This window comes from Coregonus lavaretus (assembly GCF_964263955.1).
Source record: "Coregonus lavaretus genome assembly, contig: HAP1_SCAFFOLD_1793, whole genome shotgun sequence".
Taxonomy (NCBI): domain Eukaryota; kingdom Metazoa; phylum Chordata; class Actinopteri; order Salmoniformes; family Salmonidae; genus Coregonus; species Coregonus lavaretus.
The window spans coordinates 16,675-88,763 of record NW_028157120.1 but is presented as its reverse complement, the minus strand read 5'-3'; the positions used below and the strand labels follow the sequence as shown (position 1 = coordinate 88,763).

At 43.0% G+C, this 72,089-nt stretch overlaps 2 protein-coding genes across 3 annotated transcripts; one reads left to right on the top strand and one right to left on the bottom strand.

Moving 5' to 3' along the window:
* Positions 1-22,563: 22,563 nt before the first annotated feature.
* On the bottom strand, positions 22,564-43,921 carry LOC311125791 (doublecortin domain-containing protein 2C-like; the record flags this gene model as incomplete). The annotated part of the gene is made up of 10 exons (XM_084199824.1): positions 22,564-22,746; positions 23,450-23,569; positions 23,873-23,973; positions 25,195-25,339; positions 32,663-32,723; positions 32,876-33,025; positions 33,302-33,433; positions 34,000-34,076; positions 43,392-43,440; positions 43,626-43,921. Coding segments are annotated over 10 exons (1,314 nt in total), but the record flags the coding sequence as incomplete, so codon positions are not given.
* Positions 43,922-54,482: 10,561 nt separating this feature from the next.
* Positions 54,483-59,765, top strand: LOC311125792 (protein FAM177A1-like). Of its 2 annotated transcripts, none has more exons than XM_084199826.1 (5): positions 54,483-54,608; positions 55,021-55,218; positions 55,362-55,428; positions 55,557-55,654; positions 57,812-59,765. In XM_084199826.1, exons 1-5 carry the CDS (start codon positions 54,540-54,542, stop codon positions 58,028-58,030), a joined length of 651 nt encoding a protein of 216 aa, XP_084055952.1. In that variant the 5' UTR covers positions 54,483-54,539; the 3' UTR covers positions 58,031-59,765. The 2 variants fall into 2 exon arrangements, with proteins under 2 accessions (XP_084055952.1, XP_084055951.1); XM_084199825.1 differs by having other exon boundaries at positions 55,021-55,224.
* Positions 59,766-72,089: the final 12,324 nt, after the last annotated feature.

Genomic DNA, 72,089 nt, shown 5'->3' with positions numbered 1-72,089 from the left:
CTTTGGATAAAAGCGTCTGCTAAATGGCATATTATTATTATTATTATTATTATTATCTGAAGAGAGCCCCGAAACATTGTGTGCAGACATTTTATGCAATAAATGAAGTAGGTTCAATCTAGTAGTTCTGATCTTCTGATTGGTCCTGATGAGTTGGGCGAGGTCACCTCCAGGCTACTGTCACTGTTGCATTGGCTCTGAGTCGGGTTCTCTGTCTTCAAATGTTCAGCCTAAGAGAGGGGATTTTTGTGTGTGTGTGTGTGTGTGTGTGTGTGTGTGTGTGTGTGTTTAACAGTGATGATGTGTGTGTGTGTGTGTGTTTAACAGTGATGATGTGTGTGTGTGTGTGTTTGTGTGTGTGTGTGTCCTCAGAGCAAGAACTCGTGAGTTGGAAGAACTGAGAGGCCTATGGCGTGGGTGTTGTCCTTGGCCACCTGCTGACAAGATAGGACCCTTTTGTCCATTGTTATTGGATAGGAACAGAACTTATAACCAGCTCCTGACCTAAATAGATCTTAGCACAACATTTTACTCAACATATCATATTCCATATTCACTATAACAAATATATTGACTACGACATTAGCAAGAACCGCCACATCCTCAGCCGGCTAATCCAGTGTGTGAAGTTTTGCGGAGTGTTTGAGTTAGCTTTGCGAGGCAAAGATGAAACTGAGGGCTCCACCAACCCTGGTAAGCCAACACTTTTGAGATCAGTCAATAAATGCTTCTGGTATTGACTTATATGCTGCCCCTGTCTTCATGTTGTTGCTGGACATATCTTTTTTTAAATGTGTGTAGGTCACCTAAATCATCAGAAAAATTGCCCCTCCTGAGAATTCTTTCAGGAGCCGCCACTGGAGAGGAGTGAGGGTAGAGAAAAGAGAGACAGAGAGGATTGAGGGTAGAGACAGAGAGGAGTGAGGGTAGAGAAAGAGGGAGACAGAGAGGAGTGAGGGTAGATAGAGAGAGACAGAGAGGAGTGAGGGTAGAGAAAGAGAGAGACAGAGAGGAGTGAGGGTAGATAGAGAGGGACAGAGAGGAGTGAGGGTAGAGAAAGAGAGAGACAGAGAGGAGTGAGTGTAGAGAAAGAGAGAGACAGAGAGGAGTGAGGGTAGATAGAGAGAGACAGAGAGGAGTGAGGGTAGAGAAAGAGAGAGACAGAGAGGAGTGAGGGTAGAGAAAGAGAGAGACAGGGAGGAGTGAGGGTAGATAGAGAGAGACAGAGAGGAGTGAGGGTAGAGAAAGAGGGAGACAGAGAGGAGCGAGGCTAGAGAAAGAGAGAGACACAGAGAAGAGTGAGGGTAGAGAAAGAGAGAGACAGAGAGGAGTGAGGGTAGAGGGTAAAGAAAGAGGGAGACAGAGAGGAGTGAGGGTAGAGAAAAGAGAGACAGAGAGGATTGAGGGTAGAGAAAAGAGAGACAGAGAGGATTGAGGGTAGAGACAGAGAGGAGCGAGGGTAGAGAAAGAGGGAGACAGAGAGGAGCAAGGGTAGAGAGGAGTGAGACAGAGAGGAGTGAGGGTAGAGAAAGAGAGACAGAGAGGGTTGAGGGTAGAGACAGAGAGGAGTGAGGGTAGAGAAAGAGGGAGAGTGCAAGAGAGAGTGAGAGAGGGGAGAGAGAGAGAGACAGGGAAGAGAGATAGATCCCAGCCCATCCCAGCCCAGCATAGGGGCTGATTTAGCTCTAATTGGAATGTTCCGATGGAACACTGTGCAGGGGTTAAAGAGCAGAGTGTGATGGATAAGATCTCATTACAAATAGGAAAGTAAGCCTTTAATTTCCTTTACGTGTTCCATCTTTATTAATGTCAGCCAACAGCAGGTAGTCAATTGCATTAGGGCTTCGATCACTGGCTGTGCAACGGCCAACCAACCCCAATGACAATCATCAAGCCTAGGCCAGGGAATTATAGTAGTGGAGAAAATGGATGGTGGAGGATTCAACACAGGCGGCAAATTAAGTTAGGCTTTATCTTTTTTTAATGTCTTGTTATTAACATTTACATAATGATTATCGAGGATTTTGTTTTCTGGGGAGGGTTCATTGACTATAAGAAACAAGCTGACTACGCAGGCTACCATTTCGAAGAAGGCCAATAAAAACCCTAAAGTGTCCAATGTTACCACATGATTTCATAGTTAATATAAAATAAATAACAGCTGAAATAGGCCTGTAAAATGAAGTGTTTAAGCAAATTTTTTAATAAACAGAAGGCAAAAAATAACAAGTGTATATAATTTTTTCTCAAGACGGCTAAATGTTACATTAAAACATGCCTTACTGCATTACAGCCTACAGTAGTCTAGGAATTTACTTATTCATTAAGATCAATGACTAGTCTTAAAAACGATGTAAAAAGAGAAAATAGCTTTTGGGTTTGTCCCAAATGTCACCCTATTCCCTATTTAGTGCACTACTTTTGGGTAAAGTAGTAATGCACCACATAGGGAATAAGGTGCTGTTTGGGACACACATTCATGTAGGTCTGGAGGCAGAAGAAGAAATTCCTGTATGAAATATTCCTTCAGAAGTAGCTACCTGTTTTTCATTTAGATGTACAGTATGTTGCCGGTGTGTCTTCCACTGTTAAATCTGGTTTAATGGTAGTTGTCAGCTCAATTGATGGCCTCATATTCATTTTACAGGTGTTGAGGGGGGAGGAATAGGTATTCAAAGCATGAATTTCACACACTTATTTAATAACAGGGTCACAAATCATCAGCACTAACAGGCATCACTGTACTTCGATGTCCGTGTGAAGTCAAGCAAAATTCAATGCAAAGTGGCAACGAACCGCCAAGACTGAACAACTAATGTAATCATATTCAGTGAGAGATCCATTCTAACACTCCATTCCTCTTCCATAGAGAATCAAGAAGGAGTCAAGCTGTTGTCAATGCGTTGTTGAGATACAAAAACACTTGTCATCATTCTGTTCTGAGTGGTTTGTCCTCATACAGACAGTAGTGAACTGTATAGGGAATAGGGTGCCATTTGGGATGCAGCCACAGACGGGTCTCTACCTCTCCTCTGTCTCCACTGATGAAGCACAGTGCGTAAGGCCTTCTTAAAGCCTTTATAAATATGCAATCCCACAGCTGGCAGCTTAAAAAGACCTTCCTCTTTATTCATCTACCAGGAGGATGTAGACATGGAGGTATGGAGGTAACAGGGGAATAACTGGATTTGCCTCCACGATTCTCCAAACACACACTCACAAATAAACAAATACATTTGGGACACAGACATTGACATGCACCATATACAGTCTCATACACAGCATCAGAAAAACATCTCCATTAGGAGCAGTGTTCTCTTAACACATATTACACTGGATAGAGCAACAGTCACTCTAGCTAGGCCAGTGTCACAGTTCCACAACACAGCGTTAATTCACGGACACCAGTCCTAATAAAGTTTTATAAATATACAGACACAGAGTATGTAGCTGGGAAAAACAGGCCTGGCCACACAAGCAGGGAGGGTAATAGCTGTAATTTAGCTGCCCATGAGTAATGCCCAACTACCTGACAGACATATCCGCCTCAAACCTGATGCAGCGCAGGTGCTTGTATTACAGGTCATGGGTCAGGTCCAAGAGCAGCATTGTGAGTTGCTGGCTGGGCTGGCCCAACGGGGGCATGGAGGCCTGAGCTTGCACAGCTGTCTGACTGGGACTGAGGGGGTGTCCCAAACTGCACCCTATTCCATATATAGTGCACTAATTTTGACCAGAGCCCTATGGACCCTGGTCAAAAGTAGCGCTCTAAATAGTGGAATAGGGTTCCATTTGGAACTCACCCTGGGTATGTGTTAGTGGTTGAGACTGAAACATCCAGACTGCTAAGCTTCTAATAATACATGAAAAATGTATTTCTTCATAAGGTCACTGCTGCTGTGTGTGCAAATGCACATTATCAGGGCATTTTGTGTGGCTTTAATTTCAACTGGGCAAAGAAAGGCAGTTGCACTCTGTGTGACAAGTTCAGTTTTTCCAGTTTCTCTGTTACTTGACTGGCTTGAAATGTTAGATAGTTTTCCTATTCTGAGGTAACAATTAGCTCACCAGGACTTTTCCAAACTGCCTCTCTTGTAAGAAACAGGCTAAGTTTAGTTGAGATTTCCTCTGTACTTATATTAATGGATTGGGGTAGAGACCGGGTAGGCTGTAAAGTATGTCTCTCTCTCTCCTTTAGAGATAAATAATGATGAAGTACCACACAGAGATACGTCCTTGCCTTGGGAAGCTGCTCGGAGGGTTTCTTTGACCTCATTGTATCAGTGTTCTCTCAGTCGTCTATCTATCTAGTACTCACTTCGCTGGTCCTGTGACAAAGGTTACTCAGTGCTTTTCTTTTAATTAGTTGTTCAAGGTTGTGGACTCTTTAGGAAGAAGAAAAACTGCAGTGCTCAGAGAGATTATGGGTAAAGAAGTTTACAATTTAACACAGACAGTAGGTTCTATAGGGACTTCACCATGCTCAATAGAGAATAGCCATGGAAAGAAGGAGCCAGTGTACAGATGTCGGATCTTAACTGCTGCGTCAGGAAATTCAAATGATACTCGTGATTCCTTGAAAATGTACAGTTCTCTTTCTCTACATGCAGGGGCAGTCGAGTCATTACAATCAGGCCTGCTATCAAAATAACATTATCTCTCGCTTGCTCAAATGCTAGGCCCAGTTCCTATTACTGCAACATTCAAATGTACAAAAATGTATCTGAAATGCAGCTGTACACATCAACAACCTGTCACGATTCTCTAAAGCAGAACCCAGAAGCAGACCAGGACAAGGTGAGTAGAACGAAGATGAGTATTTATTTACAGACTCAAATGTGGAAGTAGAATAATCCAGGAGACGGAGCGGGCAGTGGAGGTGAGTTGGTGGGAGTGAACAGGCAGATCCAATGGTGTCACAGAAGCCACCGACGACCAGGCAGGGGTGGGGTGAATGTTCCGGGAGAATGACTGTAGACAGAGTAAACGGAGGTGAGTACATGGCAAGCAAAAAGTACAGAACAACAAAACGAACTCTAGTAAACTTGAGGCTGATACGCTGACACAACATACGGTTCATGGCTAACGATCCGCAGGGAATGGATGTCAGGTCAGAGCTTATGAGGTGGAGAGGTGATTATCAGGACCAGGTGTGCAGATAGCTGATGAGATGCAGGTGTGGGTAATAGAGAGATCTCCCGCCTAGCTTCGTCGCCTGGCAACCAGACAGGGTGCGTTCAGGAACCTCAGGAAAACAGGCAACACAGGCAGAAACAGACTCAGGAAGCGGGATTCATGACAGTACCCCCCCTCCGACAAACGCCACCGGGCGGACTACCCGGAGCGCCAGGATGGAGGCGGTAGAAGTCACGAAGGAGGTCAGCATCAAGGATCTGACGCCGAGGAATCCAACTCCTCTCCTCAGGACCATACCCCTCCCAGTCCACGAGATACTGGAAACCCCGACCCCGCCGTCTGGAATCCATGATGCAGCGCACCGTGTAGACAGGACCACCTCCGATCATCCGAGGAGGAGGAGGTGGAGGGGGCAACAGAGGACTGAGGAGAACAGGCTTGAGGCAGGAGACATGAAAGGTGGGATGAACTCTGAGCGTTCTAGGCAACTTGAGTCGAACCACAACAGGATTAATCACTCTCTCCACCACAAACGGACCAATGAACTTCGGTGACAGTTTCTTCGACTCAGTCCGCAGAGGAAGATCCCGTGTAGCCAACCAGACCTTATCTCCGATGGCATAATACGGCGACGATTCGCCTGGAGCTGATACCGGTAAGAAACTCTAAGGAGGGCCTTTCTGGCCCGACGCCAGGTCCGGTGGCAACGACGAATGTGGGCCTGGACAGAGGGAACCGAGAGATCCTTCTCCTGAGAAGGAAACAAGGGAGGTTGGTAGCCGTACAGGCACTGGAAGGGAGACATCCCAGTGGCAGATGTAGGGAGAGTATTGTGGGCATACTCGACCCATGGCAACTGAGAGACCCAAGAGGTGGGGTTGGAGGAGGCAAGGCAGCGCAGCGTGGATTCCATCTTCTGGTTGGCTCTCTCCGCCTGATTGGGTGTGAAATCCAGATGTGAGACTGACTGTAGCTCCAATGGCCAAACAGAAAGATTTCCAGACAGCAGAGGTAAACTGAGGTCCACGGTCAGAAACTATGTCACTGGGCAACCCGTGGACCCTGAAAACCTCCCTAACCAGGATCTCGGCCGTCTCAGAGGCAGAGGGAAGCTTGGAGATGGGCACAAAGTGGGTGAACTTGCTGAATCTGTCCACAATAGTCAGAATGACCGTGTTCCCCTCAGAAGAGGGCAACCCAGTGACAAAGTCCAGAGCCAGATGCGACCATGGTCACCGGGGAATAGGTAGGGGGTGAAGAAGTCCAGAGCTGGGCCGATTGGCACTCTTATTCTGTGCACAAACTGGACAGGCAGCAACAAACCTCCGGGTATCTTCTCCCATGGCAGGCCACCAAAATTGTCTGCGTAGTAACGCCATTGTCCGAGCCACGCCAGGGTGACAAAACATCTTGCTGGCGTGGGACCATTGGAGGACAGCAGAACGGACCGACTCAGGCACAAACAACCGACCGGGTGGACCGTTACCGGGACCGGGCTGCGTCCGAAGGGCCGCCATAACCTCCTCCTCAATCCTCCACGTAACTGCTCCCACGACGAAGTTCCGGGGAAGAATTGTCTCAGTCTTGGCCCCACTCTCCTCCGTCTTGGAGAACATCAGGGACAAGGCATCCGCCTTGCCGTTCTTAGACCCAGGTCGGAACGTCAGGGAAAAATTAAAGCGCCCAAAAAACAAAGCCCACCTGGCCTGACGGGAGTTGAGACATCTAGCCGATTGCACGTAAGCAAGATTCTTGTGGTCAGTCCAGACAATAAACAGTTGCTCCGCCCCCTCCAACCAGTGGCGCCACTCCTCCAAGGCAAGTTTCACCGTGAGAAGCTCCCGGTTACCCACATCGTAGTTCCTCTCCGCAGACGAAAGATGACGAGAGTAGAAGGCGCAGGGATGGAGTTTACCGTCAGTGGAGCTTCGCTGGGACAGGATGGCGCCAACCCCCACATCAGACACGTCCACTTCAACAACAAACTGACGGGCAGTGTCAGGTTGAGAGAGAATCGTGGGCGTTGGTGAATCGACTCTTCAAATCCAGAAATGCTCGGTCTGCCTCAGGATTCCAACTGAAGGTTCTGGTACTAGAAGTCAGGGCAGTTAATGGAGTGGCCACACAGCTGTAATCCCGGATAAATCTACGATAGAAATTCGCAAACCCCAGAAACCTCTGGAGCTGCAATCTCGTACCGGGCTGGGCCCAATCCAGAACCGCCCTAACCTTCTCTTGGTCCATCCTAATCTCTCCCCTGGAGATGATGTACCCGAGGAAGGATGTAGTGTGGGCGTGAAATTCACACTTCTCGGCCTTCACAAACAGGCGGTTCTCCAACAATCGCTGCAGAACCCGCTTGACCTGCTGGACTTGGCTGGAAAGCTCCTTAGAGAAGATGAGAATGTCATCCAGGTACACGAACACAAAAAGACAGATCATATCTCTCAGGACGTCATTCACCATACTCTGGAACACTGCTGGAGCATTGGTCAGTCCAAACGGCATCACCTGATACTCGAAATGACCCATCGGTGTATGGAAACCAGTCAACCACTCGTCCCCCTCTCTGATCCAGACCAGATGATATGCATTGCGTAGATCCAGCTTAGTGAACACAGTAGCACCCTGTAAGGAGTCGAAAGCAGAGCTCATCAAGGGCAGGGGATACTTGATATTGACCGTAATCTCATTCTAACCCCGATAATCAATACAAGGTCGAAGAGAGCCATCCTTCTTACTCACAAAAAAGAATCCTGCCCCCAGGGTTGATGACGAGGGACGAATGAGATCAGCAGCTAGAGACTCCTTTATGTAGGTCTCCAAAGCTTCACGTTCAGGTCGAGAGATACTGTATAACCGTCCCTTGGGATACGCAGCTCCAGGGAACAGGTTAATGGCACAATTATATGGTCGGTGGGGAGGAAGTGACAGAGCCTTCTGCTTACTGAACACTTCCCCCAAATCGTGATATGTTTCAGGAACCAGGGACAAATCTGTGGGGGGTAGAATCAATGACCTGACTGGGAACAGAATGGGAACAGGCAGTCTTAAGGCAGTTAGCATGACATTCAATGTTCCAACTAGTTACCTTGCCAGTCACCCAATCGAATGTGGCATTGTGTTCTCTCAGCCAGGGGTATCCAAGAACCAGAGGAACATGGGGAGACGGCAGAATGAAGAAGGAGATAACCTCTGAATGATTCCCTGACAACAGCATCTTAACCTGTTCAGTCCTAATAGTGATACGTGCCAGACTACTGCCGTTCAGAGTGGTAGCTTCAATGGCTTCCGGTAATCGCTCCTTGGAAAGCCCCAGCTGTTCCACCAAGTCGGCACCAACGGGCGCTGGGGACAAGCGGAGATGTAATGTCCCGAGCTACCACAGTAGAGGCAGCTGTTGGTCTCACGTCTACGTTGGCGCTCCTCCTTGGTTAACCCATGCCACCCCACTTGCATGGTTTCAGGATCTGGCTCGCTAAAAGTCCTCCCAAACTTAGCGAGCTGGGCAGTTTAACGGGCGCTGGGGACAAGCGGAGATGTAATGTCCCGAGCTACCACAGTAGAGGCAGCTGTTGTTCTCACGTCTACGTTGGCGCTCCTCCTTGGTTAACCCGTGCCGCCCCACTTGCATGGTTTCAGGATCTGGAGGCAGGACCTCTCCACTAATCCCGTGTGGTGAACAATGATCGACTCGTTCTGGTCCACTTCCTGACCCGAATGGTAACCGAGTAGCTGATTGATTGGACGGGCCCCATTGCCCCAAATTGTCCAGGTCACTAGGCTCCGGATAGGAGATCAGCTCATCCTTGAGTTGCTCCGACAACCCCTGATAAAAAACCGCTTGTAGTGACTCCTCATTCCACCCACTCTCCACAGCCAAGGTCCTGATCTCGATAACAAAGTCTGCCACACTGCGAGCTCCTTGGCGAAGAGAGAACAAACGCTTAGCTGTGTCCTTACCTCGGACTGGATGGTCAAAAAGCTTCCTCATCTCTGCCGTGAACTCCTGGTATGACGCCATGCAGGTGTCCTGTCGTTCCCATACGGCTGAAGCCCACTCCAGAGCTCTTCCACGCAGCAGTTTAATAACAAAAGCTATCCTAGCCTTGTCTGTGGCGTAAGAGTGGGGCTGCAGATCAAACACTAGTCCACACTGCATAAGAAAAGAACGGCATCTTCCCAAATCCCCTTCGTACTTATCTGGCATCGGAACCTTGGGCTCACGGAAGGAAACAGCTCCAGAAGCGGCAGGTTCAATACCAACCAGAGGGCGAACATATCTTGAAAGACTTTGGTTGCAAGCAGGACTAAGGCAGAGAGGAAGGGGCGAAGCGAGAGAGCTCACTCTTGCCAAAATCTGTCCGAATAAGCCCATGCGTTTCTATGGGCTTAATATGCAGACCTAAGCTTGTCGCCTGCCTTCCTGCCTTGGGGACAAGGACTCCCATTGTTAGGGCGGAGACATGAGCATCTCGTCATTATATACAGATCTCTGACTAAGGTAACAGCAACATAATCTTTTAGGGAGCGGTAATGATATGACCAATAATAGTTGAAATTGAGATCAGCTGCGTGGGTGAATTTAGCACATATTGATGGTTTAATGAGACATCAGCTGGCGATAATCTTAGTTCCATCGGTGGTTGCAATAGGCCCCTTGTTATTTGATTTGATTCCAATAGGCTACATTTTGTAGGCTACCCGTTATCCTATCCATTTACTGATGAAAGGTGTTAAAACCAATAGGCTACTGTTTGTGTTTCCCTGGCTGAGTTGATGAGCTGATTTGACCATCAGTTGATTGACAGATGTAGGCCTACTGTTGAGCGATAAACTTCCCTCCAGTGTGTATGCTCGACAAAGTTTTATAGTTGGCTATGTATAATTTGCAGAGGTGGGTAGAGTACTGAAAATCTGTAAGTAGTAATTTCACAATATAATTTCAAGTGATGGTGAATGCATACTAAAAATATTTACACTAAGTGTGATGTTTAACCTTCCACTCAGAATTAAATATCAAGGAGGATCAGGTAAGTGTTTCAACCCTCAAACAATCAATATCGACATTTCACTATCAATCATGTTACTAGTATGCAAATCCGACACATTTCAGCATGGAATTAAACATGCAAACTGTCAGTACCTGGATAATATGTGTGTGGTGATAGATAAGGTCTCTGATGCTAACAGAGAATTGTATTTTCTTGGTGACCTGAACATTGACTGGTTAGCAACTATCTGTCCTCTCAAGAGGAAGCTTCTAACTGTGACTAATGCCTGTAACATGACCCAGGTTATCACTCAACCAACTAGAGTGAATACCAATAGTGTTTAATCTGTGACAACCACTTGTCTTGATCATATCTTCACCAGGCTACTTGAACTAACACCCAGGGGACCTGCAGTCTAAGTTATTGTATAGCTTACAAACACCACTTCTAGCTGCCTTTCTCAAATCCTCCTGCTGCAGGATTATTTTCCTCCTGCGACGAAAGGGGTCAAATTAAGATCCGACATCTGTAGTGGTCATATCTAGGCTATATTCTAATGAATTGCCAATAACGAATGCTAAACAGGGTCCACTTTGAACATATAAGAGGGGCTTATAGAGAGCCATTGACATGGCAACAATAGCTGGCCCTAGCCTGAATGGCCTCCATAGTAGCCTACCCTCTGTCATGTAAAAGTAGTTGGAGTTTCTGAGGTGGGGGTTTCAATTCCCCTTCTGTGTTTTGACACCTGTTTGCATTTGGAGACCAGCAGCAGTGAGAGAGGGAGTGCTATTGTGACTGACCACCCACACAGCTGGCTCAAGTGTGAGACCGACTCCCTGGCTGAGTGACTGCGTTGCATTAAGAAATGTATATCTATATAGCCCATGTGCAAAAGCACTGCAGTCTGACGGCGCAGCTACGCCAATCTATTCTAAAGAGCGTCACGTCAGCAAAAGAAGTGTGACATTTCTAAAGTAGTGATTCTGTGAGGGGTTAAGAGGAAGCAGGGATTGTGGGAGAGCGCGAGGGACCAAAAACAAATCATAGATCCCAATTCTCCACCATTTTCCGGAAGTGCACATTTGCACACTTCCCGTCATGGATTTAAAAGCATAGGATTGGTGTAAGCATTGGCTGGAAGGAGTTTCCACCATTGTTAAAACAATGTGAGAAAGTGTGCAAGTGTACACTTTGGGAAAAGGGTGGAGAATGGGGATGCAACTGAAGTGAAGTCTGTACATTTCTTTGATAGTACTACTTCAAAAATAGTTGTTGCCCTACATGTTCCACTGACCCCCCCTCCCCCCCCCCCCCCCCCTCTCTCTAAGTGGCTGAGACAAGGGGTCAGAAAAGTCAATCACTCGGTCGTCCCTCGAGATGCCTCCCTCCCTCCTCTCCCTCCTAGCCTCTCACACACATTTATCTCCCTCCCTCTCTCTCACACGCTGTGGAAACCGCAGAGGAGGGTGACATCACTCAGCGCCTACATTCCCGCCCCCCCCCCAGTGTTCAGTCTTATTTTGTGAGCCTTGCCCAGTACAGAAGAACAGCAGCCACAGCAGGAGAGGTGGGGCCCCTCCGTCGGCCCCTGGCAGCACAAAACACTCTCATGTCTTTTCACTCTGTCAATGTATGGGGGCCCCAGGGCAGCCATTTAAGAAATGCATAGTTAAGTCCAAAATGGTACCCTATTTCCTATATAGTGCACTACTTTTGACCAGGGTCCATAGGGGCCCTGGTCAAAAGTAGTGCACTGTTTAGGGAATAGGGTGTCATTTGGGACTCATATACAGACACTTCCTTTGAGCCTTCCATGATGTCAGCAGGTAGCACTACCTCCCAGTCTACCCTCCCACCAATGGTCCCCTCCGATTGTACAGTCTGTTCTTACAGTAAATGGTATTTTAGATAGCCACCCTCAAGTCGCCTGCTCTCCATCTCTGGGCTAACAACTGTGCTTCGATAATGTTTCATTAAGTAGCCCACTGTAGTATAGTATTAGTATTCACTGTAGTGTTTTTGCTGGCTTTACTGTAATATTTAGCGTTTTTGTTTTATTATCTTTGAAATAGAAGTGGAGGCTTTCTCATTGAGAGAACCTACTGGATAAATACTTAAAGAGCACATTTTCTATAACCTGTAGGTAAGACTGGGGTCTGATTGGATCAGCGCTTCTGCTCTTTTCTATAACCTGTAGGGAACAGTGTCATCAAAGTATTCACACCCCTTGACTTTTTCCACATTTTGTTGTGTTACAGCCTGAATTTAGTGTCAGTGGCCTACACACAATACCCCATAATGTCAAAGTGGAATTATATTTTTAATATTTTTTTTAACAAATTAATTAAAAATGAAAAGCTGAAAATATCTTGAGTCAATAAGTATTCAACCCCTTTGTTATGGCAAGCCTAAATAACTTCAAGAGTGAAAATGTGCTTAACAAGTCACATAAGATGCATGGACTCACTATGTGCAATAGAGTTTAACATGATTTTTGAATGACTACCTCATCTCTGTACCCCACACATACAATTATCTGTAAGGTCCCTCAGTCGAGCAGCGAACTTCAAACACAGATTCAACCACAAAGACCAGGGAGGTTTTCCAATGCCTCGCAAAGGTCACCTATTGGTGGATAAAAAAATTAAATAAAAAAAAAGCATGCATACATTGAATATCGCTTTGAGTATAGTGAAGTTATTAATTACACTTTGGATGGTGTATCAATACACTGTCACTACAAATATACAGGCGTCCTTCCTAACTCAGTTGCCGGAGAGGAAGGAAACTGCTCAGGGATTTCACCAGGCCAATGGTGAGTTTAAAACAGTTAGTTTAATGGCTGTGATAGGAGAAAACTGAGGATGGATTAACAACATTGTAGTTCTCCACAATACTAACCTAAATGACAGTGAAAAGTACAGAATAAATATTCTGAAACATGCATCCTGTTTGTAGTAAGGCACTAAAGTAAAACTGCAACAAAAAATAATGGCAAAGTAATGAACTTCATGTCCTGAATATAAGGCGTTATGCTTGGGGCAAATCCAACACAACACATCACTGAGTACCACTCTTCATATTTTCAAGCATGTTGTTGGCTGCATCATGTTATGGGTATGCTTGTCATCGGCAAGGACTAGGGAGTTTTTTAGGATCAAAAGAAACGGAATAGAGCTAAGCACAGGCAAAATCCTAGAGGAAACCTGGTTCAGTTTGCTTTCCGACAGACACTGGGAGACAAATTCACCTTTCAGCAGGACAATAACCTAAAACACAAGGCCAAATATACACTGGAGTTGCTTACCTAGACGACATGGAATGATCAACAACCAACTTGACAGAGCTTGAAGAATTTTGAATAATAATGTGCAAATACTGTACAATCGAGGTGTGCAAAGCTCTTAGAGACTAACCCAGAAAGACACAGCTGTAATTGCTGCCAAAGGTGATTCTAACGTATTGATGCAGGGGTGTGAATACTTACATAAATGAGATATTTCTGTTTCATTTTCGATGAAGTTGCAAAATTGTCTAAACACGTTTTCAATTTGTCATTATGGGGTATTGTGTGTAGATGGGTGAGAAGAAAAATATTTGTATTCCATTTAAATTCAGGCTGTAAAAACAAAATGTGGAATAAATCAAGGGGTATGAATACTTTCTGAAGGCACTATGGTCTATACTAGGCATGTAGGTTTCTCACGTATGGGTGGCACAATTTGCAACATGGGAATGGGCAGGATATATACAAATTAAATACTGTAGGTTTTACTATAGTTTAAAAAGTGTAGTGTTTTTGCAGATTGTAGTGTTTTTGCGGACATTACTGTAGTATTTACTACAGTGTTTTTTTTGCAGATAATACTGTATTTACTATAGTATTCTACAACATTCTATAGTAAGTACTAAACATGATCGAGGGATACTACAGTGTGTAGTATAGTATTCTACAGTATACTATAGTTTACTGTAGAATTCTATAGTAAGTACTGCAGTATTCTATAGTAAACTGTAGTATTTTGTCATGTGGGTTAGGGCTATCAATGAAACCTTGCTCAAACGCAAAGTACAGTTACAGATTAACCGTAAAAACACATTTCTACACAAACCTTTCACCATCACAGACAAATGCAGGTAAGGCACATGTCTAAGGTATGTGTGTCTAAGGTTTCTAAGGTACAAATGTAGCCTAAAGTATGCCAATATCAGCGTTACCTAACACTATACTCTAGTGACTACAGCGTCAGACCGGTAAAAGGCCTTTCACCATGTCTGTTTAGATTTGGCTATACTGTAGATCCACCAGGGACTCAGCTGCTGTCTGCTAGCTTCTTCCTCTTAACAGCCTTCCTCTAATAAATCCCTTGGTCTCAGAGGAGGTGTTCTGAAGGCAGCAGCATACTCTTCAGGATGGTATGCCTGCATTGTCCTCACGTCCAGATCCTATTCTGATTTACTGACAGCTAGCAGGTAGATCCAGCTTGTAAATCTGCTGTATCAGGGGGAAGACAAGACTGAAAATGAGTGATATAAGCAAGTGTTGAGCTCAGATAGTAGGGCAGCAGTCTCTCCATAAAGCTGACAAAATGTCACCTCTAAGATGGGTTCCGTCATGTGGATACCATGCAGTGTGTTAGGGTTAGCATAATCTCGGTTAACCCAGAACTAAAGTCTCACGTAATTGGTCAGCTGCTCAATAGAATTATGGGTCCATACATGTTAAGAGATCAAGAAATGCTAGAAAGAGCAACATGGCAAACGTGAGAAATCGTGATTTATCCAAATAACCAGTGACAAACAGTGGCGACCCTTCATTCAGGCCAAAGCCCCACCTGTTTAAAAAAATAAAATAATTGTCTGTTATGCATGTAATTCTGCCATTAATTCGTGTCACATGTCAGTTTAGAAAACAATGTAAAAAAATATATATATCCTTGAGTTAATAAAGCAGCATACAAACATGGTCAATTTCTTTGAGTAAGGCAGCTCCAGAATGCAGCCATTTCTGTGGTGGGGGAGCAGCCAGTGAAAGCACAGAGCGTAGGCTTCATGTTCAAGTGAGAACAGCACAACAACGGTAAGTCCAAAAATATGTTTTGTATGTTGCTGCAAAAGTGATGTAATATGCCAGGGAGATACTGTATCTGTTGTATTGTAAGCTGTTAGTAGCCTATGTGTCTCACCCTAAGAATTTGGTCCCTCTCGCCCTCAGAACTTAGCCTACCATTCTGACTTCAGAGATTCAGATGTAGAAATTCAGAGATTTACTTGGTGGTGCGCATGTAGCCTATAGCCTGTTTTAGAGCAATGTCATCATTGAATATTGGAAAAGCTTTCATTGTCTACTTCTGTGCCCCCGCTAATTAGCCTACTGTTCTGACTTGGTGTACAGGGAGAACACTGTAAGAACAGCCCATGTTCTGAATTCTGTCGCTGACCATTTCAAAAGTGCAGAACAGAGTCATATTGGCTACGTCCGTCTCATCTCACTCATGTCTTAATCTAAATTACGGTTTGCCTCTTATCCGCTCATCGTTCCCTTACGCCATAGTTAGTTTGTACATCTCCATTGTTATATTGCTTATATAGGTATATCTCATTAATATCTTAATCAGTATTTTAGGCAATGTTAGAATTATGCATTTCATTGTTTTGCTGACTTTGTGTATTATAATTAGCCAATGTGCCTTTTCCACGAGGAGGGGATACTATATAATGCTGTTGGGTCTGTAACCATGTTTACCAGCGACAGTCTCTTCCCATTCAAATATTTTTGTCAGTGATAGATAGACCCATGCAATTTCAGTTCATATTGCGAGGTTTGTTTTGTTTGCGCTGTCTGTGCGTCGGTATATTGTCTATAAAAGTGAATCCTCCTGATTTGTATTTTCCTTCCACATAATAAAATACTTCAAATGGTAAGCTAACACCTTTCTCTCATCTTGCTGAATTTATCTGAACTACCATCTGAATTTCTGTCGCTGTCCATTTCAAAAGTGCTGAAGGAAGGCCTACCTCGTCGCAGCTCGTTTGCTTGCACTTGCTCATACTTAGAGCTAAGTGTTAATGATAAGAAAAAACATGATGACTTTACTGAACATACATTTAAATGTTTGTGTATTGTTCAAAAGTAAAAAAAATCATGTCGGCATTCGTTATTATTGAAGGAGAATGCCGATTGTAACGTCAGTACAGTAGCCAATGCCTCGGAGGGGGGAGGGGCAGGTAGCCTAAACACTCAGTCTCACACACACACAGTGTAGCTTGCAGGCAGACACTGGAATACGTTTCTGAGTGACAGTGAGGGCTTTGCATAGGCGCTTTGTTGCGTTTTTTTGTGGGGCTAGAAAAAATGCCTAGAATGTAAAATGTTATTAACCGGTTCCCATGCTTTTAAAATAATGGTTCTGTTCCTGAACAGTATGGATCACTTTCGTTCCATTTTTGTTCCTTGAAAAATGACGTTATTTTCCGGTTTTCGGTTCTGCTCCTTGAACCAGTTCCAACCCCTTGTTAAAACTAAAAGCGGATTTACCTAGTTCTGTGTGGATCAAATAACTAAAATGAGAACTAACAGAACTCATTCTATTACTATGGTATGGACCTATGTGATGTAGTGCTGTAAGCAGATACAATAGCTTGAATTGTACTCCACTACATACAGTATATGGTTTGAAGTTGTATAATATAAAGTAGCATCCTTTCCTAGACTGGGGCTGGATCCTAAATGGCACCCTATTCCCTACATAGTGCACTACTTTTTACCAGGACCCATAGAACTCAAAACTAGTGCACTATGTAGTGAATAGGGTGCCATTTGGAAACTGGGGGTTTGAGTTAATCTACATGCAGCCCATGCGCTTGAACAATGAACCCTTAGTCAGTTCTATCAGGCAAAGTGTTCAAATTAATACACCTTTGATTATGTGTCATCCTCGTGAAATGGCTGCAGTTTGCCACACAGTAGATCACACGGTCCCTGACACAACAGAGGAATTAAACACAGACCATTACAGTGTTCTATTCTAGACAGATTGGCTTAATAGCCAGGAAAACAACCTGGGGAATACATTCATTATCCTACAGAAACCAGACACACACACACACACACACACTCTGAAGCCCTAGTAAAGACTGGGTCTATACAATGTACCAGAACACAAGCTGTGACTCTGATTAGCTCTGTTAGAAGGTCATTATTTTGGAGAGACTTGCCTTTAAATTTTCATGAGGTCATAAGGCATTATATTATAGCTTTTGGCACTAAACATTTGTCAGACAGACATGCTATCAGAGCCTAAATGTTCTCTACCAGTCATTTCTGTGTCCCCTCTTCAGAAACGCACACAGGCATGCACACACATTTACACACAAACATATTTACAGACACAAACGCACACACAATGTACAAGAGTTTATAGGTATGGATCGGGCCAGTGAAACAATAGCAATATGAATACTTTACACACTTGCTTGTCTGGTGTTAAGATGGAACTACTGTACTACTGACCAAACCTCACATCTTCAGCAGGTGACATTTTCCCACTACGTCCACACGCACACAGGTTTGTATTTCTCATTTGTGTCACTGGCTACATTTACAGCCTGGGGGTAGAAACATCAACACCCTTTATTTTATGCATCATTAGTCCTCATGGTTTTAAATATCTATAGATGTGTGGAGAGTGTTTTTTACACACATGCACACTTTCTCAGGCTGTTGACTTAGGCATTAGGAGAAATAACAAAACCATTTATCTGAATACTGCAGAGAAAATACAACACACACAGAGAGAGAGTCAGAGCGAGAGAAAGTGTGCCTCTGGGCAAAGTAATCACCTGTATGCTGTAATCACTGGCACTCAGGTTAATTTATGTCTTTTGACTCAGACAACAATCACAACAACAACGGTAATGGAGATGTACAGTAGTATCTTAATGAAGTGGGCTGCTGGGATGCGGATAGACACGTTTATTGGGTATTATACTGAAGTAATGCTAGACTACTGACGTCTTCTGTCTTCTGCTGTAGCCGCCACCTTGGGGGCTTTCTTTACGTTCTAGAGGACGGAAAAAAAGTGAGAAACACAAGGGATGCATTAAAAGACAGTTGGCTTAAGAACATCATGTTTCAAATGCAGCACTACCTGCATGCTATATATAGGGGGGCTGGGTTGATATACTGGAGTGTGGTTTGAAGATGAGGGTGGTGTGGGGGTATGTGCGTGCATACGTGTATGTGTGCATTCGTTTGAGGTATACATGTCAGATTACATTAGAGTGGGGAGGGGCGGTCTGAGATGCACTCTGTGATAAATTATAGATGAACTTAATCTCAGCATGTCTCGTGGCCCTCTTGACGTTTCGCCAGGAGGAAAATACATCAGCTAGCTGCGGCTCATAGACATGCCTGACAAGTTGTGCATTTATTTTATCTTTCTGTCAGAATTTATACAACTCAAAGCTGGTTTGTGAGTTGCATCAAACTAGCAGTGGGATGTGATGATTATATGGAGAGGAAGGGAGGAAGGGAGGGTCAACTGCAGGAGCTGGTTAGCACACTCCACAGTCCAGCCCCATTAAACCAAACACCCAAATGGCACCCTATCCCCTTTATAGTGCACTACTTTTGACCAGGTAGCACACTACATAGGAATATGGTGCCATTTGGGACGCTGTTTCAACACACACAACAGGGACCTCCCCTTCTCTCAGAATCAACAACAACTTCCCAAAAAAGCAGCTTTGCCTTTAAACCTTTACCTTTTTGCTCAAACACAAATGTGGCAAAATGTTGTTTTGGTGTAACTGATTAACTCTTCCCCCAGTGACATTTCATGCTTTGGAAGTATTATCAAGAAGATGCTACTCAAGCAGGGGTTGTTTGGTAACTCAACATTCTCAGATGCAGACAAAAACAATACAGGATATGTCTTAGTAGTTCAACTGATGCCACAACGAGAGAGAGAGAGCGAGACAGACACTTGATTTACACACGCAGTGTGAAGGGCATCATCTTGCCTATGCATGTGATATACCGTACATCAACTTGGGAGCGCAGAGACCCAGAACCAAGTCACTTACATAGAGCAATGCCGACACCACAGCAATGCTGACACCAGTATGCATAAAGGTGTGTGTGTGTGGATTACAACATGCCATGATGACTGAACACACATTTTTGCCTTGAATCAACCACTCTGCTTTATGACTGGTAGCAGCAGGCTGCCTTGGTCACTATAAATCACTGGCTCATTGCTCACGATGCAGCCAATAGCTTTTGTATTTGTATTTTTAGGGTTCCCCATTAGCTGCTGCCACCCTTTTGAAGGAGAGGGGGCCTTTAAAACTAGCTAGCTAACTACAGTACCACGGACCAGCAGAGAGGAACCAGTGTCATTGGGTGTACGGTAAAAAATATGATATCATCTGCTGTGTTTTTGTGTCCACTGAGAAAGAGAATAGTCACCCATACATTGTGAATGAGTGGGTGGTGTATGTCTGGCCACTGTTGTTGTGATCAGAATATTATAGTAAAGGTAGAGTAGGACATATTTTTCATCAAGTTGTGTGCGTGTGTGTGTGTGACAGAGGGCCTTGATCACTGATCACTTCACTACTATTAATTGCCTTACAAGACATAACAGGACCATTATCATCTTGCTCTTATTGAGAAACCTCCCCATAGAAGTAGAGCATCACAACATTACTCCGTAGGATCACACATCGGAATACTCCACGGTTACATCCCAAATGGCACCCTGTTCTCACCCTATGGGCCCTGGCACCCTGTTCTCACCCTATGGGCCCTGGCACCCTGTTCTCACCCTATGGGCCCTGGCACCCTGTTCTCACCCTATGGGCCCTGGCACCCTGTTCTCACCCTATGGGCCCTGGCACCCTGTTCTCACCCTATGGGCCCTGGCAAAACGTAGTGCACTACGCAGACCATGAGAGTAATTGCAGAAGCACCACATTGTTATTTCTCATTGCAACATCAGCAACATCAGCCAGTCAGTGGAAGTAAAGGCTGTATACAGACAGACTACAGACAGACAGACTACATACACAGACTACAGGCAGACTACATGCAGACTAGTCAGACTACAGTGTTGAGGTGGGTGATTTAATGAGTGATGTAGTAGAATAATGTTGAGGTGTATTTGTATTTATTATGGATCCCCATTAGCTGCTACTCTTCCTGGGGTCCAGCAAAAATGAAGGCAGTAATATACATTATAATACACTTTTTAAACATTAAAATACATTTTAAAACAGATTTCACAATACATGAAGTGTGTGCCCTTAGGCCACTACAACACACAATCCAAGTGTACGTGTGTGTGTGTGTGTGTGTGTGTGTGTGTGTATAGTGTGTATGTTATGTGTTTGTACGCGTGTGTCTCTTGAAGTGTTGCAGTGATTTCACTCACTGTAGTAGCTGATGTGTTAGTAAAGATTGAAAAAAGTAAGGGGCCTAGACAGCTGCCCTGGGGAATGCCTGATTCTACCTGGATTATGTTGGAGAGGCTACCATTAAAGAACACCCTCTGTGTTCTTTTAGATGGGTAACTCTCAATCCACAGTATAGTGTAAAGTCATAACATATACGTTTTTCCAGCAGCATACTATGATCGATAATGTCAAAAGCAGCACTGAAGTCTAACAAAACAGCTCCCACAATCTTTTTAATATCAATTTCTCTCAGCCAATCATCAGTAGTTTGTAAATGCTGTGCATGTTGAATGCCCTTCCCTATAAGTGTGCTGAAAGTCTGTTGTTAATTTATTTACTGTAAAATAGCATTTTATCTGGTCAAACACAATTCTTTCCAAAAGTTTACTAAGGGTTGGTAACAGGTTGATTGGTTGGCTATTTGAGCCAGTAAAGGGTGCTTTACTTTTCTTGGGTAGCGGAATGACTTTTGCTTCCCTCCAGGCCTGAGGACACACACTTTTTTGTAAGCTTAGCAACTTCTGTTTCCAGAAGGTTTCAAAGTTATCTATAAAAGTTATGCCAACAGAGTAGCAGTAGTCTTTAAGCCAGATATGAAGTGCTAAGAGCCTGCTGAACCTTTTGCAACAGCGACGGCACGAGACCAGAGATAATTGGATGCTTTTCAGAGCCTTTTAGGGTGTTGATCAGCTCAATAAAATCCTGTTTCATTAGCTCTGATTTACCCTTTTTGATGTCATTTGATTCCACATGCACTACGATAGCAGCATCCCTTGGTACAGGGTCTTTGCTCCAGGAACCAAGGTGTGCCTCACCATGGAACTACCAATGATGATGGCTGGAGGAAGGTGAGTGGCCGTGGACGTCTGGCCTTTTCTGAGCAGCCTCCTTGAGAACAGGAGATAGGTGGGAAAGAGGACCCACATCATCAATAGAAGCCCTCCGAGCGGGGGGGGCTGGAGCATCAGACACCCTCGAGGCCTGATGTGCGAGGCAGCCCGGGAGGTACGGCCCTATGGTAGAGACCCCCTGAGCTGGGGGTGAGTAATGAGTGCTGTAGTAGACTTCAGCGAGTAAGTGCTTTATGAACACTAGAGTAATTCTCTGATCCAGTCGGAGGGACCCAGAGGAATAGAGCCTGAAGGCTGGATGGACGGACACACACACACACACACACACACAGCAGAAGGCTCCAGGGCTGCAGCTCGCAGCCAGCCGGTGACAGTGCCTGAGGTTGATTAAAGTTAACCTTGAGCTTCAGAGAGAGCCTGGAGAGCGGCTAAACTGAGCCAACGGGATAGGAACCAGAAAACACAGCGAGATGGACGAGAGATAATTGCGGTGGAAAAGACTAAAGGAAATCAATGAGGAACGGATCGATGGCTATTTGATTTTGTATTGCTGAAGAGAGCGACAATTGATTCGGCATCCCCTCTCTGTATTGGCATATCTCACGTTATTAATTACGAAGAAATGCATTGCTGACTGATGGATAAAGCAGCCGATACCATTAAATCTAAATAAATAATTGTGATGAGGAGAAAATGGGGCTTTATGTTAACCTTGCTCTCCCTGTTGTAAATTCCCTTCATGTATTGTAAGGCTGTGTGAGGGTAGAGTAGAGTAGGTAAACAGCTTACAGTTTGAGCGGGATATATATCAGTAAGCCATTTCCATCACTATTAACAATGCTGAAGCTACTTCCTCTTAGCTTACAATGTACTTCCCCTGTAAATGTATTTCAAAAAGATATTATTCGGGGATTTTCTGACACAGATGTGTTTCTTGCTCTGAATAAATTATTTAAACACTGTGCAGTGTATCCATCCCAAATAGTACCCTATTCCCTTTATAGAGCACTACTTTTGTAGTGCACTATATAGGGAATATTGTGCCATTTGAGACGCAGACACTACTGTGTTTTGAGTCCCTATCGCTCACCGTGCCATTACTTTATGAAGTATCCACGTACCTGTTGCTCAGTCTTGGCAGGTGTCTGTAGGGGCTCTGTGTCTCTGGTAGGTGTGGTGGGTCTGGTCCCTACGGGGGTGTGGGTGCAGGTGCGGGTGACTCGACCCGTTTCTGGGGGCCTGGACCGGGGTGCTGGCTGCTCAGGAGAGGCGCTGGTCAGTCTGGTCGAGGCCCTGGTCGAGGCCTACAGTACAAGAGAGTACATCACTAGTCAAGATACATCACTCTAATAAAGATAGATGAGGTTATTGTTTGGGATATTGTAGAAGTGTATTTTCTCTTCATTTCTGTCCTATCTTGTCTTAGTTTCTGTCCTGTGATGTTTGAAAATAAAAAAAGTAAAATTAAATATTGAAACAGATAGGTTACTAATGTAACCGGACCCAAAAGCCCCCTCATAAAGCTTCCAATTGCACAGGACACTGAGACACTCTCTACGTAAAGATGCTGAGTAAAAAAAACGAAGAGACTATTCTAGTTTCTTCCCACTGATAAAAGTGTGATATGTTACGAATTTGCAAAAAGTATGATATGTTACGAATTCTAATTTGTTGTGGCTAACGTTAGCTAGGTAGCTAGGTGTTAGCGTTAGGATTAGGGTTAGCTAACATGCTAAGTAGTAGCAAAGTAGCTCAAATGTAGTAAGTAGTTGAAATGCAAAAGTTGTCCATGATGAGATTGCTAGACGTTTGCGGGTGTTTACCTACTCTACCCCCGACCAACCACCCTCCTTTCGCTTTTTTGCCTTAAATAATCTTCTGTCTTATGTTACGTTTGGTATGGTTACATATCTTACTAATTTGAGTGTCCTGGATTTACATTTACTATGTTACGTCTAGTCTGAGATCAGGCAGTGTGGTGTGGTGTGTGCGTGCAATAAGACCGACCTTGGAGCTGGCTGACATGGGTCCTATGGAGCAGAAGGTTTCACCTCCACCACTGTCTGGCTGAGGAGACAACGCCATGATGACATCACACTGCTCCTCCTGCACCACCTTGGCTTCCACCTGCCAGGGTCCAACCTCTGATGTTACTATCTCACATATAACAAGTTCAGAAGAACACACACTTTACAGTAGGCAAATGTCTCTATAAAGTCTAGTCTATTTGCTTGGAATTTAAAAGTAGCCTCTATAATTTCACCCAGCTGTTTATTTCTCTTTCCTATATTCACTGTGTTTAGATGTTCATATCCATGGGGGTCCATCCTTGGATGCGTTCCAAATGGCACCATATTCTCTATTGGCCCTGGTCAGAAGTAGTGCACTAAATAGGGAATAGGGTGCCATTTGGGATGCACACCATGTTACCTGGTCGATGGGCAGGTCCACTGTTAGTTGTCCATCCTCTTGTATCTCTGCCACCCCGACCGTCTCCCTCCTCCTGGATTTGGCTTTGAACACACTGCCCTCTGAGGAGAGACCAACCAGACCATTAATCACCATTAGTCCTTCTACTGACACTCAGTCAGTCAGCCACTAGGGCCCAAATGGCACCCTATTCCCTAATTAGTGCACTTCTTTTGACCAGAACCCTGTGGGGACTTTATAGGGAGTAGGGTACCATTTGGGTCCCCTCCTCTGTTGCTCTCTCTTATTTCTCCTTTAACTGTGACCTAATCAATGAGCCTGTCAGTCAGGGTTAACATCCTGTCCACTTCCTTACACTGTCAGGCCCTGTTCTCAAACCTAAAAGGTTGGCTTTTTTGTCATACCCACTCCTTCCTGTCTCTACCCCACAGAAGCTCTGACGAAGGCCGTAGCTTAAATAAACTAAAGTTATAACGGAAAAGAATAGCGTGCGGGTCTTTGTTTTCTTTAAGATGTACAGTCCCAAAAACTGTTAGCTAGCTAAATGGTTAGGCTATCGCTTTTGAATGCCATACATGTCTATGTCTACAGTGCTAACCAGAAAGCAGTAGTTCAGCCACTAGCTACAGTAGCACCATTCTTGGACTGGTGCAATGATAACTTAATCATGTTCATATTGTAATGTTCATGTTCCTGTTTATACATATGTAGCCTATGGGAAACATTTAAATCAGAAAGAACATGGCTGTGTCCCAAATGGAAACCTATTTCCTACGTAAGCGTAGTCCCTATCGGGAATAGGATGCAATTTGGGCCGCAGCCCATCACTAATAAGAATAGTCTTTCAGTCAATAATCCAGACAACGAAGAGCCAACAGTATAGCCATTATTAAAATGCAGAAAGCCATCCACAACTATCTCCTGTCTGATGGAGTTGTGATGAAATGAATGAATGATTGGCGTCCTGCCTCCCCCCTATAGAACACACGGAGAAGAGGAGGAGAAGAGGAGGAGAGAAGAGGAGGAGAGTCATATCAGGCAAGGTTGACAAGACTCCGTGCTAGCAGTGAATTAATTTATGATCCTATTCGAGGCTGAGATTAGGTAAAATATCCACCTTGCAGCGTCACCGCCTTTCTCTCTGGTGCCCGGGATGCCTTACAATGATTTAACAAAGGGGCTCTCGAGTGTATTCACACCGGGCCCCCCACACGTATACACACATTTGCACGCATGAACACACACACTAAAAAGAGATGGAGGTGCATTAAGAGGGAAAGAGACATATGTCCGGAGAGTGATCGCATGCGTGTGTTGCATACCCCCTGATGAGAGGAGCAGGAGAGGGGTTGAGGTGGAGGTGGTGGTGGTGGAGACTGGCTGCTGCTTCCTGGCTGCTCGGGCTGCTCTCTCTCTTTCAGACTTGGCGTAGAACAGAGAGTCTGCCTGTTGTCTGTGATCTGCAAACTACACATGGAACAAAGCTACTGATTCTGATGCATCTTTATGCATGAGAATGTTGTTCTAATACAATAACCTGTGTGCTTCCCAAATGGCACCCTATTCCCTATATAGCGCACTACTTTTTACCAGAGCCCTATGGGACTATGAGCCCTGGTCAAAAGTAGTGCACTGCATAGGGAATAGGGTGCCATTTGGGATGCATCCCTTGTCTCAGACTGTCTCACTGCCTGACTGCATGTACCTCATTGGGATTCAAACCTGTTAACTGGGTCTAATAAATGATAAAAACATTGTATTGTATGTAGTTTGAATCCACTAATTTATGGTTTGGTCCCACTTTGAAATAAGTGTCCTTAACATATATCTATGTATTGAGGTTACATAAGCAGGTGCAGTGTAATTATTGCAGTGTAATTGTAAAGAATACTGTTTTGATTACTTGGGGAATTTAATCTACATAGAGTGTAACCCGGTTTTCATGGCTTGACACTGACAATAAGAAAATCTTGCACACATATTCAAGAGTAGCCTATTCCACATGAACGCCTTGTATTTCTATTCCACATGAATGCCTTTTATTTATATTCCACATGAACGCCTTGTATTTCTATTCCACATGAGAGAGATTGACTGGGTACAGTAACTGATCATGGAGAAACAACATTAATATTAAACTACACTGTATGCCATGAACAGAGTTAAATAAACATGATGAATTTAATGTACACCCACTGTCGTTATGAAATCAGTCAGACTGCCAAGCCAACGTGTGTGTTTTTTAATGTCTTCCTTTCTTCTGTCCCCTTGTTTCTAACAGTGCTCTGTTATTGAGGTGATGGTGCTGATTAGCTTAGCTGCTCCCCAGTGACTGGCCCATTGAATGAGTCTGGTTCCAATATACATCTCATGCACAGCCAATCAGTGCACTGCAAACTAATAATTTATTGATAGAATGTAGCAGCCATTAATGTCTAACAGCGTTGGTCTCATTTAGCAGTCCTGATCAAACAGGAAAAATGCAAATATGCTCAGAGGGGGAAAAAAATAGTTCCTGGGAATATCTGTCTTTTTATGGCAGCCCCACAGCCAGTTATTGATGGAAGAAATTAGAGTTGGGCTGAGGAAGGGTAACGGGAGAGGAGGGGGAGGTTGTTGGGTATGAGGGGAACCAATCTGCATTTCACATGCGTTATCAACACAAGGCATCTGTGGATGAAATATTCCCCGTTCTTTGGGGAACGGGAGGAGGAAAAGAAGAATAGAAAGTGTATGTTTTATTTATTTTCTTCCATCATGGTGCTTTTAGTTGACTCCTCGCAGGGGGATTGCGGGGTGAAGAGAACTGATCTCTTTGTGTGTCTTTCTGAAGCCTTGCACTGCAGGCATTGGTGTTTGTTAGCGCGCTAATGCGGTGTCTGGGGAACCGGAGGATGTTTATTAGCCAGACTCCTTGGATGTGTCCCAAATGGCACCCTATTCCCTACATAGTGTACTACTTTTGACCAGCTAGGGCCCATAAGGCTCTGGTCAAATGTAGTGCACTATATGAGGAATAGGGTGCCATTTGGGACGCAGGCCTTATAGAAACGCATGCAGCCCAGGGAGCTAGGCTCAGTTCACTGATCAGCCCCTTTGAATTCTATCCATCTCTGCGCCCCTCAGTGAGTAGCAAGAGTAGGCATTGGTTATTCAGACCGCAGGCAGACATTGACGGAGGCTCGGGCTACACTAGGAGCAAAGTTCAAACAGTTCTCTATTTCTCAATGCCAATGACTGACCCTCCGAAGATATTTCTATTAATTTCAGTTCATTACACCTGCTTGCTTTAGGTTTGAGGGGCTGCAATTCTGTTCAATATTTACAGCTCTTTGTTTCCAACAAGCCTCACTGTGGCAATAACATGCCCTGTTGGACCTTCATAAATCCCTTTTTGAACTCTGAAGGGTTAATGAATTCATCCAGATCCCCATGACATTGTGGATTTAACATTGGATGGAAACAGGGCAGAAATATAGGCTACACTGTATATAAACTGGGTGGTTCAAGCCCTGAATGATGATTGGCTGACAGCCATGGTATATCAGACCGTATACCACAGGTATGACAAAACATTTTATTTTTACTGCTCGAATTACATTGGTAACCAGTTTATAATAACAATAAGGCACCTCGGGAGTTTGTGGTATATGGCCAATATACCACGGCTAAGGGCTGTATACAGGCACTCCGCGCTGCGTCGTGCATAAGAACAGCCCTTAGCCGTGGTATATTGGCGATATACCACACCCCCTCATGCCTTATTGCTTAATTATACAACACACAGCAAGTCAAAGTGGACATCACACAAGAGACCTCAGAAATGAGAAATGAACTTCGGCTATAAATGAACATAGCGAACGAGTAAAAACACCAGCCAACTGCTATAGCTACAGTAGCGACTGACAATCTGTGCATTCAACAAAAGTGGGTTAAACAAGCACATATCACGATCACTGGTAAGGTGCTGTAAGTAGAAGAGTTCAGTAGTCATGACTTGCAGAAAAACTGTAGTGAACAGAATACTTCTGCCTGCGTCACACTCAGCGTACTCAATATCAATAGAAACAGAGATGTTCTAATGGTTGTATTCATTAATGCACACAGGAAAACAAGCATATTTTATTGATCAAATTCATGTAGATCCCTCCCCGTTTGGGTTATGTTTGGTGCCTATTAAATAGAACACATGTGATACAGCAGACAACAGTCAAGAAATAAAAACACCTGATGAATGATGAGCTACAGTAAGAATAATTCTTGCATTTATCTCCCCCAGCCAGCATTGCACCATCAAACACTCAGCATTAGAGTGATGGACTGGACTAATGACCTCACCATAGGCTCCCTTCTCAAACTGCTTTATATGAAGGACCCCCACACAGCAGGACATTACATCTAAAGCAGGGGTAGGCAACTAGATTCAGCCGCGGGATAATTTTTGCCGGTTTTGACCCACCTGTTGCCGACCTCTGATCTAAAGCTATGGGGCCAGACAGGACTTCAATCATCATTTACATTTTAGTAATTTAGCAGACGCTCTTATCCAGAGCGACTTACAGTTAGTGAGTGCATACATTTTTCATGCTGGCCCCCCGTGGGAATCGAACCCACAACCCTGGCGTTGCAAACGCCATGCTCTACCAACTGAGCTACACAGGGCCTGTACTGTACAGACCAGACACCAGCAGCCAAGAAGCATTAGACAAGATGTAGCTGTAGTTAAAAAAGTGCCAGTGAGAGAAAGTCATGAGAAAGAAAGAAAGAAAGAAAGAAAGAAAGAAAGAAAGAAAGAAAGAAAGAAAGAAAGAAAGAAAGAAAGAAAGAAAGAAAGAAAGAAAGAAAGAAAGAAAGAAAGAAAGAAAGAAAGAAAGAAAGAAAGAAAAAGAAAGAAAGAAAGAAAGAAAGAAAGAAAGAAAGAAAGAAAGAAAGAAAGAAAGAAAGATGTATGCAGCAGTATGTGAGTTGTTTGACTCCCTTAAGGGCTGATGAGCCAATAGCTGAGCCTCTGTCGCCCCCTTGTGGTATGTACTGAGAAGACAATATCAGTAGAAACAAGGCGTTTCATTATGTTCAGGACTTGGCAAAACTCCAAAAGTAATGTGATGAAGTGCTAATGGTCCATCTGGATTATATTCAATTTATTAAAAAGAAGAGTATTGCCATCTCAAGTGCTGCTTAATCAGATACTGAAATAGTTTCAGTCAGTGTCTGTGAACCCTGGACAAAAGTAGGGCACTATAAAGGGAATAGGGTACCATTTGGGACCAGCCTAATCTGTGTAACATAGTAGAAATAACCAATTAGTGGTATAAAATGTCTCCTTGCATGATGTGTCCAATCAAAAACGTTAAGTGGCTTTAATGTCAAACCACAACAAATATTGATGAGTTTCTCATTCAGAATGGCTTAGGCAGCTTTAGATGCCCTTCAACAGATTGACCTAGCGTGGAAACACAACCGACCGACATCCTTAATTTCTCTTGAGCCAAACAATCTCTATTGTGATTAATTACAACGTATGATACTCACTCATGCAAGGACACGACACACACACACATACACACACACAGTGTACTACTGTGTGTTGTCACTACTCCTGGACACCCTGGTGTGAATAAAGATAAGTGTCTCAGATATAGGGGTTTAAATGACTGAGTGGAGTGAACTAGTGTGCCGACTCAGCTCTTTGGTTTTAGAAAAGGTCAACATGAAATATCTGATGTCTCTTTATTACCATGGAAACTGACAGCTTAGCGCCCAACAATAACTAATCTGATCTGAAGGACAGAGAGAGAGAGAGAGAGGGAGAGAGAGAGAGAGAGAGAGAGAGAGAGAGAGAGAGAGAGAGAGAGAGAGAGAGAGAGAGAGAGAGAGAGAGAGAGAGAGAGAGAGAGAGAGAGAGAGGGAGGGAGAGAGAGAGAGAGAGGGAGAGAGAGAGAGAGAGAGAGAGAGAGAGAGGGAGAGAGAGAGAGAGAGAGAGAGAGAGAGAGAGAGAGAGAGAGAGAGAGAGAGAGAGAGAGAGAGAGAGAGAGAGAGGGAGAGAGAGAGAGAGAGAGAGAGAGAGAGAGAGAGAGGGAGAGAGAGAGAGAGAGAGGGAGAGAGAGAGAGAGAGAGAGGGGAGAGAGAGAGAGAGAGAGAGAGAGAGGGAGAGAGAGAGAGAGAGAGAGGGAGAGAGAGAGAGAGAGAGAGGGAGAGAGAGAGAGAGAGAGAGAGAGAGAGAGAGAGAGAGAGAGAGGGAGGGAGAGAGAGAGAGAGAGAGAGGGAGAGAGAGAGAGAGAGAGAGAGAGAGAGAGAGAGGGAGGGAGAGAGAGAGAGAGAGAGAGAGAGAGAGAGAGAGAGAGAGGGAGAGAGAGAGATGCTTTTCCTCCTTAGTGATGTTGCTCTCCTCTTCCAATGACTTGATCATGCTTCATTAACTCATTTGCAATGTCATTTAAGCCGCAAATAATTTTAGAGGATGTATCAGGAGGAGTCATATATGCTGTAATTACCTGATTCAATCCCAATTATACACACATTAAATAGTGCTGTTTTCTAAAATGACACCCTATTAACAGTACTCAGTGTATTGATGGTCTGTATTGACGGTCTGTATTGACGGTACTCTATTGATGGTCTGTATTGACAGTACTCTATTGCTGGACTGTATTGACAGTACTCTATTGATGGTCTGTATTGACGGTCTGTATTAACAGTACTCAGTGTATTGATGGTCTGTATTGACGGTCTGTATTGACAGTACTCTATTGACGGTCTGTATTAACAGTACTCAGTGTATTGATGGTCTGTATTGACAGTCTGTATTGACAGTACTCTATTGACGGTCTGTATTAACAGTACTCAGTGTATTGATGGTCTGTATTGATGGTCTGTATTGACAGTACTCTATTGACGGTCTGTATTAACAGTACTCCAGAATGACCTTCTTGATCCAAACCAGTCAGGTTTCAAGACTGGTCATTCAACTGAGACTGCTCTTCTCTGTGTCACGGAGGCTCTCCGCACTGCTAAAGCTAACTCTCTCTCCTCTGCTCTCGTCCTTCTAGACCTATCTTCTGCCTTTGATACTGTGAACAATCAGATCCTCCTCTCCACCCTCTCCGAGTTGGGCATCTTCGGCGCGGCTCACTCTTGGATTGCATCCTACCTGACAGGTCGCTCCTACCAGGTGGCGTGGCGAGAATCTGTCTCCGTACCACGTGCTCTCACCACTGGTGTCCCCCAGGGCTCAGTTCTAGGCCCTCTCCTATTCTCTCTATACACCAAGTCACTTGGCTCTGTCATATCCTCACATGGTCTCTCCTATCATTGCTACACAGACTACACACAATTAATCTTCTCCTTTCCCCCTTCTGATATCCAGGTGGCGAATTGCATCTCTGCATGTCTGGCAGACATATCAGTGTGGATGTCGGATCACCACCTCAAGCTGAACCTCGGCAAGACGGAGCTGCTCTTCCTCCCGGGGAAGGACTGCCCGCTCCATGATCTCGCCATCACGGTTGACAACTCCGTTGTGTCCTCCTCCCAGAGTGCAAAGAACCTTGGCGTGACCCTGGACAACACCCTGTCGTTCTCTGCTAACATCAAAGCGGTGACCCGATCCTGTAGGTTCATGCTCTACAACATTCGCAGAGTACGACCCTACCTTACACAGGAAGCGGCACAGGTCCTAATCCAGGCACTTGTCATCTCCCGTCTGGATTACTGCAACTCGCTGTTGGCTGGGCTCCCTGCCTGTGCCATTAAACCCCTACAACTTATCCAGAACGCTGCAGCCCATCTGGTGTTCAACCTTCCCAAGTTCTCTCACGTCACCCCGCTCCTCCGCACACTCCACTGGCTTCCAGTTGAAGCTCGCATCTGCTACAAGATCATGGTGCTTGCCTACGGAGCTGTGAGGGGAACGGCACCTCCTTACCTTCAGGCTCTGATCAGTCCCTACACCTAAACGAGGGCATTGCGTTCTTCCACCTCTGGCCTGCTGGTCCCCCTATCTCTGCGGAAGCATAGTTCCCGCTCAGCCCAGTCAAAACTGTTCGCTGCTCTGGCACCCCAATGGTGGAACAAGCTCACGACACCAGGACAGCGGAGTCACTGACCACCTTCCGGAGACACTTGAAACCCTACCTCTTTAAGGAATACCTGGGATAGTATAAAAGTAATCCTTCTAAAATATTACAAATAATTATAAAAAAATAATATTAACAATATATATATAAAACAAATGAAAATTACAAATATATATAAATTAGAAAAATATTAAATAAATAAATTGTAAAGTGGTTGTCCCACTGGCTATCATAAGGTGAATGCACCAATTTGTAAGTCGCTCTGGATAAGAGCGTCTGCTAAATGACGTAAATGTAAATGTAAATGTACTCAGTGTATTGATGGTCTGTATTGATAGTCTGTATTGACAGTACTCTATTGACGGTCTGTATTAGGCCATATACAAAGTGGACATGGTCAAACTAACAGTGGGAACACGCATATGATGTGATCACTTTATTATGGACAGGATTATAACAACCCACTTATAATCATATAGTATCCAATCCAATTCTGATGAGCATCTTTTCACTCAGACTATTACTATAACACTCTGAAGCTGAAGATGAACATTTCCTTGAACAAAATATCAACATCCAGCAATAATACTTTCAGCAAGCTACCTCTCTAGTTTTATAAATTACCTTATCAATAGTTCAACACAAACTCCTGTTATTGCCTCAGCAATGCTTTGTTTAAAAATGTTCTTAATGTTATCACTTACAGAGAACTTACCAGATCTCTTGTGTGCTGCTTTCCCTTCCTCATCACCGGCGGTAAAAAGTCACAGTGGACCCTTGGAAAACAATACATTACATATTTCAGATGGATTAAATATTTTCCCTTTTTCTGACACACAGCAAAACATTGTCTGTATAGAAAATGGCACCCTATTCTCTATTTAGTACTCTTCTTTTGACCAAGCACCATAGGGTGTGTATTACTTACCCTAGGCCGATGTCTTGGATGAGCCCTTTCCTGGGTACCCAGTGGAAGTATGGTAGGAGCCTGAACCTCTCCACTCCTGTCGCTACGTAGTAGTGGTTGTTCTCTAGCTCCACTGAGCCGGATAATGGGGTCCCATCTAACATGTACAATCTGAGGAGAGAACACACAGAAAAGACATGGTTGGTAAGTAGACTACAGTAAATAGTTTAACCATCGGTGGCGGCGGTGCTACTACAGTTAGTGTCATGCATCCAAATGGCACCCTATTCCCTATATAGTGTAATACTTTTGACCAGGACCTCTGGTCAAAAGTAGTGCACTGTATGGGGAATAAGGTGCCATTTGTGACATACAAATGTGGTAAAACAGCCAAACAAAACGCCTGTGGATAATCATTGAGAGATACAGTCTACTGTGTAGGCCTACCTGTGCACAGCACCAGTGCGAAGGTGCACTTTCTCAGTCACCATGGCCAGTACTCTCTCCCAGCTCCTTAGAGTATACTTTGGTATAAGTATCCGAGCTGGAGGAACCACGACATCTCCATTGGTAAAAACACTACAACAAAACAATACAACAACACAACATTCAGTGTCTCCATCCATCAACAAGGTTGTCTGCATGTACAGTAATCTTAATTTGCACTATGGCTACCCAACTGTTGAAGGCTTGAGGCTTTAGCATACCATCTGTCATTTTTCCATTACCGTGCCATTATTAACATAAAGAACAATATCACCGTACAAGGACATTCGGTTTTCTTTTCAAAGTTAAATGATGTGCAAGTGTTGCTGATTGTACCACGACTAGATGAACACCATGAGTTAAATACAAATGGCTTTGCAATTCCAATCCAATCTCAATTGAATCAGTTCAATGAGGCATGTGTGCAGTCTTCTATTAGCTTGACTCAGGGGTGGAATCTGTTAGTAATGGAGTGTTGTGTGTGTACCACGTCCCAAACGGCACCCTATTCCCTATATAGTGCAGTACTTTTGACGAGAGCCCCATGGGCCCTGGTCAAAGGTAGTGCACTAGCTATTTAGGGTATAGGGTGCCGTTTGGGACGCAGCCCGCGGAGAGTCCCATTAGTAAAGGGACGACTTGGGGAAATCGGTACTCACTTGATAGTGCATGACTCATGGAGAAACTTCCTCCACCGTGCAGGCACGATTATTCTGCTATGGACCACTGGTTTTATCTGGAAGGAGGGATTAGAAGAAGAGATAACCACAACCCCATTCATTCTGTATTCTATCCTTCTCTCCATCTCACAGTATTTCATAGTCTTCAAAATGATTTCAATTATCTGATGTACAAATGTGAAATTCATAACTGCAAGCTTAGCTACACACTGTCACTGGAAACCAACTATATATTGTAGCAATGTTTGCACAGCATAATCTCATTGCTGGAATGTATACTCAGCTCTTTTCCAGTATGCCTGGTAGTGGCAGTAATCGACAAAGCCAGAGAATACATAGCCCTTGATCATGACTCTCAGTTCCATTACACATAAGAGTCATTGGACAAAGGCATCTTCTGTAGGGGGGAGTTTGGTTAAGATCAACGACGCTCGGTCTTAACATTAACATGCATCGCTTGCGGTATGGTTTTGGAAGCATAAGAACCTTATCTTTCATATCAGAAAAAAGGTTAACTTGATACACACCTTGATAAAATTGTAATTCACATGAGGCAGTCATGGGACACTAAAAGTAGTATGATATGTTACGTTTGGCATGGTTACATAAGACAGGCTGGTTGGTCAGGGTGGATGGGTAGGCGTAAAAAGCGAACGTCTAGCAATTGAAAGGTTGCATGTTCAAATCTCATCACGGACAGATTTAGCATTTTAGCAACTTTTCAACTGCTTTTTAGCTACTTTACAATTACTTAGCATGTTAGCTAACCTTTACGCTAACTCTTTAACCTAACTCAACCTTAGCCACCTAGCTAACATTAGCCACAACAAATTGGAATTCGTAACACAGCTATCATATGTTTAGCAAATTCGTTACATTTACAGGGCTTGCAGTTGCGTCACAAATCACCTAGCAACCGCACCAGGTTGGAAGACCAAAGTCAGTCTGTTGAAAGTCCTCCAATCGTCCACATGGCTGGCTGCTTTTTGCTACCACCGGAAAGTTCATGAAGATTGCCCATTATTTAGTTTTTCTAAGGACCCAGAAAACGGAGGCAGTGGGAGAACCTATTCAAGTAAATAAATATATTTTGAAAGTTATTTTTTTTAAACTATGTATTATTAGCTAGCTAGCTACAGAAACTTAGTGTGCAGGTTAACTCAAATGAGCTGCTAACGTAATGTTCACTAGTTAGCTAACTTTACATACTGTATAGCTAGCTAAGTGAATTAAATATAACTAGCTTGCTAACTTCATATTAGCTAGTTAGCTAGCTATCTTGATGTATTTATCATTGCCATGGAAGACGGTGAAAGGATTAGCTAGCAGTTCCAGCTATCAGAGAAGGGAGAGTAGGCTACTCTGGATAGGGCAGGTACCTTTGTGGGAGGACATAGTGAAAATATTTTCCAGTTCCAGTCCCTAGCGAGAAAAACTGAGGACAGAGAGATATAGCAACAAAATATTCATCAAATTGATCAGAAATACAGTGTAGACATTGTTAATGTTGTAAATGGCTATTGTAGCTGGAAACGGCTGATTTTTTATGGAATATCTACATAGGCGTACATAGGCCCATTATCAGCAACCATCAATCCTGTGTTCCAATGGCACGTTGTGTTTGCTAATCCAAGTTTATCATTTGAAAAGGCTAATTGATCATTAGAAAACCCTTTTGCAATTATGTTAGCACAGCTGAAAACTGTTGTGCTGATTAAAGAAGCAATAAAACTTGCCTTCTTGAGACTAGTTGAGTATCTGGAGCATCAGCAATTGTGGGTTCGATTACAGGATCAAAATGGCCAGAAACAAATAACTTTCTTCTGAAACTCGTCAGTCTATTCTTGTTCTGAGAAATGAAGGCTATTCCATGCGAGAAATTGCCAAGTAACTGAAGATCTCGTACAACGCTGTGTACTACTCCCTTCACAGAACAGCGCAAACTGGCTCTAACCAGAATAGAAAGAGGAGTGGGAGGCCCCGGTGCACAACTGAGCAAGAGGACAAATACATTAGAGTGTCTAGTTTGAGAAACAGACGCCTCACAGGTCCTCAACTGGCAGCTTCATTAAATATTACCCGCAAAACACCAGTCTCAACGTCAACAGTGAAGAGGCGACTCCGGGATGCTGACCTTCTAGGCAGAGTTGCAAAGAAAAAGCCATATCTCAGACTGGCCAATAAAGATAAAATATTAAGATGGGCAGTCTGAGATATGGCTTTTTCTTTGCTCACATCAACGCCATTATCCCAGAAACCCTAGACCCACTCCAATTTTCATACCGCCCCAACAGATCCACAGATGAAGCAATCTCTATTGCACTCCACACTGCCCTTTCCCACCTGGACAAAAGGAACACCTACATGAGAATGCTATTCATTGACTACAGCTCTGCATTCAACACCATAGTGCCCTCAAAGCTCATCACTAAGCTAAGGACCCTGGGACTAAACACCTCCCTCTGCAACTGGATCCTGGACTTCCTGACGGGCCGCCCCCAGGTGGTAAGGGTAGGTAACAACATCTGCCACGCTGATCCTCAACACGGGGGCCCCTCAGGGGTGCATGCTCAGTCCCCTCCTGTAATCCCTGTTCACCCATGATTGCATGGCCAGGCACGACTCCAACACCATCATTAAGTTTGCCGACGACAACAGTGGTAGGCCTGATCACCGACAACGATGAGACAACCTACAGTGAGGGAAAAAAAGTATTTGATCCCCTGCTGATTTTGTACGTTTGCCCACTGACAAAGAAATGATCAGTCTATAATTGTAATGGTAGGTTTATTTGAACAGTGAGAGACAGAATAACAACAAAAAAATTCAGAAAAACGCATGTCAAAAATGTTATAAATTGATTTGCATTTTAATGAGGGAAATAAGTATTTGACCCCCTCTCAATCAGAAAGATTTCTGGCTCCCAGGTGTCTTTTATACAGGTAATGAGCTGAGATTAGGAGCACACTCTTAAAGGGAGTGCTCCTAATCTCAGCTTGTTACCTGTATAAAAGACACCTGTCCACAGAAGCAATCAATCAATCAGATTCCAAACTCTCCACCATGGCCAAGACAAAAGAGCTCTCCAATGATGTCAGGGACAATATTGTAGACCTACACAAGGCTGAAATGGGCTACAAGACCATCGCCAAGCAGCTTGGTGAGAAGGTGACAACAGTTGGTGCGATTATTCGCAAATGGAAGAAACAAAAAATAACTGTCAATCTCCCTCTGCCTGGGGCTCCATGCAAGATCTCACCTCGTGGAGTTGCAATGATAATGAGAACGGTGAGGAATCAGCCCAGAACTACACGGGAGGATCTTGTCAATGATCTCAAGGCAGCTGGGACCATAGTCACCAAGAAAACAATTGGTAACACACTACGCCGTGAAGGACTGAAATCCTGCAGCGCACGCAAGGTCCCCCTGCTCAAGAAAGCACATATACAGGCCCGTCTGAAGTTTGCCAATGAACATCTGAATGATTCAGAGGAGAACTGGGTGAAAGTGTTGTGGTCAGATGAGACCAAAATCGAGCTCTTTGGCATCAACTCAACTCGCCGTGTTTGGACGAGGAGGAATGCTGCCTATGACCCCAAGAACACCATCACCACCGTCAAACATGGAGGTGGAAACATTATGCTTTGGGGGTGTTTTTATGCTAAGGGGACAGGACAACTTCACTGCATCAAAGGGACGATGGACGGGGCCATGTACCGTCAAATCTTGGGTGAGAACCTCCTTCCCTCAGCCAGGGCATTGAAAATGGATCGTGGATGGGTATTCCAGCATGACAATGACCCAAAACACACGGCCAAGGCAACAAAGAAGTGGCTCAAGAAGAAACACATTAAGGTTCTGGAGTGGCCTAGCCAGTCTCCAGACCTTAATCCCATAGAAAATCTGTGGAGGGAGCTGAAGGTTCGAGTTGCCAAACGTCAGCCTCGAAACATTAATGACTTGGAAAAGATCTGCAAAGAGGAGTGGGAGAAAATCCCTCCTGAGATGTGTGCAAACCTGGTGGCCAACTACAAGAAACATCTGACCTCTGTGATTGCCAACAAGGGTTTTGCCACCAAGTACTAAGTCATGTTTTGCAGAGGGGTCAAATACTTATTTCCCTCTTTAAAATGCAAATCAATTTATAACATTTTTGACATGCGTTTTTCTGGATTTTTTTGTTGTTATTCTGTCTCTCACTGTTAAAATAAACCCACCATTAAAATTATAGACTGATCATGTCTTTGTCAGTGGGCAAACGTACAGAATCAGCAGGGGATCAAATACTTGTTTCCCTCACTGTATAGGGAGGAGTTCAAAGAGACCTGGCCTTGTGGTGCCAGGATAACAATCTCTCCCTCAACGTGATCAAGACAAAGGAGATGATTGTGGACTACAGGAAAAGGAGGACCGAGCACACCCCCATTCTCATCGACGGGGCTGTAGTGGAGCAAGTTGAAAGCTTTAAGTTCCTTGGTGTCCACATCACCAACAAACTATCATGGTCCAAACACACCAAGACAGTCGTGAAGAGGGCACGACAAAGCCTATTCCCCCTCAGGAGACTGAAAAGATTTGGCATGGGTCCTCAGATCCTCAAAAAATATTCAGCTGCACCATCGAGAGCATCCTGACTGGTTGCATCACTGCCTGGTATGGCAACTGCTCGGCCTCCGACCGCAAGGCACTACAGAGGGTAGTGCGTACGGCACAGTACATCACTGGGGCCAAGCTTCCTGCCATCCAGGACCTCTATACCAGGCAGTGTCAGAGGATGGCCCTAAAAATTGTCAAAGACTCAAGCCACCGTAGTCATAGACTGTTTTCTCTGCTACCGCACGGCAAGCGGTACCGGAGCGCCAAGTCTAGGTCCAAAAGGCTTCTTAACAGCTTCTACCCCCAAGCCATAAGACTCCTGAACAGCTAATCAAATGGCTACCCGGACTATTTGCTTCTACCCCCACACATTGACTGTACCGGTACCCCCTGTATATAGCCTCGCTACTGTTATTTTACTGCAGCTCTTTAATTATTTATTTATTTTATCTATTTTTTACTTAACACTTATTTTTCTTAAAACTGCATTGTTGGTTAAGGGCTTGTAAGTAAGCATTTCACTCTAAGGTCTACACCTGTTGTATTCGGCGCATGTGACATACAATTTGATTTGATTGAATTAATAAAATATTAATAATAATAGCCTACTTGTTACTAAAATGTCTAACCTTTACATATGAGTTAGCTTAATTGTACACTTTGAAATTATATGAAATGTTGATTCTTTGAAGTTAAGTGTTTAAACTTGTTTTAATATTAACTTAATTATTATTCAAGATGAACTAGTGTCAATGTTGATTAATCACAGATCACAATCCTCTAATATAGAGGGGAAGGGCATCTGTTTCTGTGTTGTATTCTCAAATGAACATGACCTTTCTGTTCAGTCATAAGCTCTCCGATTAGTTTTATTTGTTTGTCACTATTTTTCAGGATATCAGCCATGTGAACCCATTTTGCAGGTGATAAGCAGCCATAGGCCTATATCAGTGGTTCCCAACTCCAGTCCTTGAGTACCCCCGACAGCACACATTTTTGTTGTCGCCCCGGACAAACATACCAGATTCAACTCCGAGGGCCTGATGATTAGCTGACAAGTTCAATCAAGTGCGTTTGTCCAGAGCTACAATAAACTGTACTGTTGGGGGTACTGGAGGACCGAGTTGAGAACCACTGGCCTACAGTACGATGGCCTTTGCCTTATGGGCATTTGCAATGCACCCCTTGACATTGTGCATCTGAAGCAGATAATAGCTTAACTCACACATTGTTTACATATTGTTCAGTTATATGTTCTCAATTTTAAAATGATACCAGTAGACAATGTACAGTATATGAGGCTAATCATTATACTGGATTTTGTACATGCCTTGTGCTTACATGAAATTGTTTAGTGCAAATCCAACCCTTGGAATATAGGTGGTGAAATGTATGGAAGCAGTAAATGATGGGATCCTTAGCTTTAAACATACACACTACTACTACCAACACCAAGTTCAATGCCAGATACTTTTCTCCCAGAAGGTCTGAGTGGCACTTGGAGGTGCTACTGTGATAATGAAGATGGTTTGCCTAAGACTACCACAACAATTACATTGTCTATGCTAAATGTGTTTAAATTGTAAAAGAAAGAAAAGTTGGGCTATAAGAAATACTTTTTATTCAATGGGGCTAGGCAAAGCAGAGATGACAAAATACTTTTCCTTTCACCCATACAACAATATAGCCTATTATTAAAGTACAGTATGTTTACAATATCATAAACAATAGTATTTTACACATTCCAAATAACATTTTATATATTAATACGGTTTAAGGGAGCACTTTTGTCATGACGACAAGGTGAAGGTGCTCTCTACTCAAATGGCACAACAGAATCATTCAGATTGACCACAGCATATCATATGACAAACATCTTGTATAACTGAGTGGTCTCCTTTCATATCTGGAAAAGGACAAAGGAGAAACTGATGCTGCTGCAGCATTGCTCATCTTCACAGTGGGAATCCAGTCGACATGGGTGTCTTGATAGAGGTCAGCTGGTGAACCTACAGTAGTACATAAACAAATGAAAAGCACTCCTGATGTTACAATATCACTTCTTCAGGTCACCTATACCATCAGGCCCCTTAAGTGTTTGGTTGTGTTCAATTCATTCGAGGTGTTTTAGTGTCATAAAATATTAAATCTATCTATAGTCAACACAGCAGATTGTCCTATCCCATTGAGGCCTTTGTCCTATGTCCATACATTTTCCCTCCTCTTATGAATAAAGTTCTTAACAAATTATCATTGGGTTTATATATGAATATATGATAACCACTGGAGTTTTTTGGACAATAATGTCCTACAGGCTATATGGACGTCATATCGTACAATTTGCGTCTCCCCTTTTCATGGTCATGGCTAGAAGATATCCAGCTTTTGTCAAATTAACGTAATATTTGACATTTCATAGCAGATTAGGAAAATGTCCGCAGCAGGTTAGGATAATTAAAGTAGCAGGTTCGGATAATTAGGTTAAGGTTAGGAAAAGGGTTAGTTAAAGTGCAAAAAATATATACTTTTGACGTTAATTTGACAAAAGCTGGATCCATTTTAGCCAGGACCCCTTTTCGGCCTAGATTACATGGTTGTATTCAAGACAAGGTCGTTTTTAGAGTAGGCCTAGGCTACCATCGTATTAAAAAATATTCTGCTAATGTCTCCAGTCATATAAAGTGTAGTAGTAGCATGACATTTTTATCAAAGGCCACATTTTTCCAGTGCAAAGAAAATAAAGGTCTCTGATATATAGGCTATCAGCCTATGCCACTACACGCTCATTAATAGCCTAAATTATCACTATCCAATCTACTCATCACATTAGGAATAGTAGGCTTACATTAGTCTGCAAATGCGATGATAGAGGCATGCAATCCTTTGTGAATTTTTATGGTGGAAAAAACAGCTTCCCCAAAACATGAAACTCACACGACACATGCTAATAGCTAGACTACAAGCTATCTAGCTAGCTAATTTTGGCTAACGTACTGTAGTGTTGTTAACAGCTAAACTTGTAGTGTCTGAGGAATTATGACTTTGCTAACGTTTTCAAATGGAACCTGAGAGGAGGTTTATTCAGCTTAGAGGGAGCAGTTTTAGAGGAACACCCCATAGAACAGAAGAAGTCTGTTGTGTGGAGACAGGGGATTGGTCTGTAGGGGAACACCCATATCAGATTACATAGAATATATACCACAGTTAGGACAGAGGAGAAGCAGAATAATCATATTTGAGATGGGGCGATTATTCTCCAGGTATCTGCAGGTATCTGTAAATCGACGCTGTAACCCTTTGTTATGAATAAACTTTATGATGAAAATACAGCGTCAGCGGTTCGCCTTGGTATCACAGCATAATTAGCAACGTTTACTCGACACAACAAACTAAACTCGAAATCGATCAGACTTGACTTACCAGTGATGAAACGATCATAGTAGACCCTGTACTGACAGCTGTCTGGGTTCAGGTCTTGACGGGCAAAAAGGTTTCTTCTGACAGTTCTTGAGTCTTATCTCATTGGTATCACCAATGGTGTTTCGTGATTGCGGGGAATCTGTAAACATATTTTTTCCCGTTGTCTTTCCTGCCTTATTAGAGCAGCCAAATACTCCACAGAAAATCACCGTGATGATGAATCAACTCGTTTTAGGCACTGTTATCATGCAGTTTGGGGTAGCCACTCTGCTGTTGTTGTCAGAAGAATTAATGCGGTGGTCTTCCAACATGGCCGCCAGGAGGTGTCGTAAGTCAACTGCAAGCCTGCTATTGTACTTTTGGGAAATTCATAACATTGTACTAATTGTAATTCGTAACATATCATACAAAATGAATGATGGGCATCCACAAATTAATACATACCATACAAAATGTAACATATGATACTAAATGGAGTGTCACGCATTTATGTACAGAATAATACGAAATGCTCTGAGTCCAGGTTGCAATGCTGCCTATAGAGTACCATAGTATGGGTCATAATACACATAAAATCTAGCGGTCAAACAGGGAAATGGTTCCAATCGTTTTTCCACCATACATTTTTCCCATAGGGGATTTTAGAAACACTTCAAATAAGGGCTGTGTTTCATGTAGGCTTACCCTGGCATGACATTTTGATAACCTAGTAAATCTCTCTAGGACAAGGTGACTTTTATCAATATATTCACCATTTAACCCCCCAAAATTAAATGCTAATTAGCTGCTAATGTGGCTATCATAAAGAACTACAAATGCCACGATGATCTGAATGAGACTGCCGAATCGAGGCAAAGGTAAGAATCTCTGGATAACTATCTAAATTTAGATAAATGTAGTAATGAATAAATTAGCTACATTTCTTTAAATGGACAATTCTGTGAACTGTCTTGTGCAAGTTTTAAAATGACAATACCTGTTTGCAAAGGTGTCAGCTAGAGATGACATGCAGGAGCTTGCAGGGATTTGTAGTTTTGCATGATGTCTACTTTGATGCTAATTAGCATTTTCGAATCTGACAGTAAATAGAGCCGAATATATTGATAAAAGTCACCTTGTCCGAAAGAGATTTACACGGTTATCAAAACGTCACACAAGGGTAAGACTAAATTAAACACAGCCCTAATTTTAAGTGTTTCTAAAATCCCCTATGGGAAAAATGAATGGTGGAAAAACGATTGAAACCATTTCCCTGTTTGACCGCTAGGTTTTATGGGTATTATGACACCTCCACTGTGGGGCTCTATAGTTTGAGAGTTAGAGAATATGTAGCACCTGAATGGCACTTTACTTACCACCTCACTCTTCTTTCTTTGGGGCTTCTTCAAAGTGATGTGAAAGTAACTACAGGGCACCAAAACGATGTGAGTCAAGTGATACCTTTACTTTCACACAATATTGGTTTAAGTCTATAGGCTTTTTTTTTCATTTGACTATAACAAACGTGATCATTTATTAACATTAGGCTATTGTATAGAGAAAGGAAAATATGTTTAACCACGTGGAATATATGGCATAAAAATGCTTACTTCATTTTTTTGAAGCGCTCTGTCCCACCAGCAACGTATTTCTCTCCATGCTGCAAAGTCTCCAAACTCTGAATCCGGTGTCCCTCCCGAGGTGTGTAAACATTCCGCACCGCTCCGAAAGATGCCTCCACTCCTCCGGTAACAGTGTTCAGAAAGCTGTCGAAAGATGACACCTGGCGTGGATTGATCACAAACCTCCTTCCGGGGAAAAACGCATCACCGTTCCTGTAGACCAGCACGGTTTTGATAGGTGAGGGGTGAGAGCGAGACGCCGCTCTGCCTGGGATTGCAGACATAGTTCTATATTCTAAGCAGGTTATGAACTAACAGACAGGCAACACGGATGGTGGAACTCGTTTCAGGCTGTCACAGAGGTCAAGTGTCAGAAGAAGTTGAATTAGCCAGTGGTTAGGTAATACCCTGGGGTATCTAGAATCAAGGCTACAGTGTTCAACCGACTGTGCAGCAGCATCTTATCAGGTATTCATGGGGGTTATCTAGGGCCAGATAGGTTTGCAGAAAGCTATTTTGTTTGTGACACACAGAAGGTGATTGATACAGTGTATTGTCATGGAAACTAATCAGGTAACAGAGGCTAAATGTTTATGATGTCATAATCAACCAAGGGGCATGGAATTTTTGAATTTGCTTATCTGTTATCTGAATGTTACTAGTGCATACATAGAAATTAAGTCCTACCAGAGACAATGATAATCTATGGTCTTCAAAGTAAGCCTATGACCTATTACTTCATCCTCTCAATTCAATTCATATAACACATAATATCAAATTCCACTATTTTTCATCAATTAGGCCTAGTAGATGAATCTATTTTCCAAGCTTCACGTACAGTACCTGTGTCTTGGCTGCTTAGTAGAGAAGGTGGAGGTTGGACGACCTCAGAGTCTCAGTCATCGAACAACTTCATCTGGGGTAATGACCAGACCCGTGTGACTAACAGGTCCGGACAGCACCAGCGAATCACCCCAACCCGTAGAAGTGCCTGTGATGGGCCTGAAACTAGAAATACATTAAATTGATGTGTTTTACTGTTATAGTTTGTTATATAGCACAACACCTCTCGAATAAGACAGATATCTTCCTTACATTTGCCAAGCCCTGATTTGATTTATTAATTATACATACACATTTAATATTGTTTACTTAACTAATAGGCTTTTAAACACACAATTGCATTTCTCTCCATCTGTCTGGAATATGGATATTTAAATACACAATTCATTAAGATGTTGAAAAAAGTTTTAAAAATATAATAATAATACACTTTCCAAAGAAAAATGTCCATGCATTGAATCAAATGGAGTGAATGTTAAGGAAATGATTGACATACTTTCTGTGGGGGCAGGAGCACCTGCCCCTTGTGTCCATGGTCGCTGCTCCACCTGCAGCTCACATGTCTGTGTTCCAAATGGCACCCTATTCCCTACATTATGCACTACTTTTGAGCATAGCCCATAGGGCTTACTGACTATAGGGCTCTGGTCAAAAGTAGTCCACTATATAGGGAATAGGGTGCCATTTCGGACACAGGCACATGCTGCCCCTCCTCCTCGCGGGTCAAATAGCATGCTTCGATTTTACAGGAGTCTGAGAAGTTTCCTGCATCATGTTGACATCATGATACAGTTAGAGTAACACAAGCTCTGTCTGGTGGGATGACTTACATCTCAGTAGACCGTATTTACAGTGGGCCCATGTGTTAACCACGACGTGTGGATGTTTCCATTGTGAAAGCTTGTGTAACCTAACCTGTTACATTATAATAACATGTAACCAATGCCTGTAATATTGTAACTTGGCAGGCCGCTTCAAAATCTAGTAGTAGGCTACAGTGGTTCAGTGTGAATGAAAAGAGGGTGCCAGGGATTGTGTGTGTGTGTGTCATACCTACTCTATTTGAAATGGTTGGTCTTTATTGCGCTGGGGTGTGTTTACTATGAACTAAACAAACCAAATCGAAGGCAACAGAAGCAAACAGAATGAAAAGGGGAGCGAGCTACCTGAATTTGTCCAATAGAAACTCGTTTTCGGTGCAAAACATTTTCAGTTTGGAGTAAACGGCTTCCGTTGGAAAACATTTTGGAACTGTTTTCTACGGTCTTGGTTTAATTAATATACCCCAGGGCTCATAGGGCCCTACTGAACATAAGTCCATTCTACAGCATGTGCCAAACTCTGAGCTCTGATGTTACCTCCAGGTTTTTGGGTCTGTCTAGTCCACAGTCTCCCATCTATCGCCCATGGTAGCAGCTCTTCTCAAACCTGGAAAGAAGTTATCCCAGTTAAAATAGTCTGTAGAAATGTCTCCCTTTTTTATAACAAGTAGGTTATTTTAGGTAGGGCAGAGATAATGTAGACCTGAACAGCGCACTGGTCATGGAAACACACGGTATTGTCACGTTGTATAATGATTAGAAGACAGGCGCATGAATACGCATTAGAGGTTTTATTTACTCCACCTAACACAAACACGTGTATATATACAGTGGGGAGAACAAGTATTTGATACACTGTCGATTTTGCAGGTTTTCCTACTTACAAAGCATGTAGAGGTCTGTAATTGTTATCATAGGTACACTTCAACTGTGAGAGATGGAATCTAAAACAAAAATCCAGAAAATCACATTGCATGATTTTTAAGTAATGAATTTGCATTTTATTGCATGACATAAGTATTTGATCACCTACCAACCAGTAAGAATTCCGGCTCTCACAGACCTGTTAGTTTTTCTTTAAGAAGCCCTCCTGTTCTCCACTCATTACCTGTATTAACTGCACCTGTTTGAACTCGTTACCTGTATAAAAGACACCTGTCCACACACTCAATCAAACAGACTCCAACCTCTCCACAATGGCCAAGACCAGAGAGCTGTGTAAGGACATCAGGGATAAAATTGTAGACCTGCACAAGGCTGGGATGGGCTACAGGACAATAGGCCAGCAGCTTGGTGAGAAGGCAACAACTGTTGGCGCAATTATTAGAAAATGGAAGAAGTTCAAGATGACGGTCAATCACCCTCGGTCTGGGGCTCCATGCAAGATCTCACCTCGTGGGGCATCAATGATCATGAGGAAGGTGAGGGATCAGCCCAGAACTACACGGCAGGACCTGGTCAATGACCTGAAGAGAGCTGGGACCACAGTCTCAAAGAAAACCATTAGTAACACACTACGCCGTCATGGATTAAAATCCTGCAGCGCACGCAAGGTCCCCCTGCTCAAGCCAGCGCATGTCCAGGCCCGTCTGAAGTTTGCCAATGACCATCTGGATGATCCAGAGGAGGAATGGGAGAAGGTCATGTGGTCTGATGAGACAAAAATATAGCTTTTTGGTCTAAACTCCACTCGCCGTGTTTGGAGGAAGAAGAAGGATGAATACAACCCCAAGAACACCATCCCAACCGTGAAGCATGGAGGTGGAAACATCATTCTTTGGGGATGCTTTTCTGCAAAGGGGACAGGACGACTGCACCGTATTGAGGGGAGGATGGATGGGGCCATGTATCGCGAGATCTTGGCCAACAACCTCCTTCCCTCAGTAAGAGCATTGAAGATGGGTCGTGGCTGGGTCTTCCAGCATGACAACGACCCAAAACACACAGCCAGGGCAACTAAGGAGTGGCTCCGTAAGAAGCATCTCAAGGTCCTGGAGTGTCCTAGCCAGTCTCCAGACCTGAACCCAATAGAACATCTTTGGAGGGAACTGAAAGTCCGTATTGCCCAGCGACAGCCCCGAAACCTGAAGGATCTGGAGAAGGTCTGTATGGAGGAGTGGGCCAAAATCCCTGCTGCAGTGTGTGCAAACCTGGTCAAGACCTACAGGAAATGTATGATCTCTGTAATTGCAAACAAAGGTTTCTGTACCATATATTAAGTTCTGCTTTTCTGATGTATCAAATACTTATGTCATGCAATAAAATGCAAATTAATTACTTAAAAATCATCCAATGTGATTTTCTGGATTTTTGTTTTAGATTCCGTCTCTCACAGTTGAAGTGTACCTATGATAAAAATTACAGATCTCTACATGCTTTGTAAGTAGGAAAACCTGCAAAATTGGCAGTGTATCAAATACTTGTTCTCCCCACTGTATATACCAAAGGAATGTAACCCAAACAAAGAGTAAGGTGTAACCTTTACACAATACACGGGACGAGACCCGTAAACAATAAGAGCACAATACACGGTACTCACGAGACCAACGGACATGGGACAAGACAGTCCGGGGTTGGTGGTAATGATCCATGTCAGTGACGCCTAGAAAGCCGGTGACGTAGACCTCCAGAACTGGTGAACGGAATGAGCAGCAGTACCGAGGGGATACGTGACAGAACCCCACCACCCCCCCCCCCCCCACCCCACGACGGGACGACAACAGCCTCGGGGACGACCACAGGGACGCAGTGCGGGTCGGTCAGGGTGCCGACGATGAAAATCCCTGGTCAGCAAAGCGTCCAGGATGTCCACTACAGGAACCCAACACCGCTCCTCTGGGCCGGACCCCTCCCAGTCGATGAGGTACTAGAGACGCCCCGCCTGACGCCTCGAATCCAGGACTTCACGGACCGAGTACGCCGGACCTTCCTCGATGTCCAGAGAAGGAGGCGGGGCGTCACTGGGTCCAGCCTCAGCGAGGGGACCAGGCACCACTGGCCTGAGGAGAGACACATGAAAAGTTGGGTTAATGTGGGAATCAACAGGGAGTTGCAAACGGTACGGGAGGACTGCGTCAGACAGTAGGTCAATGGCACAGTCCCAGGGGCGATAAGGAGGCAGGCGTGTACCCTGGGTCTTAGAGAAAACCCGTTCCAGATCCTGATATTCCTCTGGTAAATTCACTTGAGTGGCGTGGTCCGGACTTTCCACCATAGTGGTGTTGACAGACACCGCGAGACACCTCCCCTGACACTCCTGCGACCAACCCAGATTCCTCCTACGCTCGGGCAAATGTGCAGAGCCCACCTCCATCAGCTCTGGCCATGGAGCAGGTGTAGCCATGGGCTCTGGATTCCGCGCAGGTCTTCGTCGGGACCGCAGGAGGTTGTCCAACCGGATCGCCATGCTGATATGCTGGTCGAGTGTCAGGTTGTCATCACGACAGGCTAACTCCATCTGTACCTCCTCCTGCAGTCCGCTGCGGAAAACAGTGACTAGAGCTGACTCGTTCCATCCGGTGGAGGCGGCGATGGTCTGGAACTTTGCAGAGTTGCAAAGAAAAAGTCCAGTGTCTGTGTTCTTTTGTCCATCTTAATCTTTTCTTTTTATTGGCCAGTCTGAGATATGGATTATTCTTTGCAACTCTGCCTAGGTCAGCATCCTGGAGTCGCCTCTTCACTGTTGACGTTGAGACTGGTGTTTTGCGGGTACTATTTAATGAAGCTGCCAGTTGAGGACCTGTGAGGCGTCTGTTTCTCAAACTAGACACTCTAATGTATTTGTCCTCTTGCTCAATTGTGCACCGGGGCCTCCCACTCCTCTTTCTATTCTGGTTAGAGCCAGTTTGCGCTGTTCTGTGAAGGGAGTAGTACACAGCGTTGTACGAGATCTTCAGTTTCTTGGCAATTTCTCGCATGGAATAGCCTTCATTTCTCAGAACAAGAATAGACTGACGAGTTTCAGAAGAAAGTTATTTGTTTCTGGCCATTTTGATCCTGTAATCGAACCCACAATTGCTGATGCTCCAGATACTCAACTAGTCTCGAGAAGGCCAGTTTTATTGCTTCTTTAATCAGCACAACAGTTTTCAGCTGCGCTAACATAATTGCAAAAGGGTTTTCTAATGATCAATTAGCCTTTTAAAATGATAAACTTGGATTAGCAAACACAACGTGCCATTGGAACACAGGACTGATGGTTGCTGATAATGGGCCTCTGTACGCCTATGTAGATATTCCATAAAAAATCAGCCGTTTCCAGCTACAATAGCCATTTACAACATTAACAATGTCTACACTGTATTTCTGATCAATTTGATGTTATTTTAATGGACAAAAAAAATGCTTTTCTTTCGAAAACAAGGACATTTCTAAGTGACCCCAAACTTTTGAACAGTAGTGTATAGCAAAGGGATGTAACCCAAACAAAGAGTGAGGTGTAACCTCTACACAATACACGGGACGAGACCCGTAAACAACAAGGGCACAATACACGGTACTCACAAGACCAACGGACATGGGACAAGACAGTCCGGGGTTGGTGGTAATGATCCATGTCAGTGACGCCTAGAAAGCCGGTGATGTAGATCTCCGGAACTGGTGAACGGAATGAGCAGCAGTACCGGGGAATCCGTTTTTCATGACTTTAACAGAACGTTTCCTAAAAGTTCAATCATGGTTACATTTAATTTCAATTTTGGTAATGTTCTAGGAACGTTCTACAACTGGTTTGACATTGGCAATGTTCTCAAATACAGTTGAAGTCGAAGTTTACATACACCTTAGCCAAATACATTTAAACTCAGTTTTTCACAATTCCTGACATTTAATCCTAGTAAAAATTCCCTGTCTTAGGTCAGTTAGGATCACCACTTTATTTTCAGAATGTGAAATGTCAGAATAATAGTAGAGAGAATTATTTATTCAGCTTTTATTTATTTCATCACATTCCCAGTGGGTCAGAAGTTTACATACACTCAATTAGTATTTGGTAGCATTTGGTCAAACGTTTTGGGTAGCCTTCCACAAGCTTCCCACAATAAGTTGGGTGAATTTTGGCCCATTCCTCCTGACAGAGCTGGTGTAACTCAGTCAGGTTTGTAGGCCTCCTTGCTCGCACACGCTTTTTCAGTTCTGCCCACACATTTTCTATAGGATTGAGGTCAGGGCTTTGTGATGGCCACTCCAATACCTTGACTTTGTTGTCCTTAAGCCATTTTTCCACCTTTGGAAGTATGCTTGGGGTCATTGTCCATTTGGAAGACCCATTTGCGACCAAGCTTTAACTTCCTGACTGATGTCTTGAGATGTTGGTTCAATATATCCAAATAATCTTCCTTCCTCATGTCACGTTCGTTGAGTACAGGATTGGACCAAGGTGCAGCGTGGAATGCATACATGTTTATTCACTAAGTGAACACACGACAAAACAACAAAAGCAACGTAATGTGAAGCTCACAATGGCTACACACAAACAAGCCAAACAAGAGTCAAGATCCCACAACATAGGTAGGCAAAATGGCTACCTAAGTATGATCCCCAATCAGAGACAACGATCGACAGCTGCCTCTGATTGGGAACCACACCCGTCCAACATAGATCTAAACATACTAGATCTACACATAGATATACACATTACATAGATCCTCACACCCTGACCAAACCAACTAGCGAACTCTATGTCAGGGCGTGACACCTCATCATGCCATCTATTTTGTGAAGTGCACCAGTCCCTCCTGCAGCAAAGCACCCCCACAGCATGATGCTGCCACCCCGTGCTTCACGGTTGGGATGGTGTTCTTCGGCTTGCAAGCGTTCCCCTTTTTCCTCCAAACAGAACGATGGTCATTATGGCCAAACAGTTCTATTTTTGTTTCATCAGACCAGAAGACATTTCTCCAAAAAGTACAATCTTTGTCCCCATGTGCAGTTGCAAACCGTAGTCTGGCTTTTTTATGGCGGTTTTGGAGCAGTGGCTTCTTCCTTGCTGAGCGGCCTTTCAGGTTATGTCGATATAGGACTGGTTTTACTGTGGATATAGATACTTTTGTACCTGTTTCCTCTAGCATCATCACATGGTCCTTTGCTGTTGTTTTGGGATTGATTTGCACTTTTCGCACCAAAGTACGTTCATCTCTAGGAGACAGAACACGTCACCTTCCTGAGCGGTATGACGGCTGCGTGGTCCCATGGTGTTTATACTTGCGTACTATTGTTTGTACAGATGAACATGGTACCTTCAGGCGTTTAGAAATTGCTCCCAAGGATGAACCATTACATTTTAGTCATTTAGCAGACGCTCTTATCCAGAGCGACTTACAGTTAGTGAGTGCATACATTATTATGTGTGAATTGAACCCACAACCCTGGCGTTGCAATCGCCATGCTCTACCAACTGAGCTACATCCCTGCTGGCCATTCCCTCCCCTACCCTGGACGACACTGGGCCAATTGTGCGCCGCCCCATGGGTCTCCCGGTCACGGCCGGCTACGACAGAGCCTGAATTCGAACCAGGATCTCTAGTGGCACAGCTAGCACTGCGATGCAGTGCCTTAGACCACTGCGCCACTCGGGAGACTTGTGGAGGTCTACAAAAAAAATTCTGAGGTCTTGGCTGATTGAAATACATCCACAGGTACACCTCCAATTGACTCAATTAGCCTATCAGAAGCTTCTAAAGCCATGACATCATTTTCTGGAATTTTCCAAGCTGTTTAAAGGTACAGTCAACAAAGATGTCATCAAGGAAAAGAGTGGCTATTTGAAGAATCTCAAATATAAAATACTTTTTTGGTTACTACATGATTCCATATGTGTTATTTCATAGTTTTTATGTCTTCACTATTATTCTACAATGTAAAAAAAACAGTAAAAATAAGGAAAAACCCTTGAATGAGTAGGTGTGTCCAAACTTTTGACTGGTACTGTATATATATATATATGTATATATATGTATATATACAAGCACTGAGATGCAGTGCCTTAGGCCACTGCGCCACTCTCACCTGAAAACGTCTTTTTTTTTTAGGGGGGTAGATTGTTGGTTCTATCAATGTAATTGTTTGCATAATTTCTAATCCCAGAACCAACAATTAGAAATTATGCAAACAATTACATTGATAGAACCAACAATCTAGCCCCCTAAAAAAAAGACGTTTTCAGGTGAGAGTGGCGCAGTGGCCTAAGGCACTGCATCTCAGTGCTTGAGGCGTCACTACAGACCCCCTGGTTCGATTCCTGGCTGTATCACAACCGGCCATGATTGGGAGTCCCATAGGGCGGCGCACAATTGGCCCAGCGTCGTCTGGGTTTGGCCGGTGTAGGCCATCATTGTAAATAAGAATTTGTTCTTAACTGACTTGCCTAGTTAAATATGGGTAAAATAAAAAAAGAGGGCATGTGTATTAATTGTCCACACCTGATCGTAATGAGTACTTGTTTCCTTAAAAAATTGGGGTCTGTTTGAATAGACAAATATGAACAGCTTTGTATGTGAAAAGAAAACATGCTATACTAGCTCCATCCTGTTGGTGCAGTGGACTAATTCCATTGATAGAGAACAGAAGATTATAGGTTAGAATCTCACTGATGCTGTGTCACACTAAAAAAATTAATGTGTTTGCATGGTTAATGCCTAAGAAAATGAAATTCCATGTGTCCTATGTGCTTGGAGTTTTTAAAAAAGTTAACCCAAAATAAGCTAGCAGTGTTATTCAAAGTCTTATTGAAACATTCAGTGAAAGTTAAGGAAGTTATTAAAAAACTTCCAAATAACCTATAATTCCCATCTCAGACTGTTAATAAAACCTCCCAGGAAAACTTTAATGGAACCATAGTAAAACGTTATCAGAACCTCCCTGCAACCTAAAAATGTATGTTCCCAGAACAGGTAACATTTTCACTGCCGTTCTCAGAACGTTTACAAAACTTTCCGTTTTTCCAGTCAGAAAACGTGTGGTTTCGTTCCCAGAACCAATGGCAAATCAAAAACGTACGTTCCCAGAACTTCCAAGGAACCAAATGTGCTAGCTGGGTATAGATTTTACTAGGCCTATAAATACAGTATATTTTTAAATGTTAAAACAGGCTATGGGGCTGGCAGGATTCCACAAAGAACCACAGGTCTTGTCAGTGGCTCTTCACTAAGAGGCTAGTACAATCAGTGTTCACATGCAGTTTTAATTGTCAATGTATCTCAATGGCACAGCACACAGGTGAAAGCACAATAAACTAGTGTAAAAAAAGTCACAAGCAAAGTTTACACAATACTATGAAGCATTAATATAAAATGTTGCAAGCCCTTAAATGTAGCCTACTAATGAACACAGTATCACAATAATTACCTTGCTGGTGGTCTCCAAGTCCACACAGCTACCGAACACAAATTGAAGTCAAGATTACATATGGCAGAAAATGCACCGCAATTTCTATGCTCCTAGCCAGTAGGTGGCGAATGCACACTAAATTGTGCGGACGCAAATATATCAAAGAAGATGAAGGAGATGGTGCATTTAAGCCCTGAACGATGCCTGACAGGCAACTCTGTCTCAGGCTGCGTGTCGCCCCCAAGACCACAGCCAATCGCATGCAAGAAACAACGCAGCTAACTTGACTAGTCTTGTGAGCTAGCTAGTTAACTAGGTAGTCTTGTTAGCAAGCTAGTTTGTTATCTAGGCAGAATCCTGACTTATCAGCCTCTGAGGCTGCTATTGAATCTGATCAGCCTGCCAGGGGTAGAGCTCACCCACTCTGGATCATATGCAAGGCACTGACTGCTAATCTGCCTGCAAGGAGCTTTACCTATAAAACAGCCTATAAGGCAGAATCCTGATTTATCAGCCTCTGAGGCTGCTATTGAATCTGATCAATCTCTAAGGCTGAAATTGAATCTGATCAGGCTGCCAGGAATGGAGCTCACCCACTCTGTAAATGTTAATATTATCGACAAAACATGAACTGTCCCTTATAATTATACGCAAATCAGTTATGCAAGCTAACAACCAGCACAGATAACAAGCTAGCTTGCTAACAAGACTACCTAGCTAACTAGCTGGCTTGCTCACAAGACTAGCCAAGTTAGCTGCATTGTTACTTGCATGCGATTTGCTGTAGTCTTTGGAGCAGCAAGCGGCGTAGGAGTCAGAGCTACCTGTTGGGCATCGTTCAGGGCTTAAATGTCCCACGAGCATTGGCGTGTAGGGCAGGCTAAACATCCGAGAATACAAAGAAAGCGGCACCATGGCCGAAATATCTCTTTATCTCACCAACGTGAATGTGTCTTTGGGCCAAACGATGGACGTAGAGAAGGTAGGCTCAGCAGGTCAAGATTATGAAAAGTGTTTATAATCGGTCCTGTATAATCGGTGTTTTCAGACCAGCTAGCTCGCTAGTTACTACAATTCAGTGCATCTATGTTTTCGTGGCTGTCGTCGTCTCATGCTGATGCTTATAACGTAGGCTATACTACCGGTAGGCCTATGTAAAATTCTGACATTGATGCACATAGAATGGGTTTTCTTCCTTGATGAAGCAGTGTGTTTTATGATTATCTAATTGTGGATAAGCAGCCTGTCACCAACAAGCACTGTTTGTGTGTGTGTGTACATTCCTCTCGTGCTTCTATTATATCCCTGCCGATGTTCGTGTGAGCCCGCCTTCTTCTGTGGATATCTCATGGCGCTGCAGTGACTGACAATTTATGTCTTGTCTGTTTGTCCAGAGCCCCAGCTCAGGGAAGGACTTTGAGAGTGTGCAGCTGGGAGACCTGGAGAAGGGGGAACAGAAAGAAGAAAAAGCCCCACGAAGGATCATCCATTTCTCTAGCGGAGAAACCATGGAAGAGTACAGTACAGACGAGGAGGAGGAGGGGGAGGACAAGGAACCAGAGAAGGACCTACTGTCCCCCCCTGTCAATGCGGTGAGGGTGTGTAGTGTGTTAAATAGAAGTATATGTGTGTTTAGTTTGTTTGTGTGTATTTGACTGAAATGTACAATTAACGTCTGTACTTCCTATACTATGTGTTCCAAAACCTGGTAATAACCCATGTTTGTGTGTGTCAGACCAAGCTGACCTGGGGCCCATACTTTTGGTTCCATATGTGGAGAGCAGCTACCTCCACTGTTTCAGGTGGGTGCCTGACATGAGACAATATGTATTATAAACCTCTAGGGTTGATAGCCTTCTCCTGCCGTACATTACCTTGATACTGCCTTGAATACTATGCTGTTGGTAAAACTCAAAAAGGTGTATTTCAGCTTGTGACTACCTCGGGGAGAGGATGGCCTCGCTCTTTGGAATCACGTCGGCCAAATACCAGTACGCCATCGACGAGTATTACAGGATGAGGAAAGAGGTGTGTACACAACAAGCAGATAAGGGCCATCACTTAGAGGGCTTACATCTTGAAAGGGATTCCTAAAGTGCATAGCATTAAAAAAGGGCATAGAAGGGCATAGATGCTTTGCATGTGTATGTGTCTATGAGAGTATACATGTTGTAGTAGTAGTTGTAGTAGTAGGTGTGTTGTTGTAGTTGTAGTAGTGGGTGAGTTGTTGTTGTAGTAGTAGCTGTGTAGTAGTAGTAGGTGTGTTGTTGTTATAGTAGTAGTAGTAGTTGTAGTAGTAGGTGTGTTGTAGTAGTAGTAGTAGGTGTGTTGTAGTAGTAGTAGTAGGTGTGTTGTTGTAGTTGTAGTAGTAGGTGTGTTGTTGTTGTAGTAGTAGATGTGTAGTAGTAGTAGTAGTAGTAGTAGTAGGTGTGTTGTTGTAGTAGTAGTAGTAGGTTTGTTGTAGTAGTAGTAGTAGGTGTGTTGTTGTAGTAGTAGTAGTAGTAGTAGTAGGTGTGTTGTTGTTGTAGTAGTAGTAGTAGTAGGTGTGTTGTTGTAGTAGTAGTAGTAGTAGTAGTAGTAGTAGGTGTGTTGTTGTAGTAGTAGTAGTAGTAGTAGTAGGTGTGTTGTTGTTGTAGTAGTAGGTGTGTTGTAGTAGTAGTAGTAGTAGTAGTAGTAGGTGTGTTGTTGTTGTAGTAGTAGTAGTAGTAGTAGTAGTAGTAGTAGGTGTGTTGTTGTTGTAGTAGTAGTAGTAGTAGTAGGTGTGTTGTTGTTGTAGTAGTAGTAGTAGTAGTAGTAGGTGTGTTGTTGTAGTAGTAGTAGTAGTAGTAGTAGTAGTAGTAGTAGTAGTAGTAGTAGGTGTGTTGTTGTTGTTGTTGTAGTAGTAGGTGTGTTGTTGTTGTAGTTGTAGTAGTAGTAGTAGTAGTAGTAGTAGTAGTAATAACCTAATCCCCAGGCTCAATTGCTACTGCATATAGAGCCTGGAAACACTGTGCAACAAGTGGGACTTGAAACGGTGGGAGAGAGAGGGAGCCTGCTGCAGCTGTATTAGATGGGACTATGAAAATACATGTTCTATCACAGTGACCACATTCTTTTTGGGAAGCCCAATTGATGCTGAGTTCGGGCATATAAAGTTTATATGTGTCAACTATTTCTAAGATATGCATACTTTCCGATTTCCCGAACTCACTTCTTTGTTCAGCCTAAATCACGTGTACTGCTCGCACTTGGAAATCCAGAGGGGTGTTTCTAAGGGTTATGCTGGATGGTGATAGACTACGAGCACAGCCAATTAAAACCAGCGGTTGTTTCTTCCGCTCCTGCCATAGACTTCCAGTCAAGTCCCGTTCTAAGGCACTCTGAAACCAGACGTCTCGACAGAGAGGGCCGGATGGTGGGCGAGATTATAGTAGTAGTAGTCTGAATCACATTATTTCTATGAGCACTCCAGTAACCTCTATAGAAATGTTTGTGGCCATACGCACATCCTTAAAAACATAGGTGCTGGGCTGATAAAGAATACTAGTAAAGAACAAGGCCTGCACACTCTTTAAACTCCCAATTCACCACTTTATTGACTACGTTTCGATCTGAAACGGATCTTCGTCAGGTCAAAAACACTCCAGTAACGTCCTCTACGACAGTGGTATACCCCACTGCCACCCGGGGGATTTGCAGTGGGGTAAAATAAAATGTATAGTACTTTTTGTGGGGGGGGACAAAGAATGAAGAGTACAGATTATTGTATGGGACAATATACAAATGTTTTTGAGAAAGATAATTTGAAAACTTTATTGGTTCTCTTAATTTTGAGAGATGAAAAGGAATTGAAGGTTATTTGTTGATGTTGAAATCGAAATTTACATATTTAAATTGTTTTATAAGACATTGGGGTCGGCAGAAATTCTGGCTGGAAAAAAATGTGGTCCCCGCTAAAAAAGTTTGAATACCTCTGCTCTACGAGTATTACAGGATGAAGAAAGAGGTAGGTCTCTATACAGTAGTTTAAATCAGTATGAGATTACTAGTCTCACATTGATCACACCACATCTGGCCAGGGTTTAGGTTATGAGATCACTAAGACGGAGCCACATTCACTTGAAATGGATGCTTAAAGGGCATTGATGGTTCACATGTTTGTGTTTATGAACATTCCAGTAACTTCTTCTTGTCTTTCCTTCCCAGAAGGAGGAGGAAGATGAGGACAACCGGTTATCAGAGGAGGCGGAGCAATACTTTGACGAGAATCAGGACGAGGAGATCCATGGACCAATGACGGATCAGCTAGAGGGAACCACTACCATCCCCCACACCACAGTCACCTATCAGGTTGAGAAAGAGCCCAAGGCCACACCCACGCCTACTGCCATCAGGGTCCCAGCCATTGTCACAACAACAACCTAACTGACTTCTGGAGAGATGGTTATGTGTTGTCCATGTTTGTTTTGTTTTCATTTGTCAAGGAGGTGGAGGCGCTCTGGGGTCTGTCTCTCTGACAGTGCTGAACGATGAGTTATTTTTCGGTTTTTAAAGAACTAAGTGACCGACGTCGGTTCAATTATTTGATCTCCCTTAATTTCTGGTTTTTCTGTGAGCTCAATGAGCACATTGCACAGTTTCTCCAGAGATACATCAGATCCAGACTGAATTGTGCGATGTAGTACAGAGTTTCCAACAGGCCAATATTCTACATAGTTTAGTGCATAAAACGTGGTAATTAACTACAATGCCCATAATCCACTGCGCATCTACTTGTCCGGTCTGTGTTGCTTTTACTACTGCTACTGAAGAGAGAAGCATGCGTGATTATGAGGTCATATAGAGAACAGCTGTTGTTTTGCGAGGTATCTCTACCTGAAAATACATGATCTAAGTGATTGATATTGGTAGCAATCATTTGGTATTCAGCAATCATAAAAGTATGCCTTATTTACTTTTAAGAACTACTAAAATAGTGATTTTGTCAGACAGCTTAGGCAGCAGCTCCATAGAGATGAGATGTTGACTTGGAATGAAATAAAGTCATTAAAAAAAAAAAAAAGTAATATACACAACAACTGCAGTATTATATTAAAGTAATGTGAATAAATGATGGTTAATAAGTGTAATGGAGAGTCACCACCATCATGGGACTTTTAGTCATAGGGTTTTTTCTGTGTTACAGCATTCAACCCACATCATGCATTGCGCATTTAATGTTTACAAAAATTATCTAAACCGAAATTGAAAACCATGATAATTTTTTTAATAATCGAACCGAACTCAAAAAGTACTAATCGCTCTGCACTACTCTCTGAGCTCACGTTTGGTTGTGGATATGAAAGAGCCATCTATAAACCTGGGAGTCAGACCTGCTACTGCTTTAACCCATGCCGCTGTCATTGTCATGACATTGATACCAGACTACAAAGAACTATGACAACAAACAGCAAAGGGCCATGACAGAGTAGCGACAAATACGTTTGTTTGTGTTTGAGTTGATTAAATCAGAAGCTGATCCGACTACCAGGGCTAGCCTTCAGTGGACAGGCACAGTGTGGTACGGTAGTAGTACTGTGTCGTTACCTATGTGTTTCCAGTGGCCTTACCCCTAACTGGAGGCTGGTCCTAACATTCCAACCTGGTGTCTATCTATCTGTCTGGTGCCTCTGAAGGGCTGTGTTTGTGCCTGAACCACAGAGCCAAGTAGTAGCCTAAACCTTAATGCACTCTAACACAGGAAGCCTTCCTCCTTTATACACTACTACTAGCATTTCACTCACTTTGTTTTAATTTAGACAACATTTGTTGAAATACTTGGTTGAGCACTGACCTAAACATGGTTTGTTGTTTCCCTGTGTAGCCTTACTGGCTTGTGGTCACTTGGTGACTTGTAATTTGAAAACATATTTTCAGGCTATGGGGTGTAGATTAGATTTTGTAAAGGGAGTATAATCTATTTCATATTTGTTATTACTAGTCCATTGGCCTAATGCACTGTTACCCCTGTTGTAAATTAACTTTTATGTTAAACCTTTTTTGATATTCACATATGTATTTATTTATTTTGTATTTTCTGAGCACTTTTTTACAATTTACTTTATGTAACAACACCTTGATAAACTGTTAATAAATACACTTAACTATGCTTTAACTACAGTATATTCTCGTCTGTCTTGTCATGTTGGTCAGTCTGCTAGGATCCGTGGTGGATACTCTGTCTGTCTCATGTGATGGTACTGTGTCTGTGAGAGAGTGACACATGATTATCTTTGTCTTTATAGCTTAACAAAGACTTCTGTGTCCTTTTCTAGAACTGGTTGAGGTGACATTCTGTTGGCTAACGTCACAATGCAGCCAATCCCAGGTCAGGTCATTGTGTGGGCTTCTCTCTCTAGTCCAGAATGACCTACAGCTATGACCTCTCTCTCAACATTAAGATATAGCTAGAAAACCATACACAGTGACCTGCTGATCTCCATTTACTTACCATAGCACATATATTGTCTCATAGGAGAATGTAGGAGTCATTTCTCTATGGATCATAATAGCCAAAAGTAACCGTATATTTACTTTTGCACTGTAGTTCTGGGTGGTTGTACCATGGTGAGAGACAGTTACTCAGCGTTGCATAGCGTAGGGGGGTCTGTGCCGTGAAAACGCCCAGCCAGACAACACAAGGACAGCCTTATACTGCAAACAAACCCTCAGTCATCCCACTGTCCAGTCAGCATGGCCGGACACAGTGACACTCACGGACAGTTCACTACGGCAACAAAATAAGCTATAGACAGACAGAGTGGCACTCATACACCAGACTGAGACTGGCAGTGGATCACGATGTATTTTTGGGTTTAGATTATATGTTAGAGTAACAACTCTGTAACTATTGGGTGACCAATCGAGACTGGCTATACACTGTCATTCAACTAGATTCTAGAAATTCTAATCTACACAAATATTCCACTAGATGGTGCTATTGTACAATTACAAAGGAGGCTGTAGTCCTAAAAACCTGGAAATTAGTTTCCTCTGGTTCGTTCAGCCATTCCTATGGGGTTAATGAATGGGGTTTTGGGATAAACACAGAAAGGTTAACACAGGCTTAGGAGATCTTATAGTTTTTTTTTCTATGAGATAATATCAGTCAGTTAACATGGCCTCTATGAATTATGAAGCCTTTATGTGCTTGTTTTGATTACACAAATACTTCACAATTCACAAAAAAGTGATAGCTGATGAAGATGATCTCATAGAACAAAACGTATAAGATCTCCAAAGCCTGTGTTTACCACAGACCTTATTTTCCGCATTTATCCAAAAACCTGATTCATTTCCCCATAGGCTTTGACCAATGAGCCATGGCGGAGTTAGTACCTACAAAAAGACTACATTACTATTGCTCTCTACAGAGCCAAACAATAAACACCTGTGCTGACTGTGGCTGTGCTCCACTGTTTGATGACACAAGGAGAAATATGAGGAAAGAATATAAAACAAAGGATGGACTGTAGTGGCGGTTTTGATAGGAAGCCTTGTTCAGAGCTTGTGTGGGAGCAATTTGTTTGTATGAGTGGCTTGACCCTTCTTTACAGGATGTTTTGGCAGTTGGAAGTCTGTTTGGTTTGTCAGTTGTGTGTGAAGAGAAGGTCCTCTTATTCCCTGGCCTAGCCTGGCAGACAATGATACACACAGCAGTCATCTGGGACAATGTGTGTGATAATGTGTGTGATTAAGGAGGGAAAATCCAGATTTACTCCACAATGCCATTTCTTGTGTGTGTGTACGTGTGTGTTTGCGCTCACGTGTGAATGCATGCGTCAACATTTTCTCAGACCTACCTGAAATATTTGCATTTACCTTATATCTGAAATATTTGCATAACATCTCAGTCTGGGAACAACACATGTATCTTACTCATTTCACTCATCTAGCCATTGTACCTTAGCCTGGTCCCACTGCATGGCATGCCAAATACAGTATAAAGGAGTTGGCTGCAGCACATAGAGTAGTATGAGATCAGACTAATGGTACCTGGCTGGCTGAGTCAGTCAGACAACGCCTGATGAGTTGGCTAAAGCAGAAACACACAGGTTCTAGCTCTCATAGGCGCGCTGATTTAACTACATACTCTGGTTACAGATGGCACAGTAATTAGTAGAGCAGACTCTGTAATAGGAGGGCATAGCACAGCATGGTAGAACAGCTACCTGCTTAGCCAACCAGCCCAGCCAGACGCCCAATGAGTTGAGAGATGAGAATAGCAGCAGCCACGCCCCTCTCTGCCTCCGCCACAGTGGGCCTCTGCTGCGGTCAGCCAAGCCTCTTATTTAGGCCCTACTGTCAGCCAGAGGAGAAGGGGATTTCCACACCACTCAGTCTCCTTCTGTGTGTGTGTGTGTGTGTGTGTGTGTGTGTGCGTGTGCGTGTGTGCATGTGTGTGCGTGAATGCTTCCTTATAAGGTTACTTAACAGTCTGACTAAAACCGTGGTCAACTCTTCTTCCCTGTCTCTCTTGGGGCAAAACAACATAGAAGAAGAATACTATAAACCTGGAATGCATGGCATGGAAGTGTTGGAGCTGAGGAACACCCTTCTAGAACATTTTACTACATTCCTATAGAATAAATTGAAGAATGGACAACATGCATGTTAGTGGGTATTGTTTCCTGCAAAGTGTTATTGTGTCCAACTTTTCACCTTTGCATGTTACATTCTAGTCATAATCTGAAGTTTGTTGCTTTGAATTGTATACTTTGCATACTGCTAGGAGAAGACGGGTCTTTCAGTAACATGAGGCACATTCCATACATTGATCCAATAAAAACAAAAAGTAACAACCTAAACAGCATGGTAGTATTTCTTGAATAGTTCTTATGACTTCAAATGATTTTTCATGGCGTCAAAGGCAACATGAAATGGGGATTATTTTAGATCCTTTATGAGTACCATATAGGCTGTTCTTTGTTGTCGTGCGAGCAGGCTATTTTGTAATAGGTCCATGTTGCTTGTCTGGTCAGACTTGATAAGTGCGGTCTTCAGTAGTGTAAATAGCACAGTCTGTACTAGTGCACTTCACACACACGGAACCCTGGTCTGGAAAGTCCCTGACACACTACACTGATCTGCACTGCCTCCTTTCTGCACAGCCTACACACAGCCTACACACAGCCTACACACAGCAGCAGAGCTGCTAACATACAGGAGGTGCCACCATAGCTGCCCATGCTGACACAAAAAATGCAACCATGCATTCACAAACTATATTGACCTGCAGCTGCTGACATATTCATGGGCCAAATGTCCATTAAACCATAAACCAATTATATAGCCTTGGCTCACACCGTTTCTCATCAGACATGGCAGAGAAATTCTAAGTGTGTGCCCTATTCCCTATATACTACTTTTGACCAGGGCCCATAGGGTGTCATGAATAGGGTGCCATTTGGGATGCACACTCTCTGCAGTATGTAATGAGAAACAATACCGTTGACCTCTAGTAGGACTTTTACTTCCTGATCTGTCTGAAATCCCCCAGACAACCATCTATCCTTTATACCAGCTGGCAGCAGATCATGTGCTTCACAGACTGAGACTGAGACTGACTACCATGCATCCGTCAACTGCTCTGAGTCTGCAGCCGGTGGCCTGGCTAGGAGTAGGGCTTGAGCTGGTGCTGGCTCTGCCTCTGTCTGTGTGTAGTAGGATGGGGCTAGGGCTGGTGCTGGCTCTGCCTCTGTCTGTGTGTAGTAGGATGGGGCTAGGGCTGGTGCTGGCTCTGCCTCTGTCTGTGTGTAGTAGGATGGGGCTAGGGCTGGTGCTGGCTCTGCCTCTGTCTGTGTGTAGTAGGATGGGGCTAGGGCTGGTGCTGGCTCTGCCTCTGTCTGTGTGTAGTAGGATGGGGCTAGGGCTGGTGCTGGCTCTGCCTCTGTCTGTGTGTAATAGGATGGGGCTAGGGATGGTGCTGGCTCTGCCTCTGTCTGTGTGTAGTAGGATGGGGCTAGGGCTGGTGCTGGCTCTGCCTCTGTCTGTGTGTAGTAGGATGGGGCTAGGGCTGGTGCTGGCTCTGCCTCTGTCTGTGTGTAGTAGGATGGGGCTAGGGATGGTGCTGGCTCTGCCTCTGTCTGTGTGTAGTAGGATGGGGCTAGGGCTGGTGCTGGCTCTGTTATTTGTCCCGCTAAAGTGATTTTCCAGATTCAGAGCAGGGCAGAAGCCAATAGCACTACTATACCGTGGAGAAGGAAGGGGGTTATGGGTAGTTCTGGGCCAGCTGTACGTAGTACAAGGAGATCAGATGCACATCTGTGATAGTTTGAAGTTGAACAGGGGGAATTCCTCTCTGTGCCGCCACACGCCACACGTTGTTTAGTATAATGATTCCCTCAAGAAGTCAGAACAAAGGGAGGCGCTCCTCCGTTAACCATTCATCTCCCTATTCATTCCCCCATCCTTCCCCCAATTCTATGCATTCCTCCTCACTTCCTCACAGACAAACAGAGAGACAGACAGACAGAAGGGCGGCTGGATGGACAGACAGATGGACAGACGGAGGCGCGGACTCTCTCTGGTGGGGGGTGAAGACTCCAGGGAGGGACCAAGGTCTTTGTGTTGGGAGGTTGAAAGGGCCAGATATAAAAGCACCAGTCAATGTAAATATACTGCATCAGTTTGAGGGAGAGACATAACAAGCTCTCCCTTCAGCTTCAGAGATATACAGTGCAATACCCTAAGGCCTTACACCTCACCACATATGTCCTCTCCTCACTCTGGTGGGAGGAGGAATGAAAATAATCTCACCGCAGCGCCTCACTTCATGCAGCTACAAACACAGCCACTCAAGCCTTAACTCGCGATGAAAATCCAGTACAAAAAAAGTGAATAACAGTTTAGACTTTAATGAGTGTGGCAAGTGGGTAATTATACCCACCTGCGCTAAAAATATATATTGTTTTACCGCCCCATGTTGCGTGGGTTGTTGTAAAGCACAACAAAAGCCAGGAATTTCCTCCTGTCCCACTCAGGAGGTTTGTAGTCCTTTTCATCATCCTTTTGATTCTGGACAAGATGTTCCGATTGCTTAAACAATAAATACAACTCTCAAATGCACTTCAATGACAGTGTCTGGCTCTGCAAAGAAAAGTGTTCCTCTCCTTAAATGCTTCTACATCCTTAGGGACTCTGTTGGTATTGTGTTCTGTTGATCTCTGAAATTATACTAATCCACTGCGGAAAACCCCCTGGCCACCAGACATAAGAAACTAAGATAATGAAGAGATTGAAGGTAAATTGTTAGGGCGAATGAAGCCTTCCTTGCCAGGCTCATGGTGATACCATAGTAGTGTAGGTCTACTGTTGTGGTGAAGACACGGTTTGGATTGTGGCTAGGGAATGGTGGAAAGATTGGAAGGGTGAAGAGACTTGGAGGGGGGATTAGGAAGTTATGGACAGGGCCAGGAGTGTTTCCTGACCAGGGCAGTACTCCAAGCCTTAGTTGTGGGTGGAAGGGAGAGCTATGTCCCACGCTACATGGCCTTATGGGTGAGGTCAGGGAGTTGTGGGTGGAAGTGAGAGCTACAGTGCTTTCAGAAAGTATATACACCCCTTGACCTTTTCCACATTTCTTTGTGTCACAGCCTGAATTTAAAATGGATTACATTTAGATTTTTTGTCACTGGCCTACACACAATACCCCATCATGTCAAAGTGGAATTATGTTTAAAAAAAAATGTTGAGTCAATAAGTATTCAATCCCTTTGTTATGGCAAGCCAACATTAGTTCAGGAGTAAAGATTTGCTTAACAAGTCACATAATAAGTTGCTATAATAGTGTTTAACATGATTTCTGAATGACTACCTCATCTCTGTTCCCCACACATACAATTATCTGTAAGGTCCCTCAGTCGAGCAGTGAATTTCAAATACATATTAAACCACAAAGACCAGGGAGGTTTTCCAATGCCTCGCAAAGAAGGGCACCTATTGGTAGATGGGTAAATCAATAAAATAAAAAGCAGACATTGAATTTCCCTTTGAGCATGGTGATTGCAAACACACCTGCGTCCTGGCCTCTAGGGGAGCCTAGGGATCCGGGGGGACGGGGGTGGTATGCCGATCACTGGGATGACAACCCAACTTGGGATAGGGATGGGCTTTAGCTGGGGGGAATAGTGGAGAACAATTGGTGGGTTACTTAGTAGCAATGCAAATATCATGGTATAGCTATATGGACACTCATACTGTATATGATAAATAGATATGAAACTTGTATCTCATTATGGTAAGTGGTGAAATAAGTGTAGCCAGTTATAATTGTAATGGCTTAGCAGATAATTACAAAAGAAGAACAATATTTACATGGCTCAAAGAGAAGGAATATAATATCTATTGTTTACAGGAAACTCATTCAACAATTCTAGATGAAGTTGAAAAAAGACTGGGGGGGTGCAAAATATACTTCTCCCAGTGGCAAAGAAACTCAAAAGGGGTGATGATATTAATTAACAGTAATTTTGATCCGAATGTGCAAATTGTCCAAACAGATCCGCAAGGTAGATGGATGATTTTAAATATGTTATTGGACCATAAACAGATATGGCTCATTAACCTTTACGGACCTAATAATGATGATCCACACTTCTTTGACAATATATATAATAAATTATCAACCCTGCAAGCAATACAAGACTCTATTATGATGGTGGGAGATTATAATACTGTTTTAAATAGCTCAATGGACCGTAAAGGAAATCACACTACAAACTATCACCCTCATGCTCTTAAGGAAATCATGAATGTCATGGATACATTAGAACTAGTGGATATATGGAGGCTTAAATATCCTGACCTAGTGAGATATACATGGCGGAGACTCAATCAAGCTAGTCGTCTTGACTTCTTTCTTATGTCATTCTCGTTGGCACCAAACGTTTAAGAAGTGTTGATAGGGGACAGAATGCGGTCGGACCATCATATAATTGGCATATACATTACTCCTACTGAATTTCCACGTGGTCGAGGATATTGGAAATGTAATCAAAGCCTAATGGATGATAACTTGTTTTTAACTAGGACAGAGGAATTTATAACTACATTTCTCCGACATAACATAGGTACAACAAATCCCCTTATTTTATGGGACACTTTTAAATGTACCTTTAGAGGCCATGCAATTCAGTACTCATCTCGAAAACAAAAGCTATTTAGGTTAAAAGAGTCCCTACTAACAAAGGAAATAGAAGGTCTAACAGAACAGATAGATAGCAATAAAAACTGTAACATAGAGGCTCAGAATAAATTAGAGGAAAAACAAAAAGAAATGGAGAAACTTATTCAAGAAAGATCAAGTTTAATATATTATAAAAATAAAGCAAACTGGATGGAATGTGGGGGGAAATTCACCAAATTATTTTTAAATCTTCAACATAGAAATGATACCAAAAAGAATCTACTGAAACTGGTTACAAATGACGGAGTCACCCATGATTCACCAACATTTGAAGGAGGAAGCAAAGTACTTTAAGCATTTGTTTTTGTTTCAGTCGCCTACATCTCCTCTAACTGAAGCTAATTGTAGGGATTTGTTTTCTATTGATAATGTAAAATTAACAGCCATACACTCACTCATGTGAAGGTGAAATTACAGAGGAGGAACTTCTGGATGCAATTAAAGACTTTAAGTCCGGGAAAACTCCAGGGTTGGATGGCATACCAGTCGAGGTATACCAAACCTTTTTTGATATACTCAAATGACCGTTATTAACATGTTTTAACCACTCCTATGTAAATGGTAGATTATCAGACACTCAAGAAGAAGGTCTGATTTCATTATTACTGAAACAGGATACAAGTGGGAAATATAAAGATCCAGTCCATAAAAAATTGGAGGCCCATTACCCTTCAGTGTTGTGATGCAAAAATTCTAGCAAAATGTATAGCGCATAGAATTAAAGGTTTTTTACATGGATGATACATTGGAGATAATATAAGGCAAGTACTGGAAACAATAGAACACTATGAACAATCTGGGAAACCAGGCCTGCTATTCATAGCAGACATTGAAAAGGCATTTGATAAAGTACGACTGGAGTTTATATATAAATGCCTGGAGCATTTCAATTTTGGAGAATCTCTTATAAAATGGGTTAAAATCATGTATAGTAACCCTAGGTGTAAAATAGTAAATAATGGCTATTTCTCTGAAAGTTTTAAACTGTCAAGAGGAGTAAAACAAGGTTGTCCACTATCGGCATATCTGTTTATTATGGCCATCGAAATGTTAGCTATTAAAATCAGATCTAACAATAATATCAAGGGATTAGAAATCCAGGGCTTCAAAACAAAGGTGTCATTGTACGCTGATGATTCATGTTTTCTTTTAAATCCACAACTTGAATCCCTCCACAGCCTCATAAAGGATCTTGGATACTTTTTCTAACCTCTCTGGATTACAAGCAAATGATGATAAATGTACTGTATTACGTATTGGATCACAAAAAAATACAAGTTTTACATTACAATGTAGTTTACCAATAAAATGGTCTGATGGTGATGTGGATATACTCTGAATAAATATGTCAAATGAAATAAATGATCTCACTCCAATACATTTTTATAGAAAGTTAGCAAAAATAGATAAGATCTTGCTACCATGGAAAGGTAAATACCTGTCTATTTGTGGAAAAATCACCCTGATTAACTCTTTAGTATTATCCCAGTTTACCTATTTGCTTATGGTCTTGCCTACGCCTAGAAAACAGTTTTTTAAATTATATGAGAACAATGTTTTCCATTTTATTTGGAATGGCAAGCCAGACAAAATTAAACAGCCCTATTTATATAATCAATATGAATTCGGAGGACAGAAATGATTAAATATTAAAGCATTAGACCTATCACTAAAAGCTTCAGTTATACAAAAGTTATACTTAAATCCGAACTGGTTCTCTAGCAAACACGTAAGATTGTCTCACCCCATGTTCAAGAATGGACTTTTTCCCTCAAGAACAACCTCTCACTTTCAGTTATTTGAAAAGGAAATCCTCTCCCAAATATCACTATTTCTAAAATAAGCCATAGAAAGTTGGTTGCCATTTAAATTTAATCCTCCAGAAACGACAGAACAAATAATGCAACAAATATTGTGGTTTAACTCAAATATACTAATTGATAGTATACTGTCTGTAAATGCTATTATACATTTACATTTTAGTCATTTAGCAGACGCTCTTATCCAGAGCGACTTACAGTTAGTGAGTGCATACATTTTCCATACTGGAAAATGTTCATAGGTAGGACTGGTGGAGTTATGTCGCACATGTAGCTAACAAAAACATATGGAAATGTCTGCTCTACCCAAAATTACAACCAAATAATTGCAGCATTGCCGCAAAAATGGAAGAGGAAAGTGGAAGGGGGAAAAAGTAAGGAAATTGTCTGTCGGCCCTGCATTAAAGACCATAACTGGTTAAAAAAATATATATAAATAAGAAAGTCTACCAGTTTCTTTAAGGACCAAAGAATTGACAGCCGACCCATATAGATTGCAAACTACTTGGGAAGAGATTTTTGAAGTACTGATTCCATGGCATAGTGTTTATGAACTGATATGCAAAACGACGCCGGATTCAAAACTTAAGATTTTTCAATTTAAATTATTATACAAAATTATTGCTATCAATAGGATGTTATTTATATGGGGGATACAATCATCCCAGCTCTGCAGATTTAGCTGCAAAGAGACAGAATCATTAGATAATTTGTTTTGGTACTGTCCATTTGTAGCTTGTTTTTGGTCACAGGTCCAGGAATGGCTGAAGGATTGCAATATTTACCTGGAGCTAACCCTGCAGATAGCACTACTGGGTGATCTGAAAAGTCATAGTCAATTGATCAATAATATAATAATACTTTTAGCAAAAATGTTTATTTTCAATTTACAATCTGTAGAAACAATGAGAATAGAAGGGTTCAGAACTTTTGTGAAACATCACAGTACAGTTGAAAAAGATATGGCAAATAGAAATCCAATATGGATGGTGTTAAGAGATAGATGGGAGGTGTTGAATGGAGCTGAGGATGGGACTAATAACAACTAACAACAAATAATAACAACAAGATAACTAATGTAAAGCATACTGTGTCCATAATAAGTGTATAGGTTATAGGTTGAGAGCTTTTGTGAAAGAGCACAGTTAGAAAGATATGGCATATAGAAGCAAACCGGATGGACATCATGAAAATGATCGGAGAGGTCGAGGGTAGAAGAAGTTCAGGATTAAAAACAAACAAAATAGAATTATTGTAAAATTGACTGTGTCCATAAAATTTATATATTATGTATAAGCTGGAAGTAGAGGCCTAAGCGTTGTTGTTCACTAGTTTACTCCAATTAGGGGAGGGGTGGTGGGGTTGGAAAGTAACAAAGGGAAATATATATTTTTAAAGGATATGTATATATACAGTGGGGAAAAAAAGTATTTAGTCAGCCACCAATTGTGCAAGTTCTCCCACTTAAAAAGATGAGAGAGGCCTGTAATTTTCATCATAGGTACACGTCAACTATGACAGACAAATTGAGAAAATATTAATAAAAAATTAATGAATTTATTTGCAAATTATGGTGGAAAATAAGTATTTGGTCACCTACAAACAAGCAAGATTTCTGGCTCTCACAGACCTGTAACTTCTTCTTTAAGAGGCTCCTCTGTCCTCCACTCGTTACCTGTATTAATGGCACCTGTTTGAACTTGTTATCAGTATAAAAGACACCTGTCCACAACCTCAAACAGTCACACTCCAAACTCCACTATGGCCAAGACCAAAGAGCTGTCAAAGGACACCAGAAACAAAATTGTAGACCTGCACCAGGCTGGGAAGACTGAATCTGCAATAGGTAAGCAGCTTGGTTTGAAGAAATCAACTGTGGGAGCAATTATTAGGAAATGGAAGACATACAAGACCACTGATAATCTCCCTCGATCTGGGGCTCCACGCAAGATCTCACCCCGTGGGGTCAAAATGATCACAAGAACGGTGAGCAAAAATCCCAGAACCACACGGGGGGACCTAGTGAATGACCTAAAGAGAGCTGGGACCAAAGTAACAAAGCCTACCATCAGTAACACACTACGCCGCCAGGGACTCAAATCCTGCAGTGCCAGACGTGTCCCCCTGCTTGTGCCAGACGTGTCCCCCTGCTTAAGCCAGTACATGTCCAGGCCCGTCTGAAGTTTGCTAGAGTGCATTTGGATGATCCAGAAGAGGATTGGGAGAATGTCATATGGTCAGATGAAACCAAAATAGAACTTTTTGGTAAAAACTCAACTCGTCGTGTTTGGAGGACAAAGAATGCTGAGTTGCATCCAAAGAACACCATACCTACTGTGAAGCATGGGGGTGGAAACATCATGCTTTGGGGCTGTTTTTCTGCAAAGGGACCAGGACGACTGATCCGTGTAAAGGAAAGAATGAATGGGGCCATGTATCGTGAGATTTTGAGTGAAAACCTCCTTCCATCAGCAAGGGCATTGAAGATGAAACGTGGCTGGGTCTTTCAGCATGACAATGATCCCAAACACACCGCCCGGGCAACGAAGGAGTGGCATCGTAAGAAGCATTTCAAGGTCCTGGAGTGGCCTAGCCAGTCTCCAGATCTCAACCCCATAGAAAATCTTTGGAGGGAGTTGAAAGTCCGTGTTGCCCAGCGACAGCCCCAAAACATCACTGCTCTAGAGGAGATCTGCATGGAGGAATGGGCCAAAATACCAGCAACAGTGTGTGAAAACCTTGTGAAGACTTACAGAAAACGTTTGACCTGTGTCATTGCCAACAAAGGGTATATAACAAAATATTGAGAAACTTGTGTTATTGACAAAATACTTATTTTCCACCATAATTTGCAAATCAATTCATAAAAAATCCTACAATGTGATTTTCTGGAATTTTTTTACTCATTTTGTCTGTCATAGTTGACGTGTACCTATGATGAAAATTACAGGCCTCTCTCATCTTTTTAAGTGGGAGAACTTGCACAATTGGTGGCTGACTAAATACTTTTTTCCCCCACTGTATACAGAAAAAGCATTTGATACACTGCCGATTTTGCAGGTTTTCCTACTTACAAAGCATGTAGAGTTACAGAAAATCACATTGTATGATTTTTAAGTAATTCATTTGCATTTTATTGCATGACATAAGTATTTGATACATCAGAAAAGCAGAACTTAATATTTGGTACAGAAACCTTTGTTTGCAATTACAGAGATCATAAACGTTTCCTGTAGGTCTTGACCAGGTTTGCACACACTGCAGCAGGGTTTTTGGCCCACTCCTCCATACAGATCTTCTCCAGATCCTTCAGGTTTCGGGGCTGTCGCTGGGCAATACGGACTTTCAGCTCCCTCCAAAGATTTTCTATTGGGTTCAGGTCTGGAGACTGGCTAGGCCACTCCAGGACCTTGAGATGCTTCTTACGGAGCCACTCCTT

Coding starts and splice junctions, on each gene's coding strand:
- LOC311125792 (XM_084199825.1), top strand. CDS start 54,540: ATGGCCGAAATATCTCTTTATCTCACCAACGTGAATGTGTCTTTGGGC. Junction 54,609..55,020: donor AAACGATGGACGTAGAGAAG/GTAGGCTCAGCA, acceptor CTGTTTGTCCAG/AGCCCCAGCTCAGGGAAGGA. Junction 55,655..57,811: donor ATTACAGGATGAGGAAAGAG/GTGTGTACACAA, acceptor TTTCCTTCCCAG/AAGGAGGAGGAAGATGAGGA.